General features: G+C 36.9%; 6 protein-coding genes and 1 long non-coding RNA gene across 13 annotated transcripts; 5 read left to right on the forward strand and 2 right to left on the reverse strand.

Moving 5' to 3' along the window:
- Positions 1-8,314: 8,314 nt before the first annotated feature.
- Positions 8,315-15,932, forward strand: LOC135583934 (probable serine/threonine-protein kinase At1g54610). Of its 4 annotated transcripts, XM_065151260.1 has the most exons (9): positions 8,315-8,482; positions 8,579-9,558; positions 10,798-11,082; positions 11,168-11,485; positions 12,427-12,654; positions 12,959-13,056; positions 13,204-13,306; positions 14,091-14,498; positions 15,637-15,932. In XM_065151260.1, exons 2-9 carry the CDS (start codon positions 9,064-9,066, stop codon positions 15,784-15,786), a joined length of 2,085 nt encoding a protein of 694 aa, XP_065007332.1. In that variant the 5' UTR covers positions 8,315-8,482; positions 8,579-9,063; the 3' UTR covers positions 15,787-15,932. The 4 variants fall into 4 exon arrangements, with proteins under 4 accessions (XP_065007332.1, XP_065007335.1, XP_065007334.1 ...); XM_065151263.1 differs by lacking the exon at positions 8,315-8,482 and having other exon boundaries at positions 8,505-9,558; positions 14,100-14,498; XM_065151262.1 differs by lacking the exon at positions 8,315-8,482 and having other exon boundaries at positions 8,506-9,558; positions 14,094-14,498.
- A 945-nt stretch (positions 15,933-16,877) lies between these two features.
- On the reverse strand, positions 16,878-19,284 carry LOC135637526 (uncharacterized). Of its 2 annotated transcripts, none has more exons than XM_065150095.1 (4): positions 19,141-19,284; positions 17,940-18,008; positions 17,475-17,579; positions 16,878-17,327 (listed from the first exon to the last, which is right to left on the reverse strand). In XM_065150095.1, exons 1-4 carry the CDS (start codon positions 19,279-19,281, stop codon positions 17,232-17,234), a joined length of 411 nt encoding a protein of 136 aa, XP_065006167.1. In that variant the 5' UTR covers positions 19,282-19,284; the 3' UTR covers positions 16,878-17,231. The 2 variants fall into 2 exon arrangements, with proteins under 2 accessions (XP_065006167.1, XP_065006168.1); XM_065150096.1 differs by lacking the exon at positions 19,141-19,284 and adding an exon at positions 19,082-19,135.
- Positions 19,285-19,514: 230 nt separating this feature from the next.
- On the forward strand, positions 19,515-24,775 carry LOC135638617 (uncharacterized). Of its 2 annotated transcripts, XR_010496679.1 has the most exons (3): positions 19,521-19,590; positions 22,713-22,869; positions 22,979-24,775. It is a non-coding gene; the product is annotated as an uncharacterized LOC135638617 (long non-coding RNA). The 2 variants fall into 2 exon arrangements; XR_010496678.1 differs by having other exon boundaries at positions 19,515-22,869.
- A 3,873-nt stretch (positions 24,776-28,648) lies between these two features.
- LOC135638354 (agamous-like MADS-box protein MADS1) lies at positions 28,649-41,876 on the forward strand. Of its 2 annotated transcripts, XM_065151459.1 has the most exons (8): positions 28,659-28,869; positions 29,612-29,819; positions 35,441-35,522; positions 40,914-40,978; positions 41,053-41,152; positions 41,222-41,263; positions 41,336-41,377; positions 41,467-41,876. In XM_065151459.1, exons 1-8 carry the CDS (start codon positions 28,680-28,682, stop codon positions 41,659-41,661), a joined length of 924 nt encoding a protein of 307 aa, XP_065007531.1. In that variant the 5' UTR covers positions 28,659-28,679; the 3' UTR covers positions 41,662-41,876. The 2 variants fall into 2 exon arrangements, with proteins under 2 accessions (XP_065007530.1, XP_065007531.1); XM_065151458.1 differs by having other exon boundaries at positions 28,649-28,869; positions 41,053-41,263.
- A 771-nt stretch (positions 41,877-42,647) lies between these two features.
- On the forward strand, positions 42,648-43,510 carry LOC103985218 (late embryogenesis abundant protein 14). The gene is made up of 3 exons (XM_009402855.3): positions 42,648-42,777; positions 42,849-43,103; positions 43,195-43,510. The coding sequence occupies exons 1-3, from the start codon at positions 42,718-42,720 to the stop codon at positions 43,312-43,314; spliced, it is 435 nt and encodes a 144-aa protein (XP_009401130.2). The 5' UTR covers positions 42,648-42,717; the 3' UTR covers positions 43,315-43,510.
- A 937-nt stretch (positions 43,511-44,447) lies between these two features.
- Positions 44,448-48,258, forward strand: LOC135637619 (uncharacterized). The gene is made up of 2 exons (XM_065150264.1): positions 44,448-45,905; positions 47,917-48,258. The coding sequence occupies exon 1, from the start codon at positions 44,546-44,548 to the stop codon at positions 45,878-45,880; it is 1,335 nt and encodes a 444-aa protein (XP_065006336.1). The 5' UTR covers positions 44,448-44,545; the 3' UTR covers positions 45,881-45,905; positions 47,917-48,258.
- Positions 48,259-49,839: 1,581 nt separating this feature from the next.
- On the reverse strand, positions 49,840-52,839 carry LOC103985193 (cytochrome b-c1 complex subunit 9, mitochondrial). The gene is made up of 3 exons (XM_009402826.3): positions 52,655-52,839; positions 52,332-52,379; positions 49,840-50,152 (listed from the first exon to the last, which is right to left on the reverse strand). Exons 1-3 carry the CDS (start codon positions 52,757-52,759, stop codon positions 50,105-50,107), a joined length of 201 nt encoding a protein of 66 aa, XP_009401101.1. The 5' UTR covers positions 52,760-52,839; the 3' UTR covers positions 49,840-50,104.
- Positions 52,840-71,293: the final 18,454 nt, after the last annotated feature.

Below are 71,293 nucleotides of genomic sequence, written 5' to 3' on the forward strand. Positions count from 1 at the left end.
GAGGGGTATTTATAGGCCTCAAGAGGATTCAAATTTGGGCTCCAAAATTTGAATTCTCTTTGGGTTCCCGATGCTGGCGGTGCCACCGCTTGTCACTGTCAGACATTGACAGTGTTAGGCGGTGCCACCGCCCAGCTCTCGGGTGCTAGGCGGTGCCACCGCCAGACCCTTCGATCTACTTGTTGGGCTTCAAATTTAGCCCAAACCAAGTCTAATTTTGGGCCCAGTTGGCCCCTAACCAGGATATAGGATTATCTCTTAATCCTAATCCTAATTATAAGTGAACTACATAACAAAACACATCCTAAGCAAGTTTTCAACCGCGAACGTCGAGTCTTGTTCCGGCGAGCTTTCCGACGAACTTCTTCCGACGGACTCCCAACAAGCTCCCGAACTTGTGATGACTTTAACAAGTAGCCGAGCCTTCTCGGTGATCTCCGTGAACCTCCGACGATCTGTTCGGCGAACTTCCGAAAATTCCGACAGGTTCCCAATCTCTTCTCGGTTGGTTCCGGCAGCATCTCCGACGATTCTTCGGACTCTTTAACGTCCATCGAACTTGACTCCGGTATTCTTGCTTTGTGTTTTCTGGTTATCGTAGTTATACCTGCACACTTAACTCAATAATATAGATTAGATCAATTAACCCATCAATTGATTTTATCATCAAAATCCGAGATTCAACAAAAGAATCATAATATGTCTCTTGATATTCACAATTTGTCTTCATGATTTGTATATCTCATCACCAAAATTCTCTTGATATTTTTCATGTGATAATATGAAATTATGCATGAAATACTCATGAATTTATGCAAACAAATGTGAAGTTATGATCATGCATGATAGGATGTAGTATAATTTGACATTTAGATATCATCATGATTTGAAAAGCTATGATTATGCAAAGTTTTGAAATTGTTCATGTTGTAAATTGAAACCATAATGATGCATAAACATATTGAAATAATGATTGAAACATTAATGTAATTATAAATGATGATTTGATATTATGCATGCCATACTTCAACTTATGATAATGATACATGCAATGATAAAATATTCATGATAAAAAATTATTTTGACATTCATAACTTGATTTTTTGATTATTCATCTGGTTTGAAAATTATTATAAAGGAAAAAAGAGATACAAAATTATATTCTTCCCTTCTTTTTGACAATGACAAAGGGGGTGAAAAATTGCTAGCTCAAGTTACAAAATTTGGAAACTTGCACGTTGCAAAAGAAGAAAACTTGCTAACTTGCTCATCTCAAAAGAGAAGCAAGAAGTGCTATCTTGCAAATCTCAAGATGCACAAATGCAAACTTGCAAAATTTGTAATTTTGCACATCATTAAAATTTATGATAATTTAGTGATTATGCATGTTCTAAAATATTGTAAGATTCACTAGCTTGCATGATGTAGAACTTGCTATCTTGAACATTACCAAGAAGTGCTATCTTCCCTATCTCAAGAAGCAAAAAATGTTAACTTGCACATCTTGTTAAACTTATATTTCAAGAAGCAAGAGTTGCTTTCTTGAACATCTCAAAATTTCTAGCTTGCATGCTTTAAAATGTGGTAAAATTTTGCTAGCTTGCACTTTGCAAAGGAAGCAAAAATGACACCTCTCAAAAGAGAAGAAAGAGCTATCTTGAACATCGCTATCTTGCATTAGCTTTCGAAATTTTTGCTAGCTTATATAAATTTGCTATCTTACTACCTTGTATATCTAAAACTCGATAGCTTGCATGATGTTAACTTGCTAAATTTTCTAGCTTACAAATTGCATGATGATAAAACTTGATATTATGTTTTTCATGCAATGATTTGAACTTATACTTGATAGTTAGAACTTCTCCTTTTTGTTGATGATAAAGGGGGAGAAGTATGATCATGTTATGCATGATCACACATTGCAAATATTCATGATGAAATTTACAATGATTTTAATTCAGCTCGAATTCAAGGTTCTATCAATATGACATATTGATACGGGGAGTTTGTTTAAACTCTGGGAGTTAAGGTAAACTTCGTCATCAATTGGTTATCATTATAAAAAAGGGAGAGATTATTGAATCCCGGATTTTGATAATGAAACCAATTGATAAGTATTTATAATTTAATCTGCGTTTTAAGTGACTTAGGATGCTTCGATCAGGGAGAGACAATTAAAGCAAGAAGAATCATATTGGACCGGAGGAAAGCATGTCAAAAGATTAGATGTCGGGCCGGAGGATGGGTCAACGTGTCGACAGAAGGCTTCGGGCTATGGATTCGAGCATCGGGCCAAGAAGAACGGATATTGCACCAAGGATATCGGAGTTGCGAGGTCAACTGGCCGATTGGGCAATAGGCCATAAGAGAGGACGATGCGTTGAAGAATCGGACGAAGCGTCGATCGACCAATGACATATTAGACGACATGATTCATGCTTAGTAATAATTGTCTAGATTGATGTGTATTTTTATATATGCAGGATTAACTACAATAGTAAGACATAAAGCAAAATGAAGTCCCAAAGTCAAGAACGTGATTTCGTTGGGAGTTCGAGAGTTCGTCAAAAGTCTGGACATTTGTCGAAAGTTCTACCGGAATTAACCGAGAAATCCTGGATCTTGCTAAAGAAGCTCGTCGAAACTCGCTAAGAAGATCGTCGTGAAGTCCATGAGCTTGTCGGGAGTCCGCCGGAACATTACCGAGAAATCATCGGAAGTTCGTCGGAAAATCGCTGAAAGCTCGCCAGAAGAAACCGGACTTATCTTACTTAGATTATGTTTTAGGAATCATAGTTAACACATAATTAGAGTTGTTGCTCTCTGGCTAGTGAAGGAAAGAATGGACGGAAAAAAAGAAGAAAAAGAAGTAAAGTGTTTTTTCTTTGGTTGAAGAATTTGGATTAATTTAACATCTTTGGGATTAGCTGTTTAAGGCAAACAGACAATCTCATTTTACAGTATTTTTTATCTATGATTCCTTTTTATTTATGAATAATTTATAAAACTTTATCTCTTTCTGATACCATCAACCTCAATCAAGTTGTAAACTTACAATACTATAATATTATGTACAAAGTCTGGAATTGAGTAATTTGTTTTTTGGAAACTGGACTCTTATATCATTCTATCAATACTTTATTTGAATAATTTGAAGTACAATTGTCTATCTAAATGTCTATTTTAGTTGATCACTCATTTTATGAAACAAAAGGCAAAATGATATGATATATCTACATTGTTTTAACTATAGTATTCCATACAATGCTCTAAATCAAGTAAAATCTATGTTGACAGAACTAGAATCTTATATCTTTATCCTATTTGAATGATTTGAAGTACAAATGATTGCCTAAATGATTATTCCTTTCGATCACTTGAATTCTGTTAAATAGAGAGGATGTGTTCTGACCTATTTGTATTAAATTGTTTGTATCCTTTTAGACAACTCTAATTTATACATAATCTATTTTATTTGAAAGTAGACATGTGTTATTTCCAATAATATCTTATTGGAATGAATTCGAAAATAATTTCCTATCCAAACATCTTATGCAACTTATCATACAGATTCTACTAAACAGAATTATTCTCAAATTTACTAATTCTTGTTTCTACCTTGTGGAATTTGATTTCAGCTGAGAATCATCTCCCAATAAGACTCATGTTACTGATTAAACTCCTTTATCTCTTAGTCATTAATCTTAGTCATAATTGAATGAATTGTGCATATGTTTAAGTTGCCTTTCATATTGCTTCATGCGTATATGTATATTTTTATTGTTTCAGTGTACTTTATGTATCTTTATACTTTCTTGATCAGAATATTTATGGGATATTATGGATCCTTTATCATAAATTTAAATAAGATTATGTTATATTATGGAGCCATAATAAGCTCTAGATTAGTAGACACCTAGAAATGGGTGGTATTATGCTATATTATGATCCCACTTCATATTTATGTTCTTTTGATTTAAATTTAAAGGATATGCTTATGTATTGCTATATGTTTCTTTGATATAAATGAATTGAACGAAATGTCAAATATGACTCTACTCTTAACCTTATTACCTTGCATTTTACTATTAATTAGCTAACATGTTATTCCTAGCTCTTTGCTAATATATTGCTCTTTTGAATCTTAACTTGTAAGTTATACTTTGCTCCCTTATTATCAATGAATCAAATGAAATGTCAAACATGATTCTTGAGCTTGTATCTTATATTATGATCCTAATTTGCAAATATATTGTTATATATTCTTTTAATATTAATGAATCAAATGAAATATCAAATATGATTCTACATGAGCTCATTCCTTGCAATTATTCTTGATATGTTCATATGTTGCTTTTTGCTTCTTTGTTAAATATAAATATAATGAAATAATATTTATTGGCTCTTGAATCCATGTTTTACACTTTGATGCTTATGTTACATGATTTATCGTCGCTATGTCATGGATATGATAGTTACTTACTGCACTTTATAGTTTATATTATTACAATATAAATCTTTTAGGTTAGCTTATCACTCATATTAGTTTTGGGTTGGATAGTGAAATGCTAGAAGTTTATGATATATTTTTGATGGTTTAACAAAACATTATTGTAAGTAACACATTGCTTGTAATGTTATTCAAAAATATAAGTTGATGTGTGTTATTATAAATGTGAAAAGATCTTTCATATTTTGAAATTTAGCTGTTAAATATGAAGTTTTTATGTTAATATAAACTTGTGATAAATGACTGATTTATAATTATAGTGTTTCATTGGTCTTATGAGTTTGTAAGTGATTGTTAATAATTTTTTAAGTTATCTTTGAGTCTTATGGAGTCATCTAAGTGATGTATTGAATAATTATAAACTATACAGATTTTATAGAGTGTGTGAATAAGAATTAAATGCATATAGTATTCTCAAATTCTATGTTATGGATCCTAAGTTTGGATTATGGATAGTTAAAAAATTATATTATATTTATAATAGGTTCATACCTGTAGAATATTATCTTAAGGGTGTGACAATAGTGAAGGAGTATAAGGAAAATGAGGAGGAGGAGGGGTTGAGGGAGGTGGATGAGGGAGAGGGAGAGGGAGAAGCATAGGGGGTAGAAGCAGAGGTTGAGGAGGAGAAAGTTAAGAGCAAGAGGGAGGCGGTGATAATGAAACTGGAGTAGGAGAAGGTAGAGGTGGAATGGGAAGAGGGAAGAGAGGAGAAACTGATGAAAGTGAGGCAAAATGAAGCCAATGGGGAGGGGTAGGAGGCAACAAAGTAGGATGAGTAAGTGGTAAAGATGGAGTTAAAGGAGGAGAAGGAAGAGGGGATGGGAGAGGTGGATGAGAGAGAGGGAGAGGGGAGGAGGAGGTGGAGTGAGAGGAGGATTGGAAGGAGGAGGTGGCGATGGAGGTGAAGTGAGAGAAGAATGAGAAAGCGAAGGAAAACCAAGGGGGAGGTTTAGGAGGAAGAAGCTAACAAGTGAGAGTTTGAGTAGGCAATAGAGGTGGAGTAGAGGTGGGGGTAATTTGAGAATAAGGGTAACGGGATAATTTGAGGTAGTTCAATAAAAAGAAGGTAATATAAGCGTTGAAGGAATTAAATTAAATATTTAGATTTTTATTGAACGAATCTAATGTGAAACAAATCAATTCAACTCAATAGCCTACAGTACACCTTATTGATTTTTTTTTAAATTTTATAAAAGGTATTTTGATTAAAAAAAAAGAAAAGTACCTCTTAGTAAAACCTCATTATTGGAGTTTTTTTTAGATAAATTATCCTTCTTTGATGATTATTTTTTGGGATGAGATTTCTTTTTTAGTTTTAAATTTTTTCTCACCAAACAAAGTATTTTTTATTTATTTATTTTTTTTTTGGAGGAAGTAAAAGCCAATAAAAAATTTATGTGATTCCATACTTTTTTGCATACAAATATATTACTCAAACCCAAACTCTAAATTAATTTATACTGAAAATAACTTAGGAGAATCCAAAGTATCTTTTTTATATTTCTCTTTTTCATCAAAATCTTGATATTTATTATATATTTATAAGAAAAAAAATCCTAATTCATCAAGGACTTATCTTCACTAGAATTCCTTTTTTTCTTGAATCTCTAATTCAAATCATAATCTCCAAAAACAATATGTTAGAATCTAATTATGATTCCTCCAAATAGTTTTGAATGTAATTAAAACCCTAAAAGTTACTTTCCAACCAAAATTATATTAGTGTTTGTCTATTTAACATATAAGGAGATTTCTTTATAGAGTTGGATCTAAATTATTGAATTGCCTATTTCAAACAATTGCCACATAATTTTCGAGTGTGTATTACAATTTCTTTTTAGCATTTGAATGAGATAGATTGAAGAAAATTTTAATGCTAACAAAATTGAATCACTTTAAACTTTCTAGCATGCTTGATGACCAAATACCTAATTGAAAATAAAAAGAAAAGGATAAAAAGAAGGCTTATATGTCTATATCGAATTTGATAAGCTAAGTATATAAGGAAAGAAGGCATTAAAACTGGAGAAATAAGAAAAATTGTGCAAAGAATATAAAAGAGGAGTTGCAATTTGATTTTTGTTTATCTTTAAAAACCTAACTATTTGAATCATTATCTTGCATTTTAATTTGATTAAAATAAGAGACCCAATTGTTCTCTGTTGATTGTTTTCTCTCGAACTTATGATTCAAAGAGCTTTCATGCATATATAAAACAGTTTAAAATATAAAGGTTATATATATATATATATATATATATATATATATGTAAAACTTTTTTATATTTTTAGTATGCAATTCCTTTAGTTTCGTGTATAAGATTTAGAGATTCTATTATTTATATAAATATATTTATAGGTTACATTTGGGAACATATTCTCATTTTTAATATACTTTCGAAGAAAATGGTTTGAGTGAATGTGCAGTTGTGAAATACTTTAAGTGTTTAATAAATAATAGATAAAAACTGTATTTTAAATACACATTGATGTATGTGTTATTTAGTAAAATTATATTTCAAAAGTCCATAGAATATTTTATGATAAATTTATATTTTTAATAGTTTAATATTTATTCAAAATAAATATATATTTAAATTGATAAATAAAAATAATAGAAATAAATTTATGTATGTATGTAATCTTATAAAAATTTTATATGGCCCAAATATATAATAAATAAAAACATAATATTATATAAATATAAAATAATCTTTATAAATAAATAAATAAAATTCTACCTTTATAAAAATATTTATCATATTTGTTTCTCAATATATCATCTTGATAATCTTAAAATTTTTGATAGAGTCATAGGATATTTTTAGAATTTAAAAGATTATAGTAGCCTTCTACAAATACTAAAATGCTAATACTATCCCATCAGCATTTGAATATTTTTAATATAATATTTAGACATTTAAAAAAAATTATCAAATGTCAATTGAAATGTGCATTGGGCCTTAGTGCACATTTCAAATATGTTCTCCATAATCCCTTTCAATCTTGCATATTAGAACCTATGCCTATTTTTTTTATTAATTTAAGTCAATCAAACTTACTAAAAACCTCTTTTATTTTTTTAAGTCTAACACAATTCAGCATATGATTCAAAAATTGGAAACCAGTGATAGAACTTTTTAAATATAAAGAAATATTAAGGGCAATGTTATTATTTGATTTGGGGTAATTTGTCCGAAAAAGTATATTTTTTTTACGCTGTCGTCTGTTGATGTCTTCATTTTTTAGTTTTGTCATTTGATGTCTTCGATTCTTTTGATGCCATTTGTCATTATCAATATCTTTTTCTCCTTTCATCACGATGATGATACCATCAAAGTGGTCAAACGAAACGAATGTGATTAGAATGTAATAGAGTAGAAAAAAAAAAGATGATAAGACGATAAGACCCTATGGTGAGATGAAAATGATGATAGAAGATATTTAAAGTATTAAAAAAATTAAGGACACTAAATAAAAAAAAACTAAAAATGGGATTATAATCTAACAAAAGCCTAAGAAAAAAAAAAGGATTTTTCACATGAAAAACCGTATAGATAAAAATATTCTGTAACATGATATGTTATTGTTACTTTATTAGCAACTTAATGCCTAGTGAAATAATATATTGAGAATTCTCCAACAAACAGATCTAACTGGAGAACTAAATAACAAATGTAAGATGTAAGGGTTTATATATATAAATAAAATAAACCTTTAAAACGTTGAAGGATCAACATAACAAAAACTAGTTGGCGCGCACGTCACTGCAGTAGAGAGAGGGAGAGAGAGAGAGATAGAGATAGAGAGAGGAGTCCAACCCATCGGGGCTGGGAGATGGCAGGAAGAAATCGACAGGCTCGGCGAGATGTGAGGGCGACGGGGAAATCCGACAAACACTCCGCTTCCGTTGCGTTCCATCGAACCTGCCATCTCTGTTTGTTTCAGTCAAACAGTTTCAGGGAAAAAGGTAAGTTTTGAAGCTAATTATGCGATTTTTGTTTCCTTTCCTATTTTGATCGTCTTCTCCGCCTTTCCCTCGGGCCTGTTCACGGCGGAAACGAAGAAAAAGAGCCACCTGCGGTGCGGAAAGCTCCGCCGCACGACGATGGACGACGAATGATCCGACAAAACCACGGATCAGTCGTCTCCCCTCGTGATTCCCGAGTCAAGGTGGAATCCTGATCCGGTTCCTGCGATCCCCACGGCCGCTTTCCTCTGGGGTTTGTCGGTGGCTGGGGTTTCTGTTCCTCCATCTCCGTGGGGATCCGATCGTTTGTTCCCGTTTCTGGCTAGCTCTGAAAGGCGGCACATTTGGTTCCGGTAAATCGGTGCATCGAACACTCCTTGCAGAATTCGGAAACGAGATTGATTCTTTTTGTAAGTTTTAGGGTAAATCGGTGCGTTTTACCGGAGCTTTCCATTTGAATGTCTGGGTTCCTTCTTTCTTCCTGGAGAGATTTGCTTGATGGGATTTCAATGGTCTTGCAATCTCAATTCCTGAATGAATGCAAATGGAAATGAGGTAGAGATTGTCCGAAATTTCTGCTTATGGGCTGCCTGTGTTCCAAAGGACTCGTCCTCGACGAAGATGGTGTGACACAGAGAGCCACATCCTTGAATCATCTTGTCTCGCTTTCTAAGAAGGACGAGGTCGTGGCTGCCATCATCAACGTCGCACTCAGCGGAAGCCATGGTAATTCAAGATTCTTATCCAAATCGCGGGACAATGCAGACACCGGCAGCTCGTCTTCTTCATCCTCGGATGAAGAAGAGAAGAAAGATGCCACAACCTTCGATTCCACGAGGGAAGGCAGGGCGCACCAGAGGCGGGCTACTGTGGATGTTGGGGCACATAGAGATGGTTCCGGAGTCATTTGTGTTCCAAATAACATAGAAGATGATTTGGGGATCGTCGACGTGCCCGACGGTATTGCAGGAGAGCATGCTGCAGCAGGCTGGCCTTCTTGGCTGGCGACTGTCGCCGGTGAAGCTATTAGTGGTTGGTTGCCCAGGAAAGGAGATTCGTTCGAGAAATTAGACAAGGTTAGGGTTTTGAACTCTGCCTACACTTTTGAATGACTCTATTTCTTCTTCATGTCTCTAATGCATTTCTTTTTTATGCTTGGTTTTTAGTGCTATATAGATGGAAATATCTACAGAAAGATGTGACATTTCATTGATATATTCTTTTAATATGTTGGTAAAACCTTATCTCAACTTGCTTGGTTGGTGCAAAGGGAAGCATGAGAATTGATGATCTAATGACTTCAACTGGGGATTGGATGCATAGTGAGTTTGATAATCTAAAAGCAATTTTTTCTTTTTAGTTTGTTTATTATGCCAAAGAATTCCTTGTACTTGGAACTTGTTGATATTCTTCTCATAATGCCACTAGATCATGATTTTTATTATAGAAAGTAGAGGCATTATTAGACTCCCTCCATTGAATTAAAAATCAAACTCATTCTAATTGTGAAATCTTCAGTAAATCTAATAACTTATAAAACAAGTAAGATAAAAAAAAGAAATATTATCTGGTTTACGTGGATGCCTAATATGGTGTGTAAAGCCAAATCACTATTGACAAGTAAAGTTCCTGCTACAACCATGATGCCTCAAATGATGTGCTAAGTTATTTTAATCTTGTTAATTAAAAATGTGGATCTTCTAACTTTCCTGTAGAAACTGAAACTATAACCAAGAAAAATGATTTGATGGAGAATTCTGAAGATGTTTATTAGAATGGATTATTTATTGTAAACTTACTATTGACAAGAAACTTTAGATAATTCTATCCTCCAAGATGAAGGTTCCAGTCAATTTTTGTGAAAGAGCCTTTAAGCAGAATATTTGATCAGGATGCTCCGCTGTTCAATTATTTCTTATTTAGAATCTCATTTCTGGGGAATTGTTTTTTATGTATGGATTACCATTGTTCAATATCATCCTTTAATACAATTTTTTTGCCTCACTCATAATTCATGGAGATTGAATTCGACTAGGAAACTAATACATGAGTTTTTTGAATACTTCATTTTTAGTTTGTCTTCTATCTTCGATTTTGTTGGACAGGGATCTGAAAGTTTTTGCTGAACATGTTGTCAGATAAATGTAAGACCGACAGATATAATCCCCAATGGGATTTTAGTATATTTCTTGTTGTGAAATCTGTTTCACATGGTTTGATCCTCAGAATTGAACATAAATTATTCTAGTTCGTGGTGATAGTAACAATCCTTCTCATGTGGTCATTGTTGAAAACTTGAAATCATTCCATTATAGATTGGAGAAGGAACTTACAGCAATGTTTTCAGAGCCCGTGATCTTGAGACTGGTAAAATTGTTGCCCTCAAGAAAGTACGATTTGTTAACATGGATCCTGAAAGCGTCCGCTTTATGGCAAGAGAAATTCATATACTGCGTAAACTTGATCACCCAAATGTTATAAAGCTTGAAGGTATAGTAACATCACGGATGTCGGGCAACTTGTATCTTGTATTTGAGTACATGGAGCATGATCTTGCTGGGCTCTTAGCAAGGTCTGGTCTCAGGTTCACTGAACCACAGGTACTTTCTATCACAACCTTAACATATGTGTTAGAGCGAACATCTGGGAACATGTATCCTCTGAACATCTTCATATCAACTGTAGGTAAAGTGTTATATGAGGCAGCTACTTGAAGGTCTTGCTCACTGTCATGGGCGTGGTGTTCTGCATCGAGATATCAAGGGTTCAAATCTGTTGATTGACAACAATGGCATACTCAGAATAGCAGATTTTGGACTTGCAACATTTTTCAATCCTGAGCAGAACCAGCAGTTGACAAGCCGTGTGGTCACCTTGTGGTATAGGCCTCCTGAGCTTCTGCTTGGTGCTACAGAGTATGGTGCTGCTGTTGATTTGTGGAGCTCTGGTTGCATCCTCGCAGAGTTGCTTGCTGGCAAACCCATCATGCCCGGAAGAACCGAGGTACGTTGAGTTCCTATATTTTCCATTACTGTTCCGTTATAGTAGATGTTATAAAAGCATAAGCAACCATGAAATCAGAAGAATTTTCTAAAATGTTTTGCAAAATTCAATTAGGTCTAAAATGTTTTTACAGAGTGTGATGCTGAAAAGTTGTCATTTCCGACTAGAAAAACCTCATTTGTCTGTTGGCATTGCTAACTGGACTTTGTCTACCCAAAAAATACCACTTGACCTTGAATATGCCATATATTATTCTGAAGATATTTCAAATTTTGTCATATTCAATTACTTATAGCATGACATGCATTAGTTAATTATATTAAACATTTATAATTACATGTTAAATATACTGGCTGTGCTATCATAACCTTACTGAAAAAAAGGATAATCCAATTATAGATAGAATCATATGGTCATTAGTTTGATTGCCTTGCCCAAACAGTATTTTAGATTGCACTATAATGATACACAACTAATTACTGTGTTGTTCTCAGAAACACATTAATTAACAATGAAACAATATCATTTTTATGCTATTGCTGCTGAGATCATAATTTTCTTTTCATTGATTCTAACTGAAAAATCAATCATAAACACCTCCTTTGTCCTTGTTTCCTTTCTTTTATCCTCAATTTTCTTTCTTGGACGTGCTAGACAGCCAAGCATTGTTAATTTCACATGGTGAATATATTAATCCGGAGTACCTATGTATGCTCCTTTTTAGGAGGTACTGAAGTAACAAAAGCATTATTTTTCATCAGAGAAAATTCTGCAACTTTAAAGCTTAACATACTGATATGGCTAAAGTTCAATTTTAGGCAGATATTTTTTGGAGACAATTTAATTTATTTTTTCCAAATGCAGATTAATTTTTCATTGGAATCTGATTTATCCTATTGTTTCATTTCTCATTCAAAATGTTGACGGTCAAACTGTTTTAGGTGGAACAACTGCACAAGATCTTCAAGCTGTGTGGTTCACCATCAGAAGAGTACTGGGAGAGAGAAAAGCTGCCACATGCAACCGTATTCAAACCTCAACATCAGTATCGACGCTGTTTTGCTGAGATCTTCAAGGATTTTCCACCTTCAGCTTTATCTCTCCTGGATTCTCTTCTTGCGATAGAACCAGAAAAACGGGGAACTGCAGTCTCAGCCCTCGAGAGCAAAGTAAGTTGCGGCTTCTTATTTCTGGTCACTGGGATATGATGTCCAACTCTTTTTGTCCTTTAGGTTCTTTCAAGCAGAGAATTAAAATCAAAATATGCTTCTGTAAATATCACACTAGATTTAAAGTGATCTATATATAGTTCATTTCTACCACATCTGCTAATATGTTCATTTCTATGGATCATTCTGAGTTATGCTCTAGCTACCACCTTCTTGATGTAAAAACCTTTAATGTGATGATGATTAATAGATTTGTAATAGAATATGCTTTCTCCATGGATAATCTTGTTACCATGATTTCCAGTTCTTCTTGACCAAGCCATTTGCCTGCGACCCCTCAAATTTGCCTAAATATCCACCAAGCAAGGAGTATGATGCTAAACTCCAAGATGAGGCAAGGAGGTATTTAATCATATACTTTGCACCGGCAAATTACTTAAAAACCGTTTTAATTATTCTAGAGGCAAGTTTACTTATGCAAGACATATACCTAATTTTTTTTGGTTGACAGTTGATTAATTTACCATTATGCATTATAAATCTCTGCAGGCGAAGAGCAGAAGTTACCAACGGACGTGGATGTGAATCTGTCAGACCCGGAAGGCGAGAGTTCAAAGCAATGCCAGCTCCAGATGCCAATATAGACCTGCAGGTGCAATTTCATGTACTTAAAAATTGTTCTATTATGAAGTACAAGGAGAAACAAAGTGATATTAAAACAAATGTGCCTCAAGGAATTACATCATTTCATGTTCATGTTGGACACTGTTCTTGGTTGCAGATGTCCAATAATATGTTACAATTCCAAAACAACAGATATCCATGACCAACTAATAGAAGATGGAAAACAACATCTACCTATATATTCAAGTGCATCGATTCTTGGTTTAAGCATAAAAGATTAGGAACTTGGGATTATAAGGCATATGGAAAGAACTTCTTTTTATGCTTGTATGTACTCTCTGCACTTCACCCCAAGTGATAGCATGGAAAATAAACAAAAAGATATGCATGAACTTGCTCATATTTGTTTATGCTAACAACGTGATCTGATGTAAATCAAATGCAACTTATACCTTCTCTGGTCAAGTCCTTCACAACATTATATATGTCAAGCTTTATCATGAGTGTCCATTGGCATAGTTTGCTCCTGAAAAGAATAAGATTAGTGTTACTGTGAATCTTCAGGAAACAAAATTCTCATAAGAGGACAGTAAAAGAGGAGGTTCTGATTAAATTCCAGATTTACTATTGATGGTTTTAACACACAGATATGGCTGCTTCAGAGTATAACAAAAGAGAACTTATCTTATGAAGTTGGCATGATCTGCTTGTCTGATGAAGAAAATAGTTATTGGACTCTTGTTCACTCTCCATTGGATTCAAAGCTAACATTTCTTTCTTCTTCTTTATGCTTTTTCTTTTTTGCTGGATAGAAGCTACAGGTTCAGGCAAATCCCAAAAGCATCAGTCATAAGTATAATCCACAAGATGAAACTGGGCCTGAAGCAACAGCACGAAATGGCTTCTCTCATTCTGGTGTGCACCCTAATGGACTGGGACCCTCATGGACCAGGAAAAGGAACCAGGAACAGCTCCGGCAAATGCCTAGCCGAACATACAGTTCAGTGAGGGTGTCAAATGGTCCTCAATTGAAAACGCAGATGTCATACAGGCCACAGCCAGGGGTTGCCGACTTCTCTGACATCTCAGGTTCATTGGCGGCAAGAAACACTGCAAACTCCACTCATAACCGGCTTGCTGAGCCTGCAGCAAGGCATGCACTTGATAGACTCTCTACCCATAAGAAAGATGACTCTCTAGGAGGCAAGGATCAGACAACAGTAAGTTCTAATTGCAACTGGTTTTTCTCCTCAAAAGTTCAAATTGCAATTGCACAATTTGAGCACTTGAATCTAACTACCGTGCTTGATGATCCCACAAGAACTTTTTGAGACTCAAGGCATGAACATAAATTGAATAATAGAGTTACAAGGACGCTCATACCAATAGCAGATTCTTGCATCCAAAGTACCAATAGTTCTTCCACATCTAATCATGCATCCTTTTTCATTCCAGGTGATGTCTAATTGCAAATGTTTTTTCTCCTTTGACATTCAAATTACATTTGTGCAATTTGAGCTGCACTAGATTTCATTACTCTTAGTAGAACAATACAAGAATGGGAATGGTGTTTGGAAAGAGAAGTAACAAAGCTACAAGGATGCTTATTCCAATAGCATGTTCTTGCATGCAAACTACCAATATTTCTTCCGCATTTAATCATCAGTCAGCTTTCATCCAAGTGATGTTTGATTGCAAGTGGTTCTTCTCCTTTGACATTCAAATTACTATTGCACAATTTGTTCTGCACTAGAATTTCATTACTTATTCTTGATGATTCTACACAGAATTTTTTGGGACTCAAAACAAAAAATAACATAGGTGTTTGAAGGAATAAAGTTAAGGATTCTTATCCCAGTAGCAGACTCACGTATCCAAACTGCATATAGTTATTCTACAACTAATAATGAATCCTTTTTCATTACAAGTGATGTTTGATTGCAAGTGGTTTTTCTCCTCTGACAAACTATTCATGATTAGTTGTGGAATAACTATATTGAATTCTTTTTCATTCCACAACTACCGTTCTTGATGATTCTATGGAGAAATATTTTGACGCTCAAACCATGACCATTAGTAGAACAATACAAGAAATTGGATAGGTGTTTGTAAAAGGGAATAACAAAGTCACAAGGATGCTTATGCCAGTAACAGATTCTTGCATCTAAGCTACCAGTTAGTTCTTCCTGTGTTTCTATATGCAGTATCTAATGCAATGCAAAGTTCTCTGGCATCGCCCTGCAATCAACACTCAGCTATTGTGGGGGTTCAACCTCTGAAATGAACAAGCATAGAACTTTCTTGCTGCTAGTTATGCTGTGTTGATGAAAGCATTTGCATGTTTTGACTAAATTACAGGGATATGGAACTCGAATTAGACGAATCCATTACTCGGGTCCTTTGATGCCCCCAGGTGGAAACATCGAAGATATGCTCAAAGAGCACGAGAGGCAGATCCAACAAGCAGTTCGCAAATCACGCATCGACAAAGTCAAGACGAAATTTTGAGAACCAGTTGTAATAATAGCCTTACTTGGCCGCCATAGAAATGATAGTGGCAGTAGATTTAGGTGGTGACTTTGATACACATGTACATTATGAAACAAGATATTATGATAAAAGAAAGGTAATTTTCACCCAAGAGAATTATTTTACATCTTGAGTTGTTACACATATGTTTAAAAGCTTGGAAGATGATGTGGAAAATTATGTAGGCAAATTGTCTATCGTAATATATATATATATATATATATATATATGTGTGTGTGTGTGTGTGTGTGTGTGTGTGTGTGTATATGTATATATATATATATATATATATATATATGTGTGTGTGTGTGTGTGTATATATATATATATATGTGTGTGTGTGTATATATATATGTGTGTGTGTGTGTGTGTGTATATATATATATGTATATATATATATATATATATATATATATATATATATATGTATATATATATATATGTATGTATATATATATATATGTATGTATATATGTATGTGTATGTATATATATATATATATATATATATGTTTTTGTTTTAAGAAAAAAACTGTATATACATTGATCAAAGAAATATCCTGCTAGCAGTCGGTAGAAATGCTTCATTTGTATGTTGGATGAAGGGGAAGGAGGCAACAGGGGCTGCATGCCATCTTCTCGATTTGCAACTGCAGCAATGCATACACCTTTTGATTAAATTCATATTTGACTGGATCTGGAGAACAAGAAACTGGGTTTTTGTTTGATGATATTTCATGCATTTACATACATATTTCAGACGTTTATTTATATGAAACAAGGTTTTGTTAGGACATGTTCATGAGAAAAATAATCCAAACCAGGGTTTTCACAAGTTTATTTGCTAGATACATATGTATTTATTTAAAAGAAAACTTATGGACTGTAAACTCCAGAATCCCACATTACTAAACCTTAAAGCTTTGAATAATCTATATATTATATTCAAATTCTAAGAGAGAAAATGATGTTATGCTTATGATTGTTAGAAACCAAGTTGAGAAAGGAAAATATCATTGTTGAACTTATAAAAGATTCCAAAGAACAAATGCAATACAATAAAGTCATCAGTTCCAGAAAATAACAAGTCATAATTTACTAAACATTTTGGGGTACACAATATACTGGTGAATAAAACATGTCTTTTTACAAGAAGAAGAAGAAGAAGAAGAAGAAGAAGAAGAAGAAGAAGAAGAAGAGCTGGATAAATATCATTAAGCATTATACTAGTTATCATAGTACATTAAAAATATAAAACAACAAATTATATTAATTCCAGTGCCACAGGACGGTGCAGGCCATTTGATGCAAAACTGTATATTAATGGCTCAAGTCAAACCAGGAGATGCATGTCGTTCACAATTTAGACTTATTAGGCGGTGTACATAATTGTTCATCTCCCAGAGATCCATGCAACGGATATCCCTATATGTCTTTCTGTGCCGTCTCTTTTCTGTAGGCCTGCAATCTTTCCTTGAATTTTTTGCTTTCCTCGAAGTTAGCCTTCCGCTTCACAGCTTTCTATCCAAAGAACACAGTGACATAGAAGGAAATGAAACAAGAGCAACATGAAACCATAACACAGTAAAAAGGGAAAGAATTACAAACATCAAATATATTTCTAGACAAGTTTGAAAAATCAAGGAAAAAAATCTGAAAAAAAATCACCTCTTGTCGAAAGCATCGGTCAAGCTTTATCTTTAGTTCAGTGCATTCCCCGAAAAACTTTCCAATTGGATGGTCTGCATGACACTTCTGGAACTCCTCAATAATCTGGACGAACAACAAAAAAACTGAATCTCAATCTAATTTGCAAAGCAAAAGGCATGTCCAATCACAAAAATCTCGAAAGAGGAAAGAATCAATAACAATAACAACAAAAACGTAAGTCCCAAATAAAGGTCAACTTTTAATTACGATCAAGTTATATAGCTTGAAGAGAGAGTTAATAACTTGGGACGAGTTTTAAAAATCATGAAATAAGCATGTCGTATCGGGTGATTCTCCATACAACTAACTGAACAAGGAAATTAAGTGAAATGATAGAGAAACCATAGTATCAAGATAGAACATCAACATATTAATAATATAAGAAAGTGCGTCCGACGTAAGAAGAAAAGAAGAAGCACATACTTCAGCACACATAGGATGCCTGTGCAAAGTTAGAGGAGGATGCATTTTCTGCAATCCAAATTGATTATCCTGAAACATGCGAGAAAGCACATGAGTTTGTCATTATATTGAAAACGTATGATCTAAATGTAAAATCCACAAAGCACTGGATGATATCCAACTGTCATGTCAAGTCATTAGATCCATTTAACAGATATAAACTGTGGCTAAAAAACAAAGTGTCACAATCAAGTCTAGGTTTATAGAACCAAGAACAGAAATTATTAGTTTAAAGTCAAGGTTAGGTTAGTTGCAGATACATGAATATAAGTTGATCCATCCCAGTTCTTTATAAAGCAAAGCTGAATAAGATATAGAAACTGAAGATCCAGAGATAACATTACAACAGCAAGAATTTCTGGCGATAAAAAACTTGTTAAATGCCAACGAAATGCCCCAAAGTGCATCTTGAGGATGTAGGTGGTGTCCCTCAAAAGCAATTAAGTTCTTATAAAGCAAAGCAAATGATGTGAAAAGTGCGAAAGAATAGCAAAATAAAAAAAATGCAAATTTAAGATTTCAAATATACAAAATAACATAAGAAGTAAAAAATAATGTATTTAAGTTGAACATCACAGATATTGCCATCATTGCCAGTTTCATTATTCTATGCCCTCCAAGACTAGCACTGAAATGTCAGAACAGACACTTGGGTCCAAAACAAGACTCGCCATTATCTTTTCGAACAAAAATCTTGCTGATTTACCGTAGGGCTCTTTTACCTTAGGATGCGATCAACAGGAAGCATCCAAGGCAGCTAGTACAGGAGGCAAAAGCCACCAATACGAATTGGTTCCATCGATTACACTGAGGCTAATACATTTCCCGATCACAGCAAATTTCTCGGCATCCACTAATAGCTTAGTAAACCTAGATCATGCAACTACCACTACGAATTCGACCAGATCCCTCCACCAAATCCAAAACCCCAAAACCACCCACCAAAATTTGCGGAATCACGACACTCATCATCAAGGAAAAAAATAAGTATATTCGATTCGAAGATACAGAGAGACATACAAACAAAAAAGGAGATTTTTTTTGCCACAAAACATCAAACACAAAAAGAGGAGAACCAAATTAAGACGAGAAACGCGGTCGACCGGATGAGGCCGCAGCGGCGAATGATTATTAGGATGATCCCAGGCGCACGGAAGAATACCTGCGATCGATGACGTCTCTCCACCGACTCGATCGGAGGAGGCAGTCGAGTAGGAAAAGAGCGGCGAGGGTGGGAAAGGAGCGAAAGAACTGCGCACCACGAAGTATGGTGCGACCCGAGTCTTAGAATTGGACCGGTCATAACTTTAGGCCTAATTAGACCCGAGCCTGGCTGAGTACATGATATCTGAACCAGGCGGATTCGAGAAATTAGACCCGTGATCTCGGGAACAGCTATTCCTCTATCGGGTCGGAGTGTAAACCGGACGCACTCAGGATCAACCCGGTAATTCGAAGATCCATATTAGGTTCTAGTGTAAATCTAATCAAAGTAAGGGTTAATTTGTTTGCTCGGAAGATGGAGGAGGGTGAGAGGCGAGTGAAGACGAGAGCGGAAGAGCGAGAATGCCGACTACTCGTTCGGCTTCACGTCCTCGTATGGATTTACCAGGTTCGCTCTTCTCCAATTTCTACATGTTTATTGTATCGTTAGACAAGTCGATTGCGTGAAGAGTTCCGATGATTTGATCTTTGTAGTGTTCTTTTCAGTTGTGCACCTCATAAAATTGCTCGTCAAAGATCGTAACTTCTCCAAACAAAGGCTCTATTGAGTAAATACCTCGATATATGAGAGATCGATCAGGCTTCCTTTTGTAGACTAACTTCATATTATTCTCCTCTGGTTGTGGATAGTACTTTTGCTTTCGTTTCTAGTGTTCGCTACCTGTCTAAATATATGCAATGGTATAAACAGGTTGCAAAATAAGTGTTTTTTTAGTTTGTTAATCCATGTCGATTCCGTTTTTGCTAGATATTTTTCGTTAAATTTGTCAACTTTCATCAGATGCATAACATTTTTCCTGCGTTATTGGGAGGTCTATTGTATAGTAGGTTCAGATTTTTACTAGTGTTCAAACTTAGAGAAGTTGGAAATGCTTTCCTGGTTAGATATTTGTACTGGTTGTAAAGATTTAAACCTGTTTTTCATAATTCTGGAATTGATTTACGGTTAAAAATATCATCTTTTACTTTCATGATCTTTCCGAGTACACATGTTGGTAAGACTGATGTTACCTTGATTTTGCCTGTATCAAGTGCGGTTGGAGAATGTCTATCATGTGCTAGAAGTGAAGAATAGCTTACTATCTGTTTCATGGTTGACAACCTCAGGTAATTATGTAGGTATTCAGGTGTATCATGATACGAAGTTGTGAGATACACCAATTTGGAAGGTAATGTCTGTCAAGTCAACGAACCTATACCAAGAGATCTAGGTATATTAATGCCTTTGGGAGCTAGATAAATGAGTTGACACAAATTTGTGTTGGCCGACTATTTGATAATATTGTGAAATTTGTGATCGTTGTGTAGGGTTTTATAATTGATCTTGATCTTGCATCATGTAGTATTCGTCAATCGTCATATCGCGCTTTGATGTTAACAGTTAATTTTGACTCATAATTTACTATTCTTTTGTTCATTATGTACCAATATCATATTCGGATTATGCTTAGATTAATTACTTAGCGACTTATGTTTAAATATTCATTGGGAGATTTGTGGGGAATTGTGTTTTCATTTAGGCCCTTGAAGCTATATCTTGTGGTTAACATGCTATTATGTAATTAGTTAAAACTGGCCCTTTAGGCCGTATGAGTTGGTAGTGGGAACAGCTAAAGACGTTGGATTAATGCAACAAAATAAGTTTATTAGTTCAATGAAGAATACAACAGTTAAAATTATGACATACTAATTTTCAAGGCACATCATTCATCAGCATGACACCTCGTAGCTAGTGTTATAATAGTAGAGATGCAATGTCCTTGTTGCCAAACAAGTTCTTTCTAATAAAAAAGAACGTAACTTTTTCCCCTCAACTTTTGCATTTTATGCTTGTATATATTTCTGTGGGATTTAAGTTTTTTTGGATTTTGTAGGAAGTTATAATGATGAGGTGCCCATGGATCTAATTGCCCATTTGTCTTTGTTATCATGTGCCATTCTAGTAGGTATTGATTGTACCAGTTTAAACCTACATTGTTTTGGTTTGGCATAGCACATGTGCCAATTGATAGGCATCATGCTAGCACAGTAAAGGCTTATCTTTGTACAATGAAATTTAAAGTCTTGCATTTTCCAAATTAGAACTGTCTATGATAATGTTCTCTGGAATACATTCATAGAGCTACTGCATGGTTTGTGTACAACTTATTGCATAATACTAGGTGCAACGATTGTAACATTTACTTTGAAAGATAATAGATCCATGAGGTGATAAACCACCAAATGGTACACAGCTAGTAGTACCCTTGGCCAGTGTTTTAGGTGGTTGTATATGTGCCTGGGTGTTCAGTATTGACAATTGTGGTAGGATTCATAGCCACACGTCTCATCCTGCCTATATATAAAAAGCACTGGCTCAAAGCATGATGAAGGACACACCTCTCAACCTGTCTATGCATAAAAAGCACTGGCTCAAATCATGACAAAGAACATGTTGCAGTAGCTGGAAATGAACCTTGAATATGTGCCAGGGCAGAATACTGTCAAAAGCATAACGAAGAACATATTGCACTAGCTGGAAATGAACCTTGGATATGTACAAGGGCAGAATACTGTCGAACGAGTAAGCAGCTGGTGCTAGATTGAGAATTGATTTTATATTATCATTCTGTAGTTATTAGGATAATATGAGTAGCCAGAATTATATTATGATCAGATTTAATAGTTACATTCTGATCTCTGATAAAAGGTTTCAGGGATAAAATTATGCAATTACGAGGTAATTGTTACATTATTGGCTATAACATATACAATATTTTTCTTTATCTTGATCCTTTTTAGTATAGATTTGAAGATTTTTGGGAAAATTTTATGCGAAACACAATTTGTTTGCAAGTAGTTCTAAAGAATGTCAGTGTTCTTTTTGGTTTATTTTAGGAAATAGGCAAGGTAATCCCCCCTAAAGTGGATTAACAATACCTACCCTTTTTATATTAAAATCTACATCTGAATGGTTTCTATTTGTGGCTATATTCTGTAAGTCTGTTGATGCCTTTGAGAAAGCCTACTTGCTTGTGGACTTTGGCTAGGTGATCAAGCCCTTCTGCAACCTTTCTCTAGAAAGACTATTCTTATCTTTCATAAATCCTGACAGATTAAATGTGGCATCCAGATTTTTAGTCAAGAATTCAAGATCTTACCAAGGGACTTGCTATCTGGTGGAGTGTTGGGTTCCATCAAGTACAATGGCAATATAAGTAGTCGATGATGCAAATAACTGTTGAATAATCTGCAAGAGCTCGGAGCTATTTGTGAATCTGTCATAGATGTTCTCTCAATCTTGCTAGGAGTAGAATTTCATGAAACGTAGTTGTCTGCTCGACTGAAACTAATATTGTGATATCTGGCAGCCCATACTTCAGATTTTCTACCCCCATCCTGATAGACCCATCATATTCTTGATGAAAATCATAGCTTGGTATTGTGTGCATCATTGTATTTTGCATGGTGAGAATGTTTTAGTTTTTCCAAAGACCAGCAATGGAATTTCAAAGAAAAGAACACTTGTAGGCTTTGGCAACTGCATGGAAATGTACTTCAAGTTCAGATGGAGATCTGAGCCCCTGTAGTAGCTTCAGATTGTTTCAGAAGAACTGCAAAGCTAAGCTTTGATGGATACTGTAAAGAAGTACGAAGATGTCCAAGCATGGAAAACACAATTCTAAAGGTTTAAGTTCTTACATTCAGTTTTGTTAGTTGCTACTGTTGTGTAGAAGTTCATGAGCTGTTGTTCTCAGCCTTCTGTAATGCTTTTGTTTTATGGATGTTTTCACCAGGGAATGCATAGGAGACACACCACTTCAGATCCTCTCATTCTTCTTCTTTTTTTGCATTATTCTTTTCTTTAGCCATTCATGAAAAGGTTGCTGCTAACATCCAATGTCTCCTCAGATAGGTGCCTTGCTGACACGGAATAATCATCACTTGGGCCTTGGATGTCACACTGGTGGTTCTTAGAGCAGATAGCTCATGTGTTCTGAACAAGGAACAATTCCATACCTCCCACGTATGTTATGGGTGTGTAATCCCTTGATACGGATCATTTTCAATGTGAAGTATTGCAGAAATTGTCATCAACTAATAGTCTCTTATTGGTAGAATTGTTTGGAAAAGATCAACTAAAAAGATTACACTGATTTACTGATCTTGCTTGTCTGTATTGCCAATGATGGTTATGGTCTTGTTCTTGCTTGTATTCATTCAAATTGATCCAATCATTTACCTTGCTAATTCAGAGTTCTCTCTTTCGTTATCACCTGAATATACTGTTGTTATTATTATGACACTCCGAGATTGTGACACCCTGATTTTATTCTACATCATAAGTGAGAGGATATATGTGACTCTACGTGTGGGTAAATGAGTTCACAACCGTTAACTTATGTATATTAGATCATATGTTTCTAGGCTCATCAAGTTAAATGACCAGTTTTCCTATCATGTTTGATCTCAATAATTGGTATTAGGGTTAGATAAGGTGCGATAAAGGGTTCAATTAGGAAAGGACTATTATATATGAATGAAGTCGGAGGCGCATTACAGTGTGAAAACATTAGAAAGTTGGTTCTCACATGCCACATATTAGGGCATAATATTGGGCTACCTTTTGGTTTTGGATTATTTTGCGTCACATGGTGAGTTTTCTCATCGGGTCGGATTGTGATAATTTATGGATCTTCATGTTTATATTTCACAAGCTAATTCCTGTATCCTTTTGTAGACCATATAAAGATTGGATGCATGCAAGGATCAAGTCTCATCCAAGTTGTGCTCAGAAATTACCAAGTTAGAGCTCTGCTTTTGGAGTGGACTAAAACCATAATAACAAGTCTGGTGTGTATCTTCACTTGTGATCTTTGGGAAAATGGAAGACAACTGGGTTCGGTACGGCACATGGCTGATTGGCACCCACCCACTTTGGGTTGCTTTGCCTATGGGTGGTGATGGTGGTGGTGGCGGTGGTGTTGGCAGCAGAGGATTTCAACTAGATTAGAGACCTGAGGATTCCATTTTCATCTGTTAAGGGGTAGTGGCATCCAATGCCATCCTGATCTCTTCAGCCAGAGAGAATACAGAACAATGAGTCCATCAAACTTGTTCCTATCTCATCAGTTCTGTATATTTCCTTTGGACCACAACTGCCATTTTCATGCTTCTTTTTGGTCTGTCCCCCCATGGCTTGTCCGGTGGCAGATGCTGCTGAACTAAACTTGGCAATGAAAGTGACTCTCTCATGGACATCAGCACTTTGATCGGATGAGGTGATGGAGTTAAGATTCCTTGGAAACCCCACTTTGACTACAGTGCTTGATTAGTTCTCACGATGATGTATTGGCTAAATTATAGGTGCTCTTTTAACTTTGGTTGTACTTGATTTGAGGAGCTTTGGCATCTTGAGCTCAACCAGAGCTGTAGAAGTTTCAAGACCATGAATGTGTCATAAAAGAAATGTTCTTGATCTGAGCAGTTAGGCATTGGCTTCTTGAGGTCAAGCATTTCTGTAAGAATAAACCTACCGTGACAACCATATGTCTTCCCAAGGCATTCAAAGAGGAGAGATGGATTTGTTGAGATGTGTGGAATTAGGCATTCAAGACTTTTTGGCAAATACCTATTCATGCATGCTGTTGGGATTTTTTTTTCATCTCCTTATTGGTATGCACATGAGATATCGAAAGCTACATATTTTATTACTCTTCTTCGCAGGTTTTGTTAAAGCTCCATCTCTCTAGCTTATTCTGCATTACCAAACTGTTGCAGCAACCCAATGCCACACCATTTATGACACAAGAAGGAACTCTTGTTCTCCCCACGAGTTAGATATCCATCACTTTTTCTTTCTGTGCTTGTATCTGAGGAATGAAAGAAGGCCTCATTTTCTTTGCCCTACAAGCTCTGAAGTAGCCAAGTGTTGTTGTCATCTCCTACAAGATATGCATTTTTTTTGTACTAGTGCACAATTAATGGTAGTACTCTTGTGAGTTGCTCCTCCTAAGATATAACTACTAGACCTTTTTAGATCTACAAATCTTATTGACTTGTATCCTCATTAGAGATAACCTCATAAAATTGTTGCTATGGATTGCTTCAGCCTTACACATGAAAGAGAAGCTAAAGCTCATTAGAACATAGAGAGTGGAGTCTATGTTGCGTAATGCTGCAAGCTGCAAGCTGTTTTATTATCTTATTCTTAGGGGTTTTATAATGCTGCAAGCTGTTTTATTATATGGTTTGATCAATTTCTAGTGTTCCATTTTGATCCTTAGACACACTTTACCTTTTTCTTTTTTTGTCTTTAAAGAGCTTTGTAGAACGTGGGTTGCCAACCAATTATTGTTGGAGAATGTGTGACACAGTGAGGTGAAACCTTAATTGAAGTTGCTGTATATATAAAAAAAAAAGGGATTAAAGTTGCTGTGGAAGATAATAGATTTGTTTGAGTAAAGCCTCTTATTATTTCATGACCAACTGTTTTTCTAAGTAGTTTCAATTATGACTAAAATTGCAGCAAGAATCCTGTTTTTTTTTTTTTTTTTTTTTTTTTGCTGGGAATATCTATTACTGATTTATCCATCTAAAATTGCAAATTTTCGTTTCCTCATAAGCATATTTGATGTTTGTCTGCTATGACGAGGGAGATATCATTCCTTGATTGCTCTCTTCTTTTACCAATTAATTGAAATTGCATTACCTTAGCAATTAATCCAGCATATAAATAAATAGTGCTTTTCTCTTAATTTGATCCTCTTATCTTGGGTCTGATGAGTGAACCGGTCAATAACTCCGTTTGATCTAAATTACAGACCAAAATGTTTAAGTTAAAGTTTATATAGTACACTCATCGTGCTCATATAAGTCAATCATACTCATTATCTACTTCCGACGTAAAACTAATTAGGGTATTAAAAAATACTTTGCACATCAGGATACTTTTTCATTTTTTGAGATCATGTTGGATTTACTGACCTTCACCGGAGTAGTCCAAAAATTTTAAACTTTCATCATGAAGATGAAGAAGAAGATGTACCTTTCATTAGCAGAGGCATTGTAAAATATATCAATTTGAGTCGATAAATGTTTGCCATAAATCTGTCCTACAAGTTTCAGGCGGAGGGAATTGTTCTTCCGTTGCTGTCCTACGTGCTGTGCTGGTGGAGAATAGATAGATAGGCACTGAAATGGTATAATGTCCACCACCCACTTGTGTAGTACGTAGGGAATAGGATTTGGTGCCTACCAACTTGTACCGAGCAAGATATCTTGCATGCAAGTCTTCCCGACATGGCCAATCTCCAAGGCCAACTCCCCCATTCTTAGTAATGGGATTCATTGGAACAGTGGACATGCTCGGAGGTGTATTAAATCCATGGAGATTATGATAGAGAGAGAAGAAAAGAAGAAGAAGAAGAAGAAAGAGAATGTATCTCAGGCAAGTTACAATATTACAGTAAACTGTAAAAAAAGTAGATTGCCCAACTACAAAAGGTGTGCAAAAGTCTCCTCACACACAAACAAAGAGAAGATGACGACTATCCATCCATCTATTGTACGACCCGACCCAGCAGTGCTCGAGTGTGCATGGATCAATGAACATAACAAAGAGGCAGAAAATGGTAGAGATGTGAAAGCTTGAATGGAGAAACAATTTCTGTGGTCTTCACCCTGCAGAATTTAACTGTACATACAAGTTAGGTTAAGGGACTCCACCCCCCATTAAATTTGGGGGACCCCAGAGAGCAATTTTTCGGAACTGAATTCTATATTTGGATCACCACTCAAATAGGAAATCTAATAAATATAGTCAGTTTTCGATCTCTTGTCTTGATTAAGAACTCTTGAAAGAGAAATTGACCTGCCCACCTGCAAGACAACACTTGTCCTCACTTGAAGATGTTGTTGATGATGATGATGATGATGATGGGGATTACTATTTACTTAATATATCTTCAAGCATTTTCTCTAATCATCCATTTGTTACTATTGGCAAGGAAGATAATAATAATAAATCTAAAGTTTATCATATACTAAAAAAAAGAGTGGATAGAGCACCCACCAACAGATATCCAATTATGAAAACAGGTGTCAATCACTTGAAATTATTAATTGACAGAGTTGTCACTCTCGATAATATTTCATTAAAGACTACATGTGAACTCATGAAAATCTAAGATTTGATTTGAGGCACAAATAAATATGTATTGTACTGCTGAACTCAACATAGTAGCAGAGCAGAGCAGAGCAGAGCAGAGCAGAGCAAATGGTTGAAATCTGGATTGCATTAGGAGTCAAGAGGCAGCAGTCTAGTCTCTCTGACCTTGCTATTGTTCTGTAAATGCTCCTGGAAGAGCAAGACATGGAAATAGGAAATAAGACAGACAACTAAAATGAGAGACAACCAATCCCACTCCTGATCTACTAATTGACTTTTAGCTCAGCTCAGTGTTTTTGTACTATCAGTAATCAAAGTTGCTGTTGTTGGATTATCAAGACACAAACTCACTTTATTTGTCCTTCGAGTGGAGATCTTGCCCATTTATTGTCTTATAAGTAAACCTCCTGGACATTTTGTCACTGAATTAAGACATATTATCTACTAATGACTACTATTACAAGATGATGGATACGCATCACGACCTGTTCCTCCAAATGGCAGAAAATAAAAATATGAGACCTAGTAGAAGATCTAACAAATCAACTTTATCCACTAATATCATCCTTGGAAGTATCACTGTCGAAGACAACATATTATTTATTCATCATATGTCCCTTTCACGCTTCCTTCTTAACCGAGGGTTGAATGAGGTGAGTTCCATTTCTGCTGGACGCAAGCTCACAACAATAATCCGTAGCCCATTCCATTCCATTCTTTTCTTTCTCTTTGGGAGATTCTGATAATTATGATTATATTTATCCCATCCTCTTTAACTCAAGTAGGCTACTCATCCGATGTGACTCTCACGTGAGCCTGACCTGTGGGCCCACGGGTGAGGATGGTGTCACGGCACCCGCGGTGGGGGCGTCGTGGACACCGGAACGCCTCTCCTAATTGGAGTCCATCACCGATGTCACTCGCTCACTGCGATCTGTGATGTGACGTGCCCAATCTTTTGCCGTCCAATAAGTGGGCCACAGCCATTTCCCAACCCCTCCTCTCCGAATCGGCGATACGGACACCACCGTTTTAACCCAATTCCGGTCCTCCCCGATCGCCACCCCGGTCTACCCACTTTTTGGCAACCCAAAAAAGAACGGCCCGTCGATCGTACGGTTCACAGCTGTCGACGACACCAAATCGTCGCGGGTGGGTTCCGGTTGAGCCCGAAACACACCCGCGACCGCACGTGCCGAGCGCTTCTGCGCGCTCTCTGGTCAACTAGTCCTCCAGAACTGTTTACTCGAAATGAGATAACCCAAAACGGACAAAGTTTGTGACGAGAGGGGGGTGAGCAGCTCCGCCCGCCGGCGTACGATAGGGAGATGCACGCGAAGGACAAGATAAAGAGGAAGCGGCCATCAAAAAGGAGGACGCTGGTGTGGCCATGCAGCGGCTGCTTTGTCTCTTTTCCTCTCCTCCTCCATCCTTGGGAGGAATCCGAAGACTGCGGGCGAGACGAAGCCCGAGCAGACGCCGATCTTTCTTTCGAGGAGTTTTTCGAGGGGAAAGAAGGTCGTGAAATTGTTCGAGATCCACTAATCTTTTCTTGTTTTTGCTTCTCCAATCTCACTTCTGTACCTTTGGCCATCGCATTTTTTTGGGAGTCGGAGTAGTCGGCGACACCTTCCTGTCGAAGAGATCATAGTCGGTAACGGTGGCTTCCGAGTGGCCTTGATTTCTTGATCTTCTTTGATTTTTAGTTTTAGTCAGGAAGAAGTTCTTGAGTGCTTGGAGGTTAATCTCTTTTACTACTCCTTTTTCCCCTCTCGTTCAGCTCCCTTAGATTTCCATCCTCGGTGTTGCAAGTGGGAGGGCTGATGTTTCTGGTTTAATTTTCTTGGAGGAGAGGGCTGATGTTTCTTGTGGGAGAGCTTTCTTTCTTGTTGATTCTTGTTTGGGTGTTAGGGTACTCAAAACTTTGAGAACCATGATCATGTTTTGACTCCATATATATGCGAGAAAAACCCAGTCATATCTGATCTGAATACAGATCATTTTCTGAGACAGTTTTAGATTTCTTCTTTAACTGAAGCTTGATTTCGTTCTTCCCAACTGTACAGTTCAGAAGTTCTTCAAGATTCTTCTGCTCGGTTAATTTTTGGCTCTTAATTTTCGTTCACGGCATGGATATATACTGACTTACCCGAATCCTCGAGCCTCCTAATTAGATACCAACACAAGATGAGATAATGGAGATTAGGTTTCTTGTGTTGCCGTTGTTAAGACTAGAAATTCTTCCTTTTTTTCAGCTCAGCTTCGGTGCAAAGGACATCAACAAAGATGGGAAGGGGTAAGATTGAGATCAAGAGGATCGAGAACACCACAAACCGCCAAGTGACGTTCTGCAAGCGCCGGAATGGGCTGCTGAAGAAAGCCTACGAACTGTCTGTGCTTTGCGATGCCGAGGTCGCCCTAATCGTGTTCTCCAGCCGCGGCAGGCTATATGAGTACGCCAATAACAAGTATGTCGGTGTGTTGAACTCTACATTTCATGCTATTCCCTTGATCATATAATGACTTGACAATAATACACCAAGTTGCTGAAGAACTTTACAAGAGAATTGCTTTGAGGATCTGTAGATATTGTTATGGATCAGCTTCTTACCTCATATAATTTTCACTCCGTGCCCGTTTGGGCCTTTGGGGAGAAGAGAAAGGAAAAGGATGTCGGGGATGGAGATCGAGCTCCAGCTAAGTCCATCCTTTCCTTTTTGATGATGTTTTGCAAGGTTTTGTATGTACTTGTAGTGGCCAAAGAAGAAGGGGGGAATGGATAGATGTTAGATACCACTATCTATGTTTTTTACTTGTGGAACATTTGTGTCTATAAATGGCTAGGGATTCGAAACGATGCATAGGAATAGGATGTTCCTATCTTCAACTCGGAAAAAATTGCAGTCTCTCCTGAAGATGGCTCTCTCTACTAACTGTAAGGTGTGTACAATTTCAAGGCTATTCGTAAGGTTTTCTTGTTTCCCTTTATCCTTCTTTTTCTTGTTTGGTTTTGCCTGGTCAAATCTCTCTATCTCTGTGTGGGATTGATGTGGCTTCTGCCTGCCTTCAATTAGTGCCTGTCTGATCCCTCCATTGACAAGAATCCATAGGCTTACATTTCCAGAAAGACGCTCCCTTTAGATGCATTACCTGTCTCCATTGATGACCTTGTGGTTCTTTAGTATCACCAAAACGTTGTATCTCTCTATGCATTCAAGTTGTTGTTTTCTTTGGTGTTTGCATTGCGTTCACGAAGCCTCCGTCCCTGCAGCTACCTTCAAAACCACCTTTCCTGCCTCTCTTGCATCTTGAGTTCTAAACCTTGCCCAGGATTCAAATTTCTTCTCTTTCTTAGGGTTTGTGCCTCTTTTGTCACCACCAGGGAAACTGGCGCCTCGCTAGAATTGGTTTCTTTTCTGGTGCAACACCTTATGTCTCTCTCTCTCTCTCTCTCTCTCTCTCTCTCTCTCTCTCTCTCTCTCTCTCTCTCTTCTCGCCTCACCACCATGCGCCATGAGGGGAGCATGGCTGTTCGGAGATGTGTACTACGTGATGATGATTGCCTTGAACCGGGGAAGGGGTTTTACTTCTCGGGCCATGCGCCTATTCACGTCACTTACACGCTCGAGGAGTGGGGTGTCGTCGGGCCATTTTGTGTTCTCCCAAGGTGGCCTCTTTATGTTATCTTGTCTTTCCTTTTTGACGAAACCTTAACTTCGTCGTCAATCTTGTGGGATGATGATTTACAAGAGTGGGAGGTTGGAACGCTGAGAAGGAGAAAGGACGAAATGTAGCACACTGTGAAGCCTCTGATAAGGTGAACGTTTGATTAGAAACTCTGCTGCTAAGTACATCTCTAGACTCCAGTTCCCATTGACAGTGTTATCACTGCATCATGTTCTTGCTTTCTAGGTATTAGATATAGGTAGGTATTACTGCCGTATTAGAGGACTATATGAACTTCAGAATTGAAAGATATGTATTGGGTAAAACAATTACAGATTCTTAGGGTATATATATATATATATATATATATATATATATATGTAAAATCTGGATTAGAGTGTACAAGCATACTCTGGCTTAGAAAGCTTAGAAATTTAGAAAACTGGACATAAGACCAGTGGATGAGAACTTCACCAGATATATGGGATGGAAATCAAACGTAATTTAGCCCATCAGAGTTCTTGAGAAGAGAACAAGCTGATATTTAGTGACCGTTTAAGATGTGTTCAGCCTCTTCCAGGTAGAGATGTGTTGGAGAATAATTTCGTCACCGCAGCCATTTAAGAGAAATATATCTCCTTCTTTTGGAACATTGTATCAATGATGACCATTATTGTATGGATGCCTACAAGGGAGGATTGCCTCCGGTCTCACCCAAACTGGTACTGTATGGTATGATATGACATCAGATGACTAGTATGGTTACATTTTGAAAAGGGATATGGATCGTATCTTCTTGATGGCTAATATATTGTCCAGATGATAATTGCTTACTTTGTGTGGCATATTGTAGTCGTTGGCTGTAATTTCAAGAGCATTTATATATTCAGTTATTTCGGCCTCCACTCTTAACTGGTTTTTTCTTCTCAATCTACTTGGAAATCTTCCGTGTATGTATGTGTCTAGAAATATAATCAGCTTTCTTGATTAGGTGCATTGCTCTAAAGATGGTTCTTCTTATTTCCAGAATATTCATGTATTTGAATAGAGTTTTAGAATGAGCAGATGTTTTGTGGGATATCTGGCTCGAAAAGTTGGGCTAGTTTGAGATGGCATTGGGGAAGCTATGAAAGAGTAAAAAAGAGAGTTAAGCGGTTGAGAAAGAAAATAAGCTCACTGTTGGCTAAAATTGATCTGCTCGTCTCGCGATCTGTATGAACACTGAGAATTACTCCATGCACGTTGAGTCATCTGGCATCCTGTTCATCGTCTTTTTTGTTTTAATGTGATCATCATCATCATCATCATCAACACCATGGACATCATGTTCAGTGTTATCATTCTTTGTCAACATGTAGGATTCCTAGGGACTTGTTTGCCTGTGAACGACTGGAGAGTTCAATAAGAACAAGTTTGGAGGGAAAATTGCCCGTATTCGAACGGTTTCTCCCTGAAAACTTTGATGATGATGATGATGATGTTTCATTGTTTTATTCTAATTCCCAGCGTAAAATGTAAATATCTGTTTGAGAAATGTTTTCGACTATGTTCTGAAAGAAAGCCTCACTAACTGCTTTATTTGTATGTCTTGTGTGGTTGTTAAGCATTTCAAACTTTTACCTTGTACAACTGCTGCAAGTATTTTAAGTTTTTCCCATCTTTTGACAATCATATGCATCAATAAATTGTTTATTACATCTTTGTTGTTTATGGCTCAGGATCAAATATCTACAACAAGAGTGCAGCTGAATCAAAAACCTCTTCCTAAGATTACTAGGATCGACTAAAACCAAACCCTAATTATCTATCTTGATAAAAAGAAATATGAGATTTACCAATCACTTTTTTGAATTCTTTTTAGTGAATCTTACTTAAACTAACATGTTCTTAGATTTACCAACCCTAATTCCTTTTCCTTTTCTGTGCCACTTTCTTTTACATCTCGCTTTTCTGCTTCATCTACACATTCGTTTCCCATCCTCGGAAACATGACTTGCTGCTTGACCATTCCGCAGTGTGTAGTAAGTATGATAGATACTTGTTGTCCATCGTTTCATCTTTCGAAAAAGAAAAATCAAATATCGTACTTGACATCATACTTTATATCAACTTCTCGTAACAAGTACGAGATACTTTTGCTTGCTTTGCTTCTCGTGTCATCCGTCAAACAAGAGGGGTGTCACCTTAATTTTGAGTCTAATCTTTAATTCACCCCTTGAGGTTGTCAGTGTGATTGAATTCTTCCGACAGTATCACTGATTTTAATTCGGTCATCCAGTGAAGGAGTAACATCAGTCGGTCTTTAATGATAGTTGCTCCTCCTTGGTCATCTAGTGATAGAGTCTTTTTAATGCTGTATTGTAATATTGACAATAATGGAACGGCTTAAAAAGCAAAAAGAGAAATTGTGTTTGTGTGTAAGTAATGATTCCATATATCTGAAGTCTTACATCAGATATCCAACCAAAAGTATTTTTTTCTCAGTGTTTTTTCTTGCTTATTTGAAGTCTTACATCCTGTGCCTGCTCAGAGTCACGTAGGATGGAAGGTTACTTATTCGAACATAACCCACTCGTATTGTCAGCAAACTTAGCCACTTATTTTTTATCCTTCATCTTACTTACTTACATACTTACATACATACATACATACATACAGTTAAAGAGTGCTTTCTCATCCCAATATGAGACATCCTCTTATTCCAAGGAATGGTGGTGTCAGTGTCATCCTCTTATATTTCCAATTTCTTAGCAAAAAAGGTTGGTTTATGTCCTCTGGGTTTGGGGTTGGCCATTATTTGTATCCAACACTGGATTCTGAGTTTCTGATTGGAGTCGGCTTCTTTAGACAAAATCAAGATCATCAGTAGCTTTTCTCAGTTGGCTTCAGATCCCCCCCTCCCATGTTTTGGCATGCCAGCACAAGTGGATGATGGTCCATGTTCCTTCTTAGGTTCCATCTCACACCTACAAGGTTCATCTTGTACCCTTGCGATTGTGTACGTGTAGCCAAGGTAATAAAGATATGTGAACAGTGAAAGAACCCCCACACACTGTGTGTTGTTGTACCCTTAAAGCCACCAATGGAGGTGACCTGTGCTGTGGTGCTTGTACGCGCCTTGAGAGTTCCAACCAGCTGTGGCTCAACCTTGTTCAGGATCACTGCAGTCCCAGACATATATCTTTCATCTTGCCTTTTGTAGTGGCGCGATCCTACCTTGCACACCACTCGGTGCAGCTTTTGTCTTGCATGGAAAGGATTCTTGCCCATATCTGTAGAATGGAGGTGACGAAAGGGGAGGGGTCCACTGAGTTCGATTCAAGGATTGGTGCTCCGTTGGAACGTGTGCAGAAAGACTCACCCTTGTGATAGATATGTGACGCTTCAATGGAAAGAAAAGTTGGAACACATCACATGAGTACTCTATGATGGATTCTGTCAGCAATCCCCCTATCCACCCTCGCCAGATACGTTGTTGGACTGTAGACCTGGTATGTGTGTGTGGTAGATTTCTAGAGAGAGAGAGAGAGAGAGATCTAGTCGTCGGTCAGTAGTTGATATTTAGCTAGAGGAGTTAAATTGTTGGACTTTTGTGGTGCCTATGGTCAAGATGAAATCGTATACGGGGTTAGATGTAGACTATTATGTTCTGTATGTTTTCTTCCCTGGAAAGAAGAGCGAAATGGCTGGCTATATGTTTTCTATCAAAAAAAGCCTTCAATACTGCTGAACATTATTAGATCCTAAATACATTCTTCCTCCACATTCTACCAGGTAAAAGATCCTAAATACATTATTAGATCGAGAGAGTCCTTTTACATTTACCTCCCTTCCATTATGTGCATGCGTATAGGTAAATTCGTATGTTTCTATCATGAACTCATGCATATTTCCTGAGCAAAGACAAGTAATTGCAGAAATGAAAACTTGGGGTCTTCAGTAGCTGCAAATATATATACATTGTAATACTGCATTAGGGACCTCTCTAAGTTGTCCATAACAGCTATTAGAAATAATCAATAAAACCAATTTCTAAGTTATTTGGTGATCTGATTATGCAAACATTTCCCTGAAACTTCTCCTTTGGCATGCAAAAGGTGGCCTTATTTGTGTGTTTTTCCTTCGAGAATAAGTACACTACAAGTTATCCATATAATTCATGAATGATATGTGGATCCAATCATGCTTAGATCAATGGATCTTGTAAAAGTATGGACTGCAGTGACAAATTACATCTTGTCAAAGTTGTCATAATTACATCTGTCTGTCATTCACTGGTTTCATTCAACATTTCTTGCAATGTCCTGTAGGATTATTTGGTCGATTCTGTGAGCATTAAATGCATGCATTGATTGATGCTACTGAAACATAAGTGCGATGTTGCTTCCTAATTTAATTTGTTGCTTAAAAATCCTCATTCCAGCATAAAATCAACAATCGAGAGGTACAAGAAGGCATGCGCTGACAGTTCGAGTTCGGGTGCCATTGTGGACGTCAATTCTCAGGTAAGAATATTATTCCATTCAGATCTTCTTCATTCATTGTGTTGTACTCAAAAAGCTTAATTTCCCCAACTATAGTAGCACTATGAGCATCATGATCTTTAGCTATTCTCTATTACTTATTAGTGATTTGTTTTAATTATTAACACTGCATTCAGTATTAATAATTGATGCTAAACTTGCTAGACTGCATTCAGTATTAATAATTAATACTGCATTCAGTATCAGTATTAATTATTAATGCTAACTAATACTGCATTCAGTCACAAATCTAGATGTATCTTCTAATCAAGATTTCTGATATTATTGATGCTATACTTGCTAGAGAATGCCTATGGGTTGGCTTCCTACAGAGTAACTTCAGAGAGAAGAGAGAGAGAGAGAGAGAGAGAGAGAGAGAGAAAAGACAGTCTGAAGAGTACTTTAAATTTGTAGTGCCTCATAATTGTAGCAGTAAAAAAAGATCAATTATAAATTTTTTAAACAAATGATAAACTCAGCTACGTAGATAAAAAAGATCAAGTACTCTTCTGTTTGAAACTGCTCCAAACGGATGAATAGTTTACAAAACAATGAGTTTTGAAATTGTTCTTGATCTTCAATGCAATAGTAGTTTATATGAATTTTTTCATTGTTTTGGTACATTCATGAAAAATAAAATTCTTCATCGTTGTAATAGTAGATTTGTTGTTGTTGTAGTAAATTTTAGTTGATCTATCTTGCTTTTTTTTGAGAATATATTAAAATTCTTCAAAGTTAAATTATTTGATATGTCGTGCTTGTAACCACGACATGATCTTGAAAGAGTAACATATTCTTATTTTTTTAGTTCATGAAATTGCTACAGCAGACTTTACCTTAGAAGTTGAGAGAGCAACAAATTTTTATTTTGAAGTTGTCCATAAAATCATCCCTGAGCCAAGGTTAAGTATAAATCTTAAAATACTTTTTCTAATCATTTGTACGACCAATCTAATCACTATCATAGAACTCTTTTACCTCCTCTAAAGTGATACCTTGTAGGGCCATGCATGAACCTGAACAACAAACTAACTACAAGCATAATATTCTACCTTGAATGTGTGAGATAAATTAATTTTCCAATTATATTTCTATACTACTTCTCATATATATATTTTTCAACTCTATCATCTAACACCAGCTTATTATTTATATTCATTGGAGTCCTTACTAACTTATAAACTGTCACATTAAACTTTTTAAATAAATCTTTAACATTATTTTTGACAGTAAAAGATTTTATTTATATCTTGAATAATTTTCATTCCTATAAAATAATATAAAAGCCCCGAGTCAACCGTATTTTTCTTACATTCAATAAGCATATCCAATGAATTTTCGATATAAAGCATATCATTCACATATAAATAGACAATAAAAAATTTTATACCTTGAGCTTTTATACATAAGGTTGGCTCACTTAAATTTTAAAAAAAATTATATTGAAAGAAGTAATTATCAATTCTATTGTAGTATGCCCACGGTGCTTATTTCAAATCGTATAATAGTCTCTCCAACTCGTAGACTTTATCCTCCTGTTTTTTATTTTAAATCATTCATATTGGTTGGTTTAAACTTCATTTTACGATTTTTCAATCAAGAATGTTGATTTAACATCAAATTGATAAACATATCATTTTTTTTTAGCTGAAAATGCTAACATTGAATAAATCGTATCAATTTTTGTAACCGAAGAAAATATTTTTAAAAAATCAATACTTGAAATTTGAGCATACCCTTTGACAACTAAATTGGCTCTATGTTTTTATAGCAAGCCATCAGTATTAAATTTGACTTGTGATAAACCCCCTTAAGTCCAATTATTTATTTTCTTAGGGGCAAATTTACTTGCTTTCAAGTCTTATTTTTTCAATAGCTCGGGGTTCATCATTCATTGTGTGCACCCATTCTTCTTTCTGAGCTGCAACTTCAAAACAAGTTCTAAAGCAAAACATGTAAGATCAGTAGGTTGGATATATTTGTGAAAGATTACAAGACTTTCTCAGATGTGTTTCATTATCGTTAGTCACTTGAATCAAAACTACTCAAAATCCGAGAAGATTCAAGTAAGGTTTTAATAATGGGCAATATATCATGTGCCTTATAGATTTCTTCTCCTACAACTATCGAAATTTCAACTGCATTAGAATTCTAAACTTCTTCACTAAAATAACATTATGAATTATGATCAATTTTTTAGTTGAAGGATCGTAAAGTCTAAAGCCTTTTATTTTATTATGATACCTCACAAATATGCATTTAATGCTTTTATTATCAAGTTTACTTCTTTTTTATCAAATACCTTTTAAGTGGCTCAATCAAACTTTTTTGATCAAACCATGCTTTATAATGTGTTTTACCTTGAATGTGAAAAAATGATTTAGTAAATACACTACTACCGCACTCACAACTTTTGCCGAAAACTCTTTTTTGGTTTTTTTTTTCCTTTAAGCATATATCTCATTGTCTCGACAACAACTTAGTTTTTCTGCTCTACTACTCTAATTTGTTGGTTTTTCTGCTCTACTACTCTAATTTGTTGGGGGTGTAGCTTGCAGTCAATTCTCTGCGAATGCCTATATTCTTGTAAAATCTAAAAAAATCTTTAGAAGTGAATTCACCTCCTTAATCAATACATAGAGTTTTAATAAAATAGTAACTTTATTTTTTTATGTAAGCTTTGAAATTTTTATGAATCGAACAGGCTTTAGTTTTTTTTTTCAAAGTAAATATACCTATATCATTCTTGTGCAATCATCTATAAATAATAAAATATATTTACTTTCATCACGTGGGATAATCTGTATAGGCTAACAAATATCTACATACATAAGCTCCAACCATTCCTTGGCTCTCTAAGAATGGTGTTTCTGAGATAAACTTTTGTATTGTTTTCCAAAGACGTAAGATTTACAAATACTATACTTATTCTAAATTTTTGGTAAATCAACTACCATAGCTTTTTTATTAAACAATTCTAGTATATCATATTTCATATGGTCATATCTTCTATGTTATAGTATTGATTCATCAATAATAATAGAAGTGAGTGCAAGTATAAAAAATAAAAAATAATAACATATGCATCTTTTTTTTTTTTATCATCCTCATAATTGCTATCAATTTTTAAATTTGTATTATCAATTAAATATTTTTATCATAGAAAATATTATAATAATTTTTTCTCATCAATTTCCCTATACTAATGAGATTTTATTTTGATCTAAAAATAAATATAATATCATCAATAAATATTTTACTAGATTTGATGTTTAAAACAATGGTTCCTTTCCCATTCCACTTGAATTTCACTACTATTTTCCATCTACACTATGTACTTGATCAAACCATGAAATAAACTTTGATCACTTATCATATGGCTATTACATTCATTATTTAAAAACCAAACCAAACAAAACTAAAACATTCTTTATTGGATGTTATAAAAAAATTATTTTTATCTTTTTTCTCATCATTATTTTTTTCATAATAATTTACTTAATTTTTGTTCTAATAACTTTTTTTCAAAAAGATCATATTTTTCAATAAGAGAAGAAAAGTATATTTAGATTTTTATTTTTATATCGATAATCTTTTTCAATATGTCTAACCTTTTTTTTTTACAACAAAGACACGTTAACGGGTTTTTTTATTACCTTCGTTGAAATTCCGTTAACTCTCGTTTGGTCGACCTTATCCTTTACCTCGAAAATTAAATTGTTAACAACCTCTATCATTCTAACCTTTGCCTTGAGATTTGATTTTTGGATTTTTTTTTTAATTTTTCTTAGAATCGATCTTCATCTGAAGAGCATGTTGTGAAGTTTCAATTGAAGATCAGTTCAATTTTTTGTTCATGAACTAAAAGTGAGTCTATTAATTCATCAATAGATAATGCATTTATATCTTTAGCTTCTTTTATAGTAGTAGAAATCATATCAAATTGTAGAGATAAGTTTAAGATCACGTTATATCAAACTGTAGAGATAAGTAGAAATCATATCAAACTATTTTACTATTGTTTGATCTTTTAGGTTTTCATTATAAGATCACATTTTTTAAGATTTTTTAAGTTTTTGTTAATATTGATACTGGCATGATTAGAGGAAATATGGACTCATCTATTACTTTGTAGCTTGTAGAGGGCTGTTGCATTTTTTTTTTGTATATTTTCATTCATTTGATTTTTTTTTATCGTTGGTAATGTTGGCATCCTATAGATCATACTCAACAAGACTAAGTTTTATCAAATTTCATAATCCTTACGAAATAATTTTTTTATGTTAATTATCTAAAATTAATAATTTTCAACTTTGAAGATGGAAAGAAATTGATTGGAAACACTTGCTCTAATGTCTATCATATTTTTATTTTCACTTTCTGGATCTATTGATCTTCGATCTATTAAACCTCAATAGATCGAAGAGAAATAAGATTTCCAATCTATAGTAGTGTCTTGGATGAGTCTAAAAACATATATTTATAGTAGTAAAAAAAAAAAATTATAAAAATTTAAAATAAATGATAAATCACCTAGATAAAACTAATAAGACAACCCACTTATCCACATCCACTCATCCGTTTGAAACTGCTCCAAACGGATGAGTGGTTTTGGATTAACTTCATCAGTGTGCCTACCGTTCTATGGTTACGTGATCTTGTGAGCTATTAGATTCAGTTTGCTTTTCATGGCATCATAATGCATTATAAACTTTTATGTTTAGCATATTCATCATGCTCATGATTTTGTTCTTTTGCCAAGTTGATATTGAAAACCATACCTGTGATCTGTGGCTCCATTGATATCTAGAAAACAGGTTTACATAGCAAACATTTAATAGTCATACCGGATGTTGTTGGTTAGATTTCCTATGAGTGAATGAAGAATCTAATAATGCATTAAGAAAAACACTACTATATAATCACTTTGGGATGGACGATGTAGCCAGAGAAATATAAAACAGCTCAACATATCCTCCTTTAACATCACAAGCTACTAATCTATGTTGAAGAGACGATTAAGTTGTTTTTCATCTGTTCCACTTAGGTTGTGTACTGCAGCGTCAAAGAATAATGAGGAGGCCTTCTTCTAGTGGTCTGTCAGTCAAAAAAGATGGTGCTTTTTATTATGCATCAAGGTGGAATACCAATTAAATCGATCGTACCATCAGTGAATCAAAAAAGTAATTTCCAAGAAATCGATTTTAAGGAAGACAGGAATGCCAAATATATAAATATATATATATATATATATATATATATATATATATATATATATGTATACATATGAAGAGATGGAGGATCTTAAACTTTCTTTTGCTAGGAAGCTCAGATATCACAAGTAAATAAGTTGTGTCTCGTTGATGCATGCAGCACTACTATCAGCAAGAATCTGCCAAACTTCGCCACCAGATCCAGATATTACAGAATGCGAATCGGTGAGTTGGCATCCCCCATCTCAAAGTAAGTAGATCACTGATGCTCTGTGTTCCATCTAAATCTCCTCTTCCAGGCACTTGATGGGCGACGCTTTAAGTTCTCTTAATGTAAAGGAGCTCAAGCAACTAGAAAACCGACTTGAAAGAAGCATCACAAGGATCAGATCGAAGAAGGTAATCTGCTACCGACAACTTATTGCATCTTGTCGTCTCCGAGTACTGATACATTTTCCTATCATGAAGCATGAGCTGCTGTTTGCAGAAATCGAGTATATGCAGAAAAGGGTAAGCATCGATCACCGATGACTTGGTTTCTATTTCTTGATGACTGATCTACCTTACCTTGGATGATGGCAGGAAGTGGAGCTTCAAAGTGACAACATGTACCTCAGAGCCAAGGTAAGTGAGCACAAGCTAAACATCTTCTCTTAGGCCTGATCGCAACAAGAATCAAAGATGTGAAGCTGATTCTTAGACTTGGGGTTCAGATAGCAGAGAACGAACGAGTGCAGCAACTGAGCATCGTGGAAGCCGGCGCGGAGTACGATGCTATTCCAGGAGCATTCGACTCCAGGAACTACTACCACGCGAACATATTGGAGGCAGCAGCTCACTACTCGCATCACCAGGACCAGACAGCCCTGCAGCTCGGCTACGAGACCAAGGCGGATTCAGCGGCGTGAAGTGGAGCTGCCGACGACATTTGCTCCGCCTAATGTTTTTATTCATGGTCAGAAACTGTCTCCGGAAAGACTTGGCTTTTTCCCTGACACACACGCAGCTGCTGCTTACTATTACGTGCGTTGACGTATGGACGTATCTCATGTGGGATTAGAATTGCCTGTTGTTGCATATATATGCATATATACCCGTAAGAAGAAAGAAACCTTTTTCTTTGCGATGGAGGGCCTCTGGATCGGACTACGGGTGTCATCGTTCTACGATCCGAGGGAGTTTCAACCCGAATGGATACAATTTGTGAGGGGCTGCCTATATTCGATCTTAAGGTTGATTTTGGAACCCATTCGAAGGGATAACACTTTGTATTTTACTTACACTCTCGTGTTTAGTTTAGGATTGATTTATATCCTTAGTCTCTCAAAAACCTATTATCCGTAGTAGTAGTACGTTAGAGCTTTATTATAATACACGAAGGAGAGAAGGATATTTATGTTGTGAATATTTTTATTTGTAGAAAAGTATTTTAAAAATATTAAAATAAAATAATAAATAATAAATAAATAAATCAATCAATCAATCAAAAAGAGAGTATAAAATCTTCCTAGTTTACAAATATTATTTTCTTCTCTTATCAAATATTATTGGGATAATCTGCATTCTTTAATCGCTCTTTTTTTATCTATCCACGTAGGTCGTAAGGAATTTTTGAATGCATTAATCTTTTTTCATGAGAAAAACGAATATATTCAAACCAAATAATTTTTTTTAATACATCTCTCGATTCCGATTCCGCTTCCGCTTCCGCTTCTACCAAAGATGACGAAAACAAGAAGACTACGGATAATTCTTTTTCTTGCGTTAAACTATGTCGCAACGCGTGTGCTCGAACGTGGCGTGAAACAAGCGCCGAGCATGGACAGGCGTCAAGCGTGTGAGTGAATCGGTGCCTACATATATCCCCGCGCCAACTTCTTCTTTCTCCGCACACGCCCCTCTTCGTCGGGTTGATTCGGCAGCGGGAAGACGACTTCGTGGAAACCATATTTGACGAGAGCGCCATGGCGTCCCACCAGGATGAAGCTCGCTACAAGGCCGGCGAAGCCAAAGGCCAAGCTCAGGTGAACTGTATAGAAATATATAAATATATGAAGCTCTAGTTTTGATGAACGAGTGGTTGATGCGTTTGCAGGAGAAGACGGGTCAGATGATGGGGAAGGGCCAGCAAACAGCCGAGGCCGCCAAGGAGAAGGCCTACGAGGCCAAGGACAAGGGATCTGAGACAGCGCAATCGGCGAAGGAGCGAGCCCAGGAGGGGACGGAGAAGTCCGGAGGCTACATGCAGGAGACGGCGGAGGCGGCCAAGGAAAAGGCTTCCCGGGCAGCTCAGTCCGCCGGCGACACCGCTCAAGCCGGGAAGGAGAAAACCGGAAGCGTGTTGCAGAAAGTGAAGTCCTCGTCCTCGTCCTCACGTTGTTCGAACCAATGGCCTCCTGTTTCTCTCCTACTGTTTCTGAATCAGGTTCTTTTTGGCACAGGCTGGGGAACAGGTGAAGAGCGTGGCGGCTGGGGCTGCTCATGCTGTGAAGAGCTCGCTGGGCATGGCTGGTGGTGGCAACGAGGAGGCGGCTGCTGCTCCTCCCGGCGGCAGGGATTAGATCAGATCTGCATTTGATTTCCCATTTCGGCTGTTGCTACTGCTATCGTCGTCTTCGTTGGGTTTGGGTTTGGGTTTGGTTTTGTACTGTTCTCGGCTGGTTGCGCGGTGGTTGTGTGGGCGTCGCTTTGTTGTAGCTTTACTTCCGCCTCGTTGGTTTTGATGCCGATGGAATAATAATGGATGTCTTCTAATAATGGTTGATCTCTTCTTCTGATGAGACAGACATATTCGAGCGTGCATGCATGATTAAGACCAAGACCGTGAGATACATAGTAGGGAAAAGCATCAAAAGTCGTCCTTTTTTATTGGTCAACCATTGCAAGCAGGTGGAAGAATGCCCGAAATGCTTTGATCGATCTTAGAATTTGCATGATGATAGATTAAGCTGTGTTTTAAGAGATCAGAGTGTGAAGAGTTTGTTGGTAGCCGAGGAAGGATCGCTTCAACTTCCAAGTTCAAGCAATAGAGAGAAGACTAATGTTGGGAAACACAAAGACTCTCGAAAGATATTAAACCTAATTTTCTAACATCAAATATGGCCTCCATCTGTGATTTCAGATCCATATGTTCATTATTTTACGGGAAAGAAAATTATACACGAATGCATTAACTTAAACATTAATGTTGAGTTCCTACGGTAATCCATAATATTAGTATCACTATAATGGACTTTGGGAGATGATTAAGATTATTTAAATTTGAGGTAATAATTAAGTTGTGTATATAAATTTTAAACTTACTACAACAAAATATAAAAATTACTAATTATAATCGTAAATTAAGAGCCTCTCTCTTTTCGGAAAAAAATAATTCTTATTTTCAAAATTTTTAATAATGTTTTTTTAATCTAATCCTTGAAATATCTCTCATAATCTTGGTTATTTTTCTAAGAGGTAATATAGTTCATACATAATAGGGGTCAACCAGTCAGTCCTATTATTAATATATATTTTTTATATATCATACTTTATTTTTACATTATTTTAGTAACATAAAAAAATATTAAAATGTGGTAATGAAAATATTATATTTTAATAATATTATGAAAATAAAAAAAATATATTTTATATACATAATATTAAAATATAATACGATTATTTTAATTATAGTTTTGCCTTCATTTTAGTTCTCAAAAGATCGAAGAGGGAAAAACCCTCGATTTACTTCTTTTTTCTGGTCTTCTGTGCATTCGTCTTCCTCGGCTGAGCAATTCAATCCAAACCGAAAGGATGCCGACCGCAATCCTTCCTTCGACCGTCGCCGTTCCCCGACCCCCCTCCACCGCCAGTCGCACGCTATCCTCCGTTCGATTCTTGTCGGGTGCCCATGAATTCCCCCTGCTCCACCCCCTCTCCGTCGATTTCTGTGCCCGCGGCCGCTCGACGCGAGAGCTCGTCATCCGCATGGGCGGCGGCCCCCGGACGTACCCCGGTGGCGTGTCCAAGTGGCAGTGGAAGCGGATGCAGGCCAAGAAGTCGAAGCAGCTGCTCAAGGCCCGCCTCTGCCGCGAGCGCCAGCTCTACGAGATGCGCAAGCGGTCCGAGCTTCGTGCGGCGGCGTCCGAGCTCGAGCGGCCCTGGGAGGTCGTCGAGCGCGCCCCCAACCTCTTCTCCGTTGCCGCTGATGAGCAGCTCAAGGTCCTCGCGGACCGCTTCCAGCGCTCCGGTGGGTTCGACATGTGGAACGACCGGGACGGCCCCCAGGTGTTCCGCTCACCCGTCGACGGGCTGCCGTCCGCCAGGTTCTTCCCTAAGGGAGTCGTGCACAGCGTGAAGCCCTATGGCCTCGCCCGGGGACCCGGCCAGGATTCGGGGGAGGATGGAGAGGAAGACTCGGAACAACCCAGGTTTGACGATTGGATCGCGAGGGGAGCGGGAGGGACCAGGAGGAGCAGGAGGAGGAGGTCAAGAAGGTCCTCGAATAGTGGAGACAATCGTGGTTCAGAGGAGGAGGACATCAATTTTAAACCCAAGAATTTGGACGAAGGAACTGATCGAGGCGATCAAAATCTGATCTTTCTCTCAGAGAATTCAAGATCACCGAGGAATTCCTTTCGTCAAGAAAGTGGCACAGGGGAGGATCGGAGGGTTTCTGCACAGCGTGGTGTTGCTATTGATTCACGCGGAGAGACTGTAGCTGCTGACAACAGGCTGACTGTTAGATCAAGAAATCATGGCAACTCACAGAGGCAAAGATTTCGGCGGGGTCAGTACAGATGGAACGAGTTTGATGAAACAATTGATGATTTTAAGAACTTGAAGGTGGAGGGTGGAGAAGCTAATTCTGCTAGGCCGAATGCTAGCCCAAGAAACCATAGCAGAAACCAGGGATTTGGGGCTTGTTTTAGGGAAAATGTGGTCCAAGGCATTGATGCTGGTAATGTTGAAAGGAGTAAGATGGGGAGCAATGGAAGGCACAGCAATGGCAATAGTAGGTCCAAGTCAGAACGAGTAACCCTGCGTCCAACCACAGAATTATTCAGCAGGGAAGGTAGCCACAGCAGGAAATATCCCATGCAGAATAGAGATAATGGCTTCGGAAGGAAGGTTGAGGAATCCCGATGATGAAAATAAAACAAAAAACTAAAAGGTTAGTAGAAAGTTTCAGAAGTTGCAATCTTGAGTTACACAGTATCTTTAGATGCTACATCAGCTACTGGTCATTGTATAAATCCTTTGCTACTATATGGTTTGATAAAGTGCACAAGTTGGTTAGGAAGATTGATCATTGCAATCCTTTGGTGGAACTTCTAATCCTCATGTAAGGTGAATTAGTGAGATGGCTCGACTGATTAATTTTGATTGAGAATATGTTAGCTTTAAATGTATTCTAGTTTTATGCCCAAATGTGATGAATGGATTGAAATGTCAAAAAACTAAGGGGAAAATAGAGATTTTAGTACTTGTGCAACTGGTTAAATTATTCTCCAGGGGGGATTCTCTAAATGCTCGTCTTAGCTTTCAAAGCCTCCTTTTGCAGTTGGTTTCTGCATTCGGGATTTACATAGAGCTTTTTCTTCTGGTGCACATTAGAGGCAGTTCAATCGTATATAGAAATGAAGATCAGGAAAGTTCAATTTTGTGACTTCAACCTTTTCTTACTTCAGTGAACTCTCAGACGTTGTTGATTTCTTTTTACTATATGACCAAATTCCTTGTCGAATATATAAGTAATTGGGGAGCATACACACCCCAATATTGACATATTTTACTAATTCTAGCCAAATTTGCAAGAATACAGGCATCCTTGTTTTTCAAACTAAATGACTCCATTTGACCACATTAACATGTTGATCATTTTCAATATAATTTTTAACAAATTCTTGATTTGCCAAAGGATATCTCAGAACACATTTAGCTACTCTGACACTGGTAGTGAATCAGAGTTGGCACAGATATTGGTGAATCCTATGGCTTGGCCCTGTGAAGACTATCATAGATAGTTGTTCAGCATTCAGCAGCAATTGAATTATGAGCTTGTCAGAACTGGCAGTTAGCCGTTCAAAATGATTTCGAGAGAGATGTAAAAAGAAACCCAGAACCTGCATGCTTAGTAGAAGCATTAGCAGAACCATCACAATTTAAAAACCATCATTGTTTGGGGATGGAATTGCTGAAAATTGAGTTTTCAGTGATTGTAAGAAAGCCTCTCAAATCAGAAAATGACACTGACCTTGCAGAAGTGAGGGTGACAACTTCACCAAGGTTTCAAATATCAATTGGACCAATATATACTGACACAATATCTACTTGTCTTACCAAGCATTGAAACCCTTTATCTGCGACCAACTAATGCAAACAATTAACTCTACCTGAATCGGCACAGCAAAATTTCTATGATACTATCATGACCAAGAAGCTAGTCTTCAAAAGCATATTTAGACAATATCATATTAATAGACTAAAGATAACCAACTAATCTTCATGTTTGCTTAGAAAGATTTTCTGTGTGAAATTATCTAAAATGAGGGTTCTACTGCTTTTAAGGTCATTATGATCGCTCCTAATTCTCTTTCTTTCTTAAGAGGCACTGCACATTTGCTTCCCAAAGAAATTTTGTACCAAGTTTGTTGGTCTTCGGTGAACCCCGGCATGCAGTTGTTTTCGTACTAGTTTCTGACATTATCAGATCTACTTGTTCTTGTGATTGCTTATATCCTTGCAAGTAGGTTTGACATGGGGTTTCCATATACACTTTTTTTTTTTTTTTTTTCATCTTTTGCTTTTCTTGTTCATCATCTTTTGCTTTTCTGTTTATTACACAGTCATTGTGATTCTAGCCTGAAAATCAACTTCTCAGTCATGGCCTTGATTTCTTTGACATTGAACATGGAATCACACTTTCCATCCATTATTATAAAGTTATAACTAATATATTCAGTTTGCTACTTCGAGTTTACCAGTGTTATATGCATGTTTTCCCATAGTTATGTTTTACCAGAACTAATATATTCAGTTTGCTACTTCCATCCAAATCTCTATGAGCTTGATCATTCTCTAACTTCTTGCCCATTTTGCAGCAGGAGTTTCCCCAGTTTATACAACTTGGTAATCTTTTTAAAGCTGAAATACCCTAACATACTAAATTCTTCATCTTTCAGTTCAAACTCGATGAAGTTCTCTTCAATCGATGACCACATTAAGAGGAGAAGACGATGGGGAGGCTGATCTTTGTCGATGTGAGACTCGGAAGGATAAGCCATCGTCTGTTAAGATCAATGTCTAAATTAGTTCGGGTGCATCATCTGGTCGTGTTAAAGATGTATGTGTTGACGAGTGCATTGGTGAAGGAAAACAAAATCCTGTGCAATGTAACTTGTCATTTGTTCTTCATCCCGGGAGGACATGCTGTTGGTCTCATATTGACACTTGCATTTTCATTTGAATAATGTATCTGACACTTTCAAATGCCCGATCACAGAAAAATCGGATGATTGATGAGAGGTCATAGGCCAAGTCTTTGTGAGAAATAAAACCAATGGAAAGACAACACAATCAGCAGCAATTGGATGCTGACCACCACCAAAATTAGCTAACTCTTTGAGCAACTAGGTTTTCCACCATACTCGTATGACAAAAACACCAACCACTTGCAGAATATATGAAACCATTGCCCCAAACCTCGTTGATAATTTTCAACACACACCACCGTACAAACCAAAATTTGAATCTTGTCTTGCTTTTGTTTTTTTTGTGTTTTCTCATTCCAATCTTGCAAGTATCTTCTTGTTCATCGATTTTTGGAAAGCTCTGTTTTCGATTCCTTCAATTTTTATTGGAATACATGAGTGGTTAATACATTATTACAAAAGTGATAGATCTCTGAGCACACTGTATGTGTATGTTATCTAATACAATACAATTTTTTTATTAATTAAAAAATTATAAATATAATAGATTCAGATCATGATAATCTCTTCTCTTATGTACGTAAAACATATTGGATCATTCATTTTATGTATAGAAAGAATTTAAATTATCACAACCCTATTCATTAAAAGGACAAACAATACACTCTGTCTTCGCCAATCAAGTCCCCTTGGATACCCCAACCAAGTTGGAGTAACTCTACATCAAAATCAATGCAATGCAATGCTATGCTATCTTGAGACAGACAATTAAAAAAGAGTTGGTGGAGGATCCCCTCAAACCTTATAAAAGGAAGTACCGCAATAGTTCAGCGGACAAACGATATCATGGTTGCCAACCAAATTTGAAGTGGTTTCAAACTCACCAAAGAGAACAAACACTGGAAGCCAAATTTGAAGTGGTTTCAAACTCACCAAAGAGCACAAACACTGGAAGCCAAATTTGAAGTGGTTTCAAACTCACCAAAGAGAACAAACACTGGAAGCCAAATTTGAAGTGGTTTCAAACTCACCAAAGAGCACAAACACTGGAAGACAAATTTGAAGTGGTTTCAAACTCACCAAAGAGCACAAACACTGGAAGCGTAAACCGGATGGGACACTAAACAAATATTTGTATGAATTTGCAGACATAATAAGCAGACTCAACCCCCCGAGCCGACATATTTGGTATAGGCAACACAACACCTATTGCTAAATAACTTCCAAAAGAACATTTTATATAACTTAACAAGAGGAATCTGCAACTCAACTGCAGATTCCTCTTGTTCTGTGTATTTGTTCTGCAACTCAACTTAACAAGAGGAATCTTCCAAAAGAACATTTTATATATTTGTTCTTTTTTATATAGTTTTCACAGTTTGTAATGGGATGCGCACGCGTGCGCACACACACACCTGATGCAACAGGAAAACCTGGAAATCGTAGAACATAATTCCCAACGTTTCCTTTGATTATTAGGAGAAAGCTAAGCAGTGGGGATGATCAACATATTAACACTTCACCGGTAGAGGAATCAGAGGAATCATTTCTCTGACTGACTAAAATATATGAGCATAAAAATGAAATTTTGTTGATATGAGGAGACCTGGGTGAATGTAATTTAATACTTGAGACTTAAAACTTCCAAATCAATATGATAAAAATCTTCAACCATAGCAGCTCAAAAAAGCTTTGAAACTTATTTGCCATGTTTCTTGAGAGTAAAGGGGGGAAACAACAAACATAATGCAAGGTTGCACAACAGCGGTTTAGCCAGTCCGCAACCAGTAGATCAGGAAAAGAATTTGACCACTTGTTTTTCGACATGCGTATCAACAGGCTTAGAGTTCCTTATTAGAGAGCATAAAAAGTTTCCTTATCTGCAACAGGGTCACATAACCTTCTGCATCCTTGAAAATATTTAGAATTTCCATAAACATCATTCTGATTGCCTTTGCCCCAATACTGGAATATCCTCGTATCTCTTCTGCAAATTAAATATAGAATCAGCATCTTTATAACTAGAACTGACAACCCTACCAAGAAGGATGTCAACTCGATATCACGCATTGGTTTTGCATTTTGCTAAAATCAGATGCAAATTTTCAGTTCAAGAAAAATATCGTGCAGAACAAGCCAAACTGAAACAGATTTGTTGTTTGTGATGAACAATTGGAGAAATCTTTTCTATTACGTATGGACTCGCAAAGTGTGATAAACATCGTCTATCATGTATAAACAACTCAGATTTGTATTATGCTTTCAGTAAAAGGAAACAAATTGATTTGTCATTACCTTCAAAAAGATTTAAAGAGAAGGGTAATTAGAGACCAGATTTTGGATGATGCAAATTCGGTAGTTTCAACACAATCAGAGCATTTCACATTTTCTGTCAGGCTCATAGCATAACATTTAATATAAAACAGAACAACGAGTAATTTGATCTTGTTCCGATGTGAACAGACCAAAACTATTACTCATGTGTTGCCCATGCTATCCTCAAATTCAAAGCTCAAAATTATCTTTATTTGTCATCGGAAACAACTGACAGAAACAAAGCATATTTTTCATTCGTAAGAGTAATCCACAAAATTAAAATTTCAATGGTTCTGACTGTTTGTTATCCTAGATGAAACAGCCTCCATGAGTCCGATTGGTGTTAATTGCTCATCATTAGTCCACAAAAGGCCTGATTATGCATCCATATAAAAATGTAATCAAATGTACGAATATAGTACCTATATTAGATTTAAAAAAAAAAGACATCCATAAAGCAAGGGGACTGAAGTAAATGGAAAACTAGCTGCCTTTCCTTGCTGATCTCCTATTCCCTTGAGATTTTTTTTTCTTTTTAATTATAGTTTGCAATAGATGCTGGATATTGATTATCACCTATAAAAGCAGATGTACAAAAATTTAATTAAAATCATGTTGCTCTCACGAGTTATGTATCTATCACATTTGACCAAATTTTACTTTACCACCATTGGCAAGGCTATATCATGTCCACAACTTTTCTCAAATCTATTGGTTCTTTCCCCAAGTACTGTATTTTCTCATGGATGGTCCCTCTTTCAAAGTTTACATTCAACAACTGACCCTAACACTTTGACACAAAATAAATGTACCAAAATAATTCTTTTTTCTATCGAGATATCTATGCCAACTAATTCTATCATCTCTTAAAACAAAATCATGGTAAACAAATAATTTTAATACGTCTGTAATTAGTATTTTCTCACAAAGACTTGCCATGATCTGATATCCAGAGATATGATATGCAACCACTAATAAACTTAACTTGTTTTAAAATTATAATCAATGCTTAAAACGAAATATTAGGTACCAATTATCTTTTATTAAATTAACCATCATTTTACAACTAGAAGATACAACACCATAGATTAACGTTTCCAATCCTCCTAGCTAGGATTTCTAGATTTGCCCTGTTTGACCCTCATGCATTTGGCATGTGTATGCTTTCTTATAGATACGACCAAGGACTTAAATGTCTAATAGGTAAGTTTATCACTCATCTACCAACAAATTACCTGGTGCTTCAGCAAAGGCAAACATAACTGCTTAAAGTTGAAACACGTGCAACACAACAATAACAAGACATATATTACCGACTAACATGGATCTTTTCCTGTAATTTGATTTGTTGAAGGCAATGCTTATGGATACTTGAGCATTACTAGTTTCATATATATAGAATCATAAAATATCTGCATCAGCCAAAACTATCTCATTTAAATATCTAAAGTACAACAAAAAAGAGGTTTCACATGATAAAAATTCACAAATACGAGTTCTTATCTAGCAGTATCGAGGCAGCTTTCCTTTCAATATCACCACGATAGAACACCAAAAATATACGCCAAATCCCAAGTTCAGCTGTTCAGCATACAATTTATGAGATTAAACCTTTTTTTTTTTTTTGGCTAAGCAGCAAGCCTTTCATCTACTCCTTGGCTTTCCTTTTTATTTAAAGTTATTCTTAAGGGCCGGCCACTCTTGCAAAATAACGAGAAAGAACACCACTTCAAAACATGGGAACAGCCTTAAAAGCAAATAACCAAAGAAAAAAAAAAAAAGAAAGGAAGATTCCAGTAAAGACAACCTAGCATGCACAAGGAAGAAATTTGAGTTATGATATATATTACCCCAACATTATTGTACTCCCACAGCTTGTGAACGCCGGAGTCAACCATCTGCAACCAATAACCACGTCGATAAGAAAGTCCTAACAAACTCAAAGATTTATGCTTTCGACCTCACTAATCACCGTAATTAGAAAATTGGAATAATTATCAATTGTTGCAAGCATAGTTTTTGATCAAATGGTGATCGACGACAATCGAAGGAAAGGACTCTACGAGCGGCACAAACATAAGAATGATCGACGTCCAAACAATAAAGAAGAAAAAGCTCCTAACACAAATCGCATCACTGAAGGAAGAGAAAAAGTGGGGGAAGGGGATCGGACCCGCTCTCCGACGAAGGCGCCGGCAACAACAAAGGTAACGTAGACGGAGTTGCGGCGCATCAGGACGCGGTACAGCCCCTCCCACACACTCACTGCAGCCGCCATGACTCTCGATGCTCTTGTTCGGCTCAGATCCGCCCCCGCCTTCTCTCCTCTCTCCCTGCCCAGTCCGGTTAGGGCTCGATCGCGAGGACGGAGACTCTTCTAATGTGATCCGATAACGGACCACAAACGCGGGCAGTTTTGGGCTATTTTGGGCCTCAAGTCACGTAAGCCCAAGTATTGTATCAGATCCAGACATCCAAAACAGTTTTGTCTTTCCTTTTAGTTGTGACAGATCCCGATTTAGTATTTTATAAAATATGGAAAAAAAAATAAATTAAGATAAATTTCTTACTCATCAAACTAATAGATTACGAATTAGATCGTATATTTTATTTCATGATTAATGGTCTGACTTGCTTTGATATTTCATTTGGCTTTTATAGAAAGAGCTCAAAGAATGGACACTAAATTATACATAAATCTGGCTATTTTAAATTTAAAATTGATTGGATTAAGATTCACGTAAAAGTGCAAGTTATATTTACATAGATTTAATGGATTAATTCATCTATCCAATTAGATTTTATATATTGTATTTCATAATTAATTATCTTATTTGCTTTGATATTTAGCTTTTTTATCACTTATAGAGGAACTCGAATTTGCACTAACATTATGGAACTAAATCTCTATGTTTGTGTGTCAGAGAGATATCCAACTTAATCATGAGTTAACGCTAAATTATACATAAATCTAGCTATGCAAACTTCAAATTGATTAGATCAAGATTCATACGATAACATTTGACTATAATAAAAAGTGAAGCATATATAATGGAGACCTTAAAAGTGTAGTTTTAGTAGATTTATTATATTAATATATATATGCTTCAGCTTATGTCTCTGTCCTCTAAGTATAGAAGCAACTCAATTCTCTTCAGCAAGCTAAGGGCGTAACTAAAAACTATTCCAACAATATTGTGCCTATCTTTTTTTTTTTTTGCATTAAATCTTTTTACATTCAATTTTTTTATATGAAATCAATTGATAAATTTAATGAACTAATATTATGCTAAATGTGATCAAGGATGATCTTGCCCAGTAAAGTCAAACTCAATCTCAACCAGAGCAAGAGGCAAGAGGCAACTCATTGCATGGCTCCTCCGAATCACATCTAATGTCAACTTGAAGCAAGAGACAACTAATCCAAGTTAGCTCCACATTAGCCCTAATACATGGATGGAATCCTAGTCTTAAAATGACTCAAACCTAGTCATTGAGATCGGCAACTAATCCAAGTTAGCTTCACATTAGCGCAACACATGGCTGGATTCCTAGTCTGAAAATGACTCAAACTTAGTAATTAAGATCGGCAACTAATCTAAGTTAGCTATGTTAGGATCAAGTTGCTACTAAGAGGAGGGGTGAATTAGTGCTTTCGATAAAAAGCGTATAAACTTAAAAATGTTCGTAAGTGATTGAGGACAATGAGCAAGGAAATCAGTGAGAGATAATAATAAAAAACATGAAAGAAATAACACAGAAATAAATCACTACAGATTTATAGTAGTTCAGTTGTGACCTACATCCATTCTCGATTCCTCATCCGTTAATGCCATCGGCGTTCACTATTGGTTTTCCTTTAATAGGCGAAGACTAACCACCATTTTACAATACTTTTTCCTTTTCACAAGTTTAGGAGACAACCCTTACAAGCCTCATATATCTCCTGAACGATCTCAAAACTAGAAAGGGAGGAGGACACTTAGCAATTTTACAACCAGAAATCTCAAGATTTTTCTTCACCCTTTCATTACTTTTTCATGCAGAAAAAAGTGGGATATTTATAAGCCTCAATGGGTTCAAAAATGGAGCCAAAAAAGTCTCATCCCTAGTTTCTAGGATACTAGCGTACCACCACCATTATTGGATGATACCATCACTTGTAGACTGATACTAAGTGGTACCACCACTTAGTCTGGTGGTACTACTGCTTGATAGAGCCTCGGAGACCGGGCTCTAGTGATACCATCACTTGATAGCATTAATTATCGGTGGTACCATCGCCCAATCTGGGCAGTACCACATACTAGGAACGAGTCGACACTAGGGGGCGAGGGGTGAATTAGTGCAGCGATAAAATCATCGGTTTAAGATCTTTCGTTTTGATTAAACCCGTTTTGTAAAGATGCTTAAATTGAAAGCATACAAAGAGTATAGCAAATAAGAAAATTTATAATTAAAGTAAATTACTCAAAACAAATGCAAACTAGAATTTATAGTGGTTCGATCGTCGTGACCTACATCCACTCCCAATTCCTCTTTGGTCGAGACCACCAACATCCACTAACATTCTTCCTTCAATGGGCGAAGACCAACTACCCTTTTACACCCCTCTTCTCTTTTTCACAAGTTTAGGAGACAACCTTTTACAAGCATACACTCATCTCTAAACAGAATTCTAAGTTTAAGCTAGAGGAGGGGATCTCTTAAGTAATTTCTACAGCATTTTCTCACTTTTAAGTTCTCTGTGTTTATGTGTTTTAACCAGGGATGAGAGGGGTATTTATAAGCCTCAAGTTGATTTAAACGGAGCCTAAAAAGGTCTTATCCCAGGTTTCCCGGGTCCTGATGGTACCATCGCTTGTAGTACTAATACTAGGCGGTACCACCACCCAAGAGACTGTGTTTTGGTAGTACCATCGCCTAGATTAGCGGTACCATCGCCTGACACTGACACTAGGCGGTACCACCACCCAATCTGACAGTACCACCTCCTGACATAGTCTTGGAGACTATGCCACATATTGGGTCATTGTTTGGGCATTTCACTTGGCCTAACACAGTCCATACATGGACCCAACTGGCCCCTAATTGGGTTGCCCCAATTTCAATCCCAATTATATGCTAACTATGAAATTTAAGGCATACACTAAGCAAATCCGGTCCGGTTAGCCTAGGTTTCTTCCTGCGAGCTTCCGGTGAACTTCCGATGATCTCTCGGCAATATTCCAGCAAACTCCCGGCAAGCTCCTGGACTTCACGATAATCTTCTTGGCGAGTTCCGACGAGCTTCTTCGGCAAGCTCCTGGACTTCTTGGTCAATTCCGACAGAACTTCCAATGAACGTCCGGACTTCTAACGAACTCTCGAACTCCCAACGAAATCTCGTTTTTGACTCCGGGACTTCATTTTGCTTTATGCCTTGATCAATATCATAGTTAATCCTACACAAATAAAACCTACTTTGATCTAGATAATTATTACAAACCTTGAATCATATTGTCTGGCATGTCATTGGTTCATCGTCGTTTTGTCCGATTCTTCAGTGCATCGTCCTTTCTTACAGCCTATTGCCCAATCGGCCAGTTGACCTCTGCAACTTCGATTTTCTTGGCACAATTTCAGCTCTTCTTAGCCTGATGCCCGAACTCATGGCCCGAAGCCTTCTGTCGATACGTCGACCGATCCTCTAGCTCGACGTCCAATCTTTTGACATGTTCCACTTCGGCCCAACATAATTCTTTCTGCTTTAATTGTCTCTCCCTGGTCGAAGCTTCCCGCTTCACTCAAAATGTAGATTAAATCATAAACACTCTTAATTGGTTTCATCATTAAAATCCGAGATTCAACACCACCGCCAAGACCACCTAGGAGGTTGAGCCCCAAGCGGTTCCATCGCCTGACGTGGCTCCAAGTGGCTGAATGAGCCATCCAATTGGCCCAATTCAACCCTATTTTTGGCCTAATTGGCCCCTATTTTAGTTAGTAGGATTTCTTTAAAAACTAACTCAAATCAAAGTCAGTTAAGGCTATAACAATTATTCTACTTGCAATCTAAGTTGTCCTGCGTATCAATGATTCAACCAAACTCTCGGTGAACTTTTGGCGAACTCCCGGCAATCTTCTGATGAGCTTTTGATGAACTCCCGGTGAACTTCCGGTGAGCTTTCACTATATTATCTAATCCTTCAGTGTATCCTCCAATTCATCCGACCCGATGCCCGATCATTGACTCCGGCCCAACTCCGAATCAAGCCTCTACTATTGCAAAGAGAAAGGATTCATAAAAAAAGATTAAAATGTGCATACTAAAAATTCATGAATCAAATCCCTTTTCTTATAAATAGAAGGAAGAAGGATTCATAGGAAATGATTATTGCATGAAAGATCTAAGTATACCAAAAGGCTGAATAAAAACTCTTCTCTCATGAAGGATAAAAAATCTATGAATAGACTCTCTTCTTTGGTGAATTGCAAGAAGAAGGAATGAAGGAAATGATCTCAATTTAAAAAAGGAAACGATCTCGATTTAAAAAGAAAAATCAAGTTATGAAAAATCAAGAAATCCGAAAAATGTATAAAGGAATTCATGTATTTGGAAGATTTAACATGCCTAATTCTCTTCTAATAAAATCAAATTATTCCTCGTTTAAAGGTTTCATAAAAATATTAGCTAATTGATATTTTGTATCAATAAATTTTAAAGATATATCATGGTTATTAACATGATCTCTAATAAAATGATGCATAATGTCAATATGTTTAGTTCTAGAGTGTTGAATAAGATTTTTTGTTAAACATATTGCACTAGTGTTATCACATTTTATAGGTATGTTTTTCACGTGAATTTCATAATTTTCTGATATGTTTTTCATCTATATAACTTGTGCACAACATGCACCTGCTTTTGTATACTCAGCTTTGGTTATAGATAATGCAATCAAGTTTTGTTTCTTGGAAGACCAAGAGATAAGTGCATGACTTAAGAGTTGACATGTTCTAGATGTGCTTTTTCTATCTATTTTACAACCAGTAAAATTAGTATTGGCATAAGCAATCAATTTAAGATTTTTAGTTTTTGGATACCATAATCCCAGATTAGGAGTTCCTTTTAGGTATCTAAAAATCCTTTTAATAGCTTTTAAGTGAGATTGCTTGGAATTTGATTGAAATCTAGCACATAGTCTGACACTAAACATAATATCGGGTCTATTTATTATGAGGTATAATAAACTACTTATCATACCCCTATAAGTCTTTTGATCAAAACATTCTTCATTAATATCTATATCTAATTTTGTAGAAGTACTCATTGGTGTATTCATAGCCTTAGAACTATCCATATTAAATAATTTTAATAAATATAATGCATACTTAGTTTGACTAACAAAAGTTTCATCACTAAGTTGTTCGATTTGTAAATCTAAGAAAAATATTAATTCTCCCATTAAACTCATTTCGAACTCTTGGCCCATACACTTGGAAAAAGACTCACATAAAGACTCATTTGAAGAACAAAAATGATATTATCAACATAAATTTGAACTATTAGAAAATTATTTTTAAAATATTTAATAAATAATATAGTATCGATCTTGTCTTTCATATAATTATTCTTAATTAGAAATGAATTAAGTATCTCATACTAAGCCCTTGGGGCTTGTTTCAAACTATAGAGAGCCTTAGACAATTTAAACACATGAATTGAAAAAGTGGTATTCTTAAATCTGGGTGGTTGTTCAACAAAAACTTCTTCGAAAATGAAATCATTAAAAAAAGTACTTTTAACATCCATTTGAAATAACTTAAAATTATTACAACTAGCATAGGTAAGGAGAATCCTTATGGCTTCAAGTCTAGTCATAGGAGCGAAGGTTTCTTCATAATCGATATATTCTTCTTGGTTGAAACTTTTGACCACTAATCTAACATTGTTTCTAACCACAATACCAAGTTCATCTTGCTTGTTTTTAATGACCCATTTAGTACCAATTACCAAATGGTCACTAGGTCTAGGAACAAGCTTCCACACCTCATTTTTCTCAAATTGATTTAATTCCTTATGCTTTGCAAGGACCCATGAATCATCTTTTAGGATTTCATCAATACATTTAGGTTTAATTTGAGATAAAAAGGTTGTATTCGCACAAAATTTTTTAAGAGACGAACGAGTTTGAATACCTTTTGATGTGTCTCCAATGATTAGCTCCTTAGGATGAGTATCTACGTACTTCCAATCCTTAGGTAAGAATTCTTTAGAAAAAGATACATAAAAGTTGCTTGGAGAAGGAGAGTGTTTATTCAATTTTAAAGTATCAAAAATCAAAATCATCATCAAAATTATTTTTCTTAAATTTAGGAAGCTCATTAAAAATAACATGAATAGATTCCTCTATAACTAAAGTTCTTTTATTAAAGACAGAAAGATTTAGACATAGAGGAATAACCAAGAAAAATGCTTTCATCGGATTTAGTATCAAATTTTCTTAAGACATCTTTTTTATTTAAAACAAAACATTTACACCCGAAAATTTTAAAATATAAAATATTGTGTCTTTTGTTATTCCATAATTCATAGGGAGTTTTGGAAAGTAATGGTCTTATGAGAACCTTGTTCATGACATAGCATGTCGTATTAACGACTTCGACCCAAAAATATTTTGGTAGGCTATGATCGTTTAACATGGTTCTTGCCATTTCTTGTAAGTTCCTATTTTTTCTTTCTACTACTCTATTTTGTTATGGATTTCTTAGAGTAGAGAAATTATGATTGTATTAATTTGACTCATAAAAGTTTTAAAAATCATGATTTTAAAATTCACCACCGCGATCACTTCGAATAGAGGTAATCATAAAACCGTTTTCATTTTAAACTAATTTATAAAATTTTAAAAAATATTTAAAGCAATCACTTCTATGTGCCAAGAAGTATATTCAAGTGTATCTACTATAATCATCAACAATTACAAAGACATATTTACTGTCTCCTAAGCTTGTTGTATCAATTGGTCCAAATAAATTCACATGGATCAATTGTAGTGGTCTAGAGGTGCTTATTTGAGTCTTTGTATTTGAAACTACTTTTTATTTATTTTTCTAATTGACATGCATAATAAAATTTATTTTTGACAAACTTGATGCTAGACATTTCTCTCACAAGTTCTCTAGTTGAAATTTGAGAATTAGTTTCATGCTAGCATGACTTAATCATTGTTTAAAGCCGAAAAACATGTTTTCATTGTAAAAATCATCAATATCAATAGTATACATATTATTATTTTTTAAAGCAATCATAGATCATTTTTGTATGGTATTTCAATTATACAAGCATTAGATTCAAAATTTTAAGATCTCTTTCAAAAAGTTAGGATCCAAAGGTGATTACAATTCAAGAAGCAAATGACTTGAACAATTTTTCTTTTGAAAAACTCATAGGATCATTAATGACCTATGAAATGACTTGCAAGGCACATGACTAACAAGAGGACAATCTTCCAAAGAACAAGAAAGATATTACACTTAGAATAAAAAAAAGACTACTCGAGCGAAAGCTCAAGTAATAATGATGACTTGGTACTCCTCACAAGAAAAATTAAAAAGTTCATGAAAAGAAACAAAACAAACTCTGTAAAATAAGAATATAAGAATAAAAATAAATTTAAAATGGACATAATAAGTTGCTATGAATGTAAAAAGCCAACTTGGGACAAATCAAGTGCATCAGAAGACGAAGAGTAAACCAATGAAGACGAAGTAATAAACTACGCACTTATAACTTTCAACAATGAGGTATGTGACTAAACTGAAACTTCTTTATCTTATAATGAATTACTTGATGCATTTTATAACTTATATAATGAACTTAAAATAGTTGGTAAGAAATATAAATAGCTAAAAAAGGATCATGCTAGACATTACTAAGAAATATAAATAACTTATATAATGAGCTTAAAATAGTAGTGTTTATGCTAGACACTACTCCACATATCATGAATGTAAGTGTGTCTAAAAGGAAATAAGATGAGGTGAACAGTGTATTCCTATGGCATTGTAGGCTAGGTCACATGCAAGAGGGAAGGATTCAAAAGTTGCTAAAGGAAGGATATCTAGATCCATTCGACTATGAATCATATGCAACTTGCGAGCATTGCCTTCGTGGAAAACTGACAAACTCTCCATTTAGTGAAACTAGAGAGAGAGCCACTGAGCTGCTGGAACTTATACACAGTGATGTATGTTGACCCATGTCAACTCATGCCATTGGTGGTTACTCCTACTTCATTACCTTTACTGATGATTTCTCAAGGTATGGATATGTGTACTTAATGAAATACAAGTCTAAGGCCTTTGAGAAATTCAGGGAGTATAAGAATGAAGTGGAGAATCAGATTGGAAAGAGTATCAAGACTTTTCGATCAGATCAAGAAGGTGAGTACTTAAGTACAAAGTTTACTCAGTTCCTCAAGGATCATGGGATATTATCCCAATGGACACCTCCTTATACACCTTAGCTCAATGGTGTGTCTGAAAGGAGAAATCATACACTATTAGATATGGTATAGTCCATGATGAGTTTCGTTGACCTACCCATCTCATTTTGGGGATATGCCATAGAGACCACAACTTACCTTCTGAACAGAGTTCCAACTAAGTCGGTAGTGTCTACACCATATGAGATATGGAAAGGGAAGAAGCTTGATCTTAAGGTTATTAAGATTTGGGGCTGTCCTACCCACGTTAAAAGACACAACCCCGATAAGTTGGAATCGATGACAGAGCGGTGCAAGTTCGTGGGATACCCCAAGGAAACTTGTGGGTATTATTTCTATTATCTCGAGGACCAAAAAGTCTTTGTAGCCAAGAGAGCAGTGTTCCTTGAGAAGGAACATATTCTTAGCGAAGACAGTGGGAGCATGAAAGAGTTGAGCGAGGTTGGAGAACCTAGCTCAAGCACCACTCTACAGCCCGAGTCTGTTCAGGTACCTAACACACAAGTTCCAACTTTACGTAGATCCGGCATAGTATCTCATCCTCCTGAGAGATATATGGGACATATTAGAGGAGAGAATGTTGAGAATATTAATCCTCAAAACCTACGAGGAGGCTATTATGAGTATAGACTCCGGGAAGTGGCAAGAAACTATGAATTCTGAGATGAATTTCATGTACTCCAATAAGGTTTGGAACCTAGTTGATGCGCTCGAAGGTATTGTACCCATTGGTTGCAAGTGGATCTTTAAGAAAAAGATCGGAGTAGATGGAAAGGTAGAGACCTATAAAGTAAGGCTAGTGGCTAAGGGGTATCGTCAAATGCAAGGTGTTAACTATAATGAAACCTTCTCACCCGTAGCAATGCTAAAATCCATCTGAATTCTATTGGCTATTGTAGCACACTATGATTATGAGATCTGACAGATGGATGTGAAAACCGCATTCTTCAATGGAAATCTCAAAGAGGAGGTGTATATGATACAACCCGAGGGATTCATATATAAGGACTGCCCAAATAAAGTGTGCAGGTTGCTTAGATCCATTTATGGACTAAAGCAAGCTTCCCGAAGTTGGAACATAAGATTTGATGAGACAATTAGATCTTATGACTTCGTTAAGAACGAAGATGAGCCTTGTGTGTATAGGAAAGTAAGTGGGAGTGTTGTCACCTTTTTGGTGTTATATGTAGATGACATCCTGATAATTGGGAATGATGTAGGAATACTATCCACAGTAAAGGCTTGGGTATCTAGACACTTCTCCATGAAGGACTTAGGGAAAGCATCCTATATCTTGAGAATTCGGATTTATAGAGATAGATCCAAGAGGATGCTTGGCTTGTCCTAGTTCAAGTACATAGAAATCATTATCAAAATGTTTGGCATGGAAAATTTCAAGAGAGTTCTCATACCGATGAGATATGGGATATCGCTTTCTAGGAGTATGTCCCAAAAGACTCCTGAAGAAAGGGCAAACATGAATATGATACCTTATGCCTCAGCGATAGGGTCTATCATGTATGTCATGCTATGTACTAGGCCTGATATAGCGTATGCTCTGAGTGTTGCGAGCAGGTATCAAGCGGATCCAGGCTTGGAGCACTGGAAAGCAGTAAAGTGTATCCTTAAGTACTTGAGAAGGACTAAGGATCTTTTACTAGTATATGGAGGTAGTAGCCTCAAGGTTGAAAGCTACACAGACTCAAGTTTTCAGTCTGATGTCGATGATAGTAAGTCAAATTTGAGGTGTGTACACCTTGAATGAAGGAGTAGTATGCTAGAAGAGTTCCAAGTAAGATACTACTGCTGACTCGACCATAGAGGCAGAGTATATTACTGCAGTAGAGGTAGAAAAGGAGGGAGTCTTGATGGAGAAGTTCATCACAGATCTAGGAGTCGGGCCAAGTAGCGAGGAGCTAATTCCTTATATTATGACAACTACGGGGCGATTACTCAAATAAGTGAACACGGGTCTCATCAGAAGTGTTCTAAGGAGGTTCTAGCTTATTAGAGAGATCATGATCCAAGAAGATGTAGTAGTGGAAAGAGTTTCATCCGAAGATAACATTGCAGATCCATTGACAAAGTCGTTATCTCAGATTATCTTTGAGCATCACGGGAGTCTGATGGGGATCAGACACATGTGATTGGCTTTAGGTCAAGTGGGAGATTGCTAGTCATAGGTGCCCATCAAGCCAATCACATGAGTGATGACATGTGTGACTTGACACAGAATCTTTTTTGCTTATTATATTTTAGCATTTATTACTTTATATTGTCTATTGCATATATACATATATATATTGTGATGTCCTTGGATCTGTGCAATGAGAATCAGATCGTAACGAGATCACGATAATGAGACTGATTTACCTTTAAACACGGATCCTAAATAATCCCAGTCATAGGTTACCTGAGAGGGACATCGAGATAACTGGATAGATTGGTGTGCTGTATACCTGCCCATATGATGAATGTAGCTAGTCTCATAGCTGCTCGTGTGGGGACACTAGGGATATAGTACAGGTGCTCATTGGAGAATGAGTTCACTGATTGATTTGCTTACGGAATGCTGGATGGTTGATGATGCCTTATTGTCAAACAACAATTTCTTAGTCCTAGTGGTGTATCTGGTCATTAGACTTGAGACACCAAGGATGTCCTGTATGAGTGCTCCATTCTTTCATACCGGACTTATAGGTTTGGATGTCCCAGATCTAGTATAACCGGTCATTGGGAGTGGCAGTCGACCTTACGAGGGCTATTGAGTGTCGATAAAGGATCATCCACTCTCGGCGTCATGAGAGAAATATCCTATGTGTTCTTACTCAGACAAATCCCTAGCAAGGGTCATTCGGATTGAGAGAGAAAGAGTTCTGTAGAAGAATCTGATTATAGCAAGACTCGAGTAGAAACCGTATGGGTCTAACAGCACCATACCCGGTATATAGTCTCTAGGATATTAGATAGATGAGGGACTATAGGTACATGGTAACTAAGGACAGACAGGTCCAATGGATTGAATTCCCCAGTATCATTTGGGGACTACGGGTTAGTGGCCTAGTACGTCCGTAGTCGATGAGTTGAGTGAATTGTTATGAAGATTATAATTCACTAAGCTAGAAGGAGTTTTGACATGTATGACTCACGGCCAGCTCGATATTGGGCCTAGAGGGTCACACACATATGGTAGGCATTGCGATGAGTAGAGGTTCAGATATGAGATATCCACTAGAGCCATTGTCTTATTGGATATCCAATAAGCTCCTAAATTATTAGATTCTATGGATGAGATCCAATAAGAGCCTATAAGAGATTATTGGATAGAGATCCACTAATCTAAGAGGCTTGGATAGTTGGATGAAGATCTAATACCCAATAGGGGAGGATCCATTAGGGTTAAGTTAAGAGGGGACCTCTATAAATAAGAGGGATTCAATGGTTCATAGACTAGAGCCTTTGCTTGCCTCTCCTATTCTCCTCCCCCTCTCCATCTCAGAGCAGGCCTGGAGTTTTGAGGAGCATTGTCGCAGCCCTATTGTGTGGATCACCACTATAGAGGAGGACGCTTGACCTCCTTTACCCTCTCCTAAAGATCTAGAAGGATTCAGGGATATACGATCTCCCTGGGTAATACAATCTACTCTATACGCAGTTTTAAGTTTTGTTGATTTTTACGCACCAATCTTTGCACGACGACGAACATCTTTTTGGGAATAGGGGATTTTTTTTTTGTTCTTTTGCTGCGCATGTGATGTCGCCCCCAAGATTTCCCAACAGATCTCAGTTGAGATAATTCGTTTAGGGGATACATTGCAAGATCAAGTAGGGGAGCGACCCAAGGCAACACAAATGAAGGCACACTTGTAGTCGATATGGAGATTGGATATAATGGAGAGCTGACCTGTGGAATGGTGGGCATGAGGATCATCATCAACTCAATGCAAATCGAGTAGCGGAGCAACTTGGGTATAACTTGGCAAAGTACCCAAGCCGTATAAAGGGAGCTGGAATAGAAGATGAAATATGGAACGAAGGCACAGAGCTTTCTTTGGACAAAGGTCAAGGACATGAACTCTTGCAGAGGCAAGAGCAGGATCATGTTGTTCCATGGGTCCCCCATTCTGATAGAGCGAGCTCATTCTGCATGGTGCCAAAGATGAAGAGAGCTTCAAGGCACATGTACCTTACCTTAGAGAAGCATTTGATAGAGGAACTAAGGTAACTCAACTTACGGAGGCGAAGTTGGGTTCAAAAGGCTTTGGCACAGGGCAAGAGGACGTGAAGGCGGATACTCTTGAAGAATATGCCATAGTGCTGCCAATCAAGTTGTCATGAAGGAAGTAGTGCATAACAAAGAGTCTGCTAGTAGGGGCAAAGGCCCGGGATCCAAACAATGGTGCACTAATTTTAGCGAAGTCAGTAGACTTTGGGAGCTACTAGGCGATGGACTGTCCTAGAGTAGTGCTTCATAGTATGACCCAAGAGCGGGTGGACAAAGGTCGATTGCAAAAGAAGTGAATACAATCGAAGCTGGAAGAGACCCTATGATGTGTTGGCAGAGACCACACATGGAGGGATCACAATCTGAGTTCATCCCACAAGGATTAAAATGCAATGGAGATGTCACCAGGAGGTGACATAGTGCAGTAAATCATGGTGGAACAATTTGTAGTAATGTGATACAAACAAATCTAGTACCGTGAGGGACTATATCATACATAGGTATGATTGAGAGCTATTGGGAGCTTCAATTTAGTAAACAACACGATAACAAGAAGGGCTATAGATTCAAGGAGTGAAATAATGGTACTGCACATACGAGTCTTCCGTGCGTGCATCAAATTTTGTGTCGTATGAAAGCCTTAATCATCAACATATGGGGGTTGTGTTCCACCAAAGAAAAAATTTAAATGCAAGTACTATTGAGTCTCATAGGAGGGACTTGATCATGTAGAGGTATAATTAAAGCGGTTAGAGAGTTGGATTGCTCCAGAGCCCATATTCACTTAAGAGAGCCCGACAAGTCAGAGGACAAGGCCGAGTAGGCGAACGTTACTACCAAGAAAGCTAAGGAGAATATAATTGATGCAAACCCTACACATACTGGTAAAGGCCATGCATGGGAGTTATAGTCTATCTTTCTATCGACCAAGAGATACTACTTGGAGAACACAAATGTGTTAAAGTAGGGGGTCAAAAGGGGGGAGGAAGTGATGATGAGTCCAGAGAGACTTAGCTACCCAAAAACCAAGCATCGATTAGAATAGAGGTGGACATGTTGGGAAAATCTTTGGGGGTGACATCACATGCGCAGCGGAAGAATAAGAAAACAAAATCCTCGATTCCCAAAAAGATGTTCATCGTCGTGTGAAGATTGGTGTGCAAAATCCATGAAACTGAAAAACTACGTATAAAGTAGATTATGTTACATAGGGAGATCGTATATCCCTGTTTCCTTGCAGATCCTTATGAGAGGGTGAAGGAGGTCAAGCGTCCTCCTCTCTAGCGGTGATCCACACAGCAGGGCTACGATGACGCTCCTCAAAACTTCAGGCCTGCTCTGAGGTGGAGAGGGAAATGAGAATAGGAGAGGCAAGCAAAGGCTCTAGCCTATGAGGCTCTGAATCCCTCCTATTTGTAGAGGCCCCCTGTCAAACCCTAATGGATTCTCACCTAGTGGGTATTGGATTTGCATCTAATAACCCAAGCCTTTTATATTAGTGGATCTCTATCCAAGAATCTCTCATGGGCTCTTATTAGATCTCGTCCATGGGATCCAATAATTCAGGGGCTTATTGGATATCCAATAAGATAAGGGCTCCGTCGGATATCTCATATCCGAACCTCTACTCATCGCAATGCCTACCATATGTGTGTGACCCTCTAGGCCCAATATCGAGCTGGCTGTGAGTCATACCTGTTAGAACTCCTTCTAACTCTCTGAATTATTATCTCTGTAATAATTCACTTGACTCATCGACTACGGACGTACTAGGCCACTACGCCGTAGTCCCCAGACGATACAAGGGAATCCAATCCATTGGACCTGTCTGTCCTCAGTTACCGTGTACCTATAGTCCCTCATCCATCTAATATCCCAGAGACCGTATATCGAGCATGGTGCTATTAGACCCATACGGTTTCTACTCGAGTCTCGCTCTAATCGGATTCTCCTGGAGAACTCTTTCTCTCTCAACTCGAATGACCCTACCTAGAGATTTGTCTGAACAAGAACACATGGGATATTCCTCTTATGATGCCGAGAGTGGATGATCCTATATTGACACTCAATAGCTCTCGTAAGGTCGACTACCACTCCCAATGACCAACTGTACTAGATCTGGGATAGCCAAACCTATAAGTCTAGTATCAAAGAGTGGAGCACTCATATAGGATATCCTTGGTGTCTCAAGTCTAAGGACTAGATATACCACTAGGACTACGGAATCGTTGTTTGACAATAAGGTATCATCAACTATCCGGCATTCCGTAAGCAGATCAATCAGTGAACTCATTCTCCAATGAGCACTTGTATTATATCCCTAGTATCCCTACACGAGCAGCTATGAGACCCACTGCATCCATCATATGGACGGGTATACAGCACACCAGTCTATCCGATTATCACGATGTCCCTCTCGAGTAACCTATGACCGGGATTATTTAGGATATGTGTTTAAAGGTGAATCGATCTCATTTTCGTGATCTCATCACGATCCGATTCCCATTGCACAAATCCAAGGACATCACAATATATATATATATATATATATATATATATATATATATATATATATATATATATATATATATATATATATATATATATATATATATATATATATATATGCAATTGTTATAAAGTGATATATGCCAAAATATAATAAGCAAAAAGATTCTATATCAAGTCACACGTGCCATCACTCACATGATTGGCTTACTGGGCACCTATGACTAGCAATCTCCCACTTGACCTAAAGCCAATCACTATGTGTATGATCATCACCAGACCCCTTTGACGCTCAAAGACAATATGAGATAACGACTTTGTCAGTGGATCTGTATGTTATCTTTGAATGGAACTCTTTCCACTGCTACATCTCTTCGGGTTATGATATCTCTGATAAGGTGGAACCTCCTCCGAACATGCTTAGATTTCTTATGAGACCTAGGTTCCTTCGCTTGAGCAATCGCCCTGTTGTTGTCGTAATATAAGGAGATTGGCTCCTCGCTACCCGACATGACTCCCAAATCTTTGATGAACTTCTTCAACCAGACTCCCTCCTTTGCTGCATCTGATGTAGTAATGTACTCTGCCTTTGTGGTCGAGTCAGCAGTGGTATCTTGCTTGGAACTCTTTCAGCACATTGCTCCTCCATTCAAGTTGTACACGTACCCCGAATTTGACTTGCTATCATCGACATCAGACTGAAAACTTGAGTCTGTGTAGCCTTCAACCTTAAGGCTACTACCTCCATATACTAGTAAAAGATTCTTAGTCCTTCTCAAGTACTTAAGGATACACTTTACTGCTTTCTAGTGCCCCAAGCCTGGATCCGCCTGATACCTGCTCGTGACAATCAGAGCATACGCTATATCAGGCCTAGTACATAGCATGACATACATGATAGACCATATCGCTGAGGCATAAGATATCATATCCATGTTCGCCCTTTCTTCAGGAGTCTTTTGGGACATACTCCTAGAAAGCGATATCCCATGTCTCATCGGTATGAGACCTCTCTTGAAAATTTTTCATGCCAGACATTTTGACAATGATTTCTATGTACTTGAACTAGGACAAGCCAAGCATCCTCTTAGATCTATCTCTATAGATCCGAATCCTCAAGATATAGGATGCTTTCCCTAAGTCTTTTATGGAGAAGTGTCTAGATACCCAAGTCTTTACTATGGATAGTATTCCTACATCATTCCCAATTATCAAGATGTCATCCACATATAACACAAAAAATGTGATAGCACTCCCACTTACTTTCCTATACACACAAGGCTCATCTTTGTTCTTAACGAAGTCATAAAATCTGATTGCCTCATCAAATCTTATGTTCCAACTTCGGGAAGCTTGCTTTAGTCCATAAATGGATCTAAGCAACCTACACAACTTATCTAGGCAGTTCTTGGACACGAGTCTCTCAAGTTGCATCATATACACCTCCTTAGCGAGGTTCCCATTGAGGAATACAGTTTTCACATCCATATGCCAGATCTCATAATCATAGTGTGCTGTAATAGCTAATAGAATTCTGATGGATTTTAGCATTGCTACGGGCGAGAAGGTTTCGTTGTAGTCAACACATTGCCTTTGACGATACCCCTTAGCCACTAGCCTTACTTTATAGGACTCTACCTTTCCATCTACTCCGGTCTTTTTCTTAAAGATCCACTTGCAACCGATGGGTACAATACCTTCGGGCGCATCAACTAGGTTCCTAACCTTATTGGAGTACATAGAATCCATTTCAGAATTCATGGCTTCTTGCCACTTCTCGGAGTCTATACTCATAATAGCCTCTTCGTAGGTCTGAGAATCAATATCCTCAACATCCTCTCCTCTAATATATCCCACATATCTCTCAAGAGGATGAGATACTCTATCAGACCTACGTAAAGTTGAAACTTATGTATTAGGTATCTGAACAAACTCGAGCTATAGAGTGGTGCTTGAGCTTGGTTCTCCAACCTCGCTCAACTCTATCATTCTCCCACTATCTCCGCCAAGAATGTGTTCCTTTTCAAGGAACACTACTCTCTTAGCTACAAAGACCTTTTGGTCCTCGAGATGATAGAAATAATACCTACAAGTTTCCATGGGGTATCCCACAAATTTGCATCGCTTTGTCCTTGATTCTAACTTATCGGGGTTATGTCTTTTAACGTGGGCAGGGCAGCCCCAAATCTTAACAACCTTAAGATCATGCTTCTTCCCTTTCCATATCTCATATGGTGTAGACACTACCAACTTAGTTGGAACTCTGTTCAGAAGGTAAGCTATGGTTTCTAGGGCATATCCCTAGAATGAGATGGGTAGGTCAGCGAAACTCATCATGGACCGTACCATGTCTAATAGCGTACTATTTCTCCTTTTAGAGACACCATTGAGCTGAGGTGTATAAGGAGGTGTCCATTGGGATAATATCCCATGGTCCTTGAGGAACTGAGTAAACTCTATACTTAAGTACTCACCCCCTCGATCTGATCGAAGAGTTTTGATACCCTTTCCAGTTTGATTCTCCACCTCATTCTTATACTCTTTGAATTTCTCAAAGGCGTCAGACTTGTACTTCATTAAGTACACATATCCATACCTTGAGAAATCATTAGTAAAGGTAATGAAATAGGAGTAACCACCAATGGCATGAGTTGACATGGGTCCACATACATCACTATGTATGAGTTCCAATAGCTTAGTGGCTCTCTCTCCAGTTCCACTAAATGTAGAGTTGGTCAGTTTTCCACGAAGGCAAGGCTCGCAAGTTGCATATGACACATAGTCGAATGGATCTAGATATCCATCATTTAGCAACTTTTGAATCCTTCTTTCATAGATGTGACCTAGCCTACAATGCCACAAATATGCATTGTTCATCTCATCTCGTTTCCTCTTGGACACATTTACATTCATGATATGTGGAGTAATGTCTAACATAAATAAACCCTTATGCAATGTTCCTTTCGTGATGATCTTATCATCTAATAATATCGAACAACCATTATTCTCAAAAACTAATTTATATCCACTAACTGTCAAACATGAAATGGAGATAATGTTTTTTATAATAGAACGAACAAAATAACATGCATCTAATGCAATAAAAGCTCCACCAAGCAGATGTAGGGCGATCTCGCCAACAGCTATTACAGCAACTTTTGCTCCATTACCCATCTTGAGGTCTATCTCGCCTCTCTCTAGTCTCCTAGGCCTTGCCAGAACCTGCAACGAATTGTATATATGATAAGCACTACCAGTATCCAATACCCATGTGTTATCATAAGAGTCTGACAAATAGAGACTAATCATGAATGTACCTGAAGCTTCATCAAGCTTTTGTTTCACCCTTTCTGCAAGGTACTCTTTGCAGTTCCTCTTCCAGTACCCATTTTTACCACAGTGGAAGCACTGACCTTTGTCCTTTGTTGGGTCTTTCTTAGCAATCTTTGCTTTACCTGGTCTGTCCTTGCCCTTTCCCTTCTTAAGGGACCTTTCTGCTTTCCTTTTCTTTCTGGTCTCACTAGTGTAGAGAACTGACTTCTCTTTCTTAATAGTACTCTCTACCTCCCTCAATATATTGAGGAGCTTT

Source organism: Musa acuminata, chromosome BXJ3-5 (assembly GCF_036884655.1).
Source record: "Musa acuminata AAA Group cultivar baxijiao chromosome BXJ3-5, Cavendish_Baxijiao_AAA, whole genome shotgun sequence".
Lineage (NCBI taxonomy): Eukaryota > Viridiplantae > Streptophyta > Magnoliopsida > Zingiberales > Musaceae > Musa > Musa acuminata.

Coding starts and splice junctions, on each gene's coding strand:
- LOC135583934 (XM_065151260.1), top strand. CDS start 9,064: ATGGGCTGCCTGTGTTCCAAAGGACTCGTCCTCGACGAAGATGGTGTG. Junction 11,486..12,426: donor TCATGCCCGGAAGAACCGAG/GTACGTTGAGTT, acceptor AAACTGTTTTAG/GTGGAACAACTGCACAAGAT. Junction 13,307..14,090: donor ATGCCAATATAGACCTGCAG/GTGCAATTTCAT, acceptor TTTGCTGGATAG/AAGCTACAGGTTCAGGCAAA.
- LOC135637526 (XM_065150095.1), bottom strand. CDS start 19,281: ATGACCGGTCCAATTCTAAGACTCGGGTCGCACCATACTTCGTGGTGC. Junction 17,580..17,939: donor GGCATCCTATGTGTGCTGAA/GTATGTGCTTCT, acceptor TTGTTCGTCCAG/ATTATTGAGGAGTTCCAGAA. Junction 17,328..17,474: donor ACCGATGCTTTCGACAAGAG/GTGATTTTTTTT, acceptor TTCTTTGGATAG/AAAGCTGTGAAGCGGAAGGC.
- LOC135638354 (XM_065151458.1), top strand. CDS start 28,680: ATGCACGCGAAGGACAAGATAAAGAGGAAGCGGCCATCAAAAAGGAGG. Junction 29,820..35,440: donor TATGAGTACGCCAATAACAA/GTATGTCGGTGT, acceptor TCCTCATTCCAG/CATAAAATCAACAATCGAGA. Junction 41,264..41,335: donor TCGAGTATATGCAGAAAAGG/GTAAGCATCGAT, acceptor GGATGATGGCAG/GAAGTGGAGCTTCAAAGTGA.
- LOC103985218 (XM_009402855.3), top strand. CDS start 42,718: ATGGCGTCCCACCAGGATGAAGCTCGCTACAAGGCCGGCGAAGCCAAA. Junction 42,778..42,848: donor AAGCCAAAGGCCAAGCTCAG/GTGAACTGTATA, acceptor ATGCGTTTGCAG/GAGAAGACGGGTCAGATGAT. Junction 43,104..43,194: donor CCGGAAGCGTGTTGCAGAAA/GTGAAGTCCTCG, acceptor TTTTTGGCACAG/GCTGGGGAACAGGTGAAGAG.
- LOC135637619 (XM_065150264.1), top strand. CDS start 44,546: ATGCCGACCGCAATCCTTCCTTCGACCGTCGCCGTTCCCCGACCCCCC.
- LOC103985193 (XM_009402826.3), bottom strand. CDS start 52,759: ATGGCGGCTGCAGTGAGTGTGTGGGAGGGGCTGTACCGCGTCCTGATG. Junction 52,380..52,654: donor GCGCCTTCGTCGGAGAGCGG/GTCCGATCCCCT, acceptor TATTGGTTGCAG/ATGGTTGACTCCGGCGTTCA. Junction 50,153..52,331: donor GGGAGTACAATAATGTTGGG/GTAATATATATC, acceptor TTTAATTTGCAG/AAGAGATACGAGGATATTCC.